Genomic DNA, 72,089 nt, shown 5'->3' with positions numbered 1-72,089 from the left:
ACGAGCTAAAGCACTCGTTCGACATGCTTTTGGACCGTGGAAAAAGGTGTATTAAAGCAGAAGGAGACTATTGAATAAAATAAATTGATTTTGCAGAAAAAAACAATTTGTTCTGTTTTTTTTTAAGTCCTGTTTACTTTGGAACGCACCTTGTAGAAGATATTTCAACTAAATTAAGCGGATTGTATCAATTAGCATTATCTCATTCGGTATTAAAAATTATGGATATGGGTGTCTTATTTTTTCCCAGAAAGTGTATAAAATACTTGGTTACACTCGGACGTCGTTCTTCCTTCCTGGCTCTGGTTAATTTGCTTTCGCACTTCATATTTTATCTCCGTTTATTTTCGGGTACTTGTCTTACCCTTTTCCAGTAAGTCACAAGAGTTGAGGGTCGATTCTGTGGCAACGTTGTCATCAGTTGCGCAGTTCATTGGGTAATCAATTAAGCGCAAAATCCGGAAGAGTTACAGGTGAGAGCCAGCCACAAAGGTGAGTTGAGTTTCAGTCTCACACAAAAACAAAAACAATTTTAAAAAGTTTGGGGTTTTCAAGTTTGCTTGGAGCTTTGTCTTCAATGTATGGTTTATTTAGAAATGACGCTAGGGTTGTTTCATCCTCTTAATTTTGATATTTAAACTTAGTAGAGTTGTTTTTATCCTTTTGCAAACTCCATTTGCATGACTCATAAACTCAATAAATTCAAACAGTTACTGCCAATTTCATAACAATTATGAATTGTAAATTCAAAAACATTTGAATGCCACCAATGGCGGCGTCTAATTACTACATAAAAAGTGATTAACATTCCCGTCCATAAAAAGAAGAATTCCTTTAATGTTTGCCATATTTCTTTAAGTGCCTGCCGCCACCATTATACCCATATTGCCTACACGAGTGTGTATACATACATACAGACATATAACAATTGTTATTCAAACAAGGAATTCGGTTTTGTTCGAGATTCGCTTCGCTATCTGCACGACTCTATTAACCATTTGCGAGTCTTAAAGGCCGAGTGCAAAATGCAATAAAATTAAAATTATCTCAAGCGGATCTCTTTGTCTTTCGCGGTTTTGCCAAGCTAATTTATAAGAACTTTGTTTCCGTCGCTTTTATTTCTACGCCTGTTAAGCACTAAGGATATATTGAAAGGGTTACCGTTATGCAAGGGAAGAACACAAATGTTGTAAAAATGAACAATTTCTAGAACAAATTTACACTGACAACGAGAAAGTGGCAAAACACTGAAGAATCTATGAATCTTAAAACAAAGCAAAGCAAAAAATGCTGATTTGCGAATGAATCAAAATATGAAAACATAAATAAACTTTTCTTTCCTCGACATGAAGTAAAGTTTGAGTGATTAGTTAGCAAATTTATTATAATTTGACATCGTAGTTCGTCTTAAGAGCAGTTTATCTATCATGCTGTCTTTACTACAACTAAGAAAAAATCAACGAACTCTTTAGGAAATACTCACCAAACCCGTCAATAAGGAAAAAAGGTTGTAAGCGCATTTGGTGGACTCGTCAATTAAATCGTTTTGGGGTACTCACCCTTAAATGCTTTTCTATTGGCGTTGTTTGATGACTGGCCTATTTCCATCTTGTTTGTGGTAATTAAAAGCCAACATTTTTGACATTAACCACCAACTCAAATTATCGAGGCGGAAGTTGTCAGCTTAATGAGTAAATAACAGTACAAACAAACCTCAGCCAAAAAACCCAATGGAAACTGATGTGTTTAAGTATTTATGTAAATATTGAACTTCGATATCAGAAGGCCGGCACTGACGATGAAGGGCAACCTGCTGGCAACGAAACAAAAACAATAACAAATCAAAGCACAAGCCATGAACTACTAATAAGTGGAAACCGTTGTGGGTCCTTAATGTGTCCTCAAATAGCGAAATCGTAAGCATTCAAACAAATGAGCGAGTTCACATTATAAACTTTTGAAAATATGTGCGTCTATTTGCAAAGTCCACACATCCACAGCGGCGTGACGCATTTGTTTATTTAATCGTTTAACACGACTGAGCAGTGCCACTGTCGCTTCCGTTCGCATGAGGGACCTGGGGGAGGAAGGGGCCTGCCCGGGTATGCATTTGAAGTGTCGCTGAGTTTGTATTTGGGTTTTTTCATAAGTTCGTAATTAAAAATGTAAAACTTTATGCAGCCCTCTGGGGTGGGCGTATCACGGCCGCCCATGGGCTTTGAGCTTTTAGTAAAAACAAACTATGTATGCGTTTGTGTCCGATAACAGAGCTTTTAAAGTTTAAATATTAAGTATTGAAAAAAGTTATGCACAATGGCTCGCAAAAGTCCCATTTTAACCACAAGTAATTTAAATTAAAAGACGATTTTAGTTTTTTATTTATTATTTTCATGTGCACATTTTTTTCATTACTCAATTCACACAGAGTTGAAGTCATACTTATTACTAAATAATATAAAATTTATTCCAGGATTTCTGTGAAAAGGATAGCATTGTCGCTTTCAACTCTTTTTTCGAGAATATTTGTGTGTAATTCAGTAAAACTGTAAATATTTGCAATGTGGGCCGATCAATTTTGACATTTTTGCCGGTTTCAGTCACGGTTGATTGATTTGTAAGCTTCATTAACATGTTTGCTTATCGTTGTAAAGTGGTGCTGACCCGTCAGCCACCCAGTTAGACCCACAACTGCGGGGCATCGGACGTCATTTATTGACAACAAATGCAACTGTCACATCAAGTGTAAAGCAGATACAATTTTATCTGATATAATTGCGAACAAATTCACATATTAACGCATTAAATAAAGCAGGAAGCAAAGTGCTGGGGTAATTAAAGCGCACATACTGCTCTTGGAGGAAGAACCATAACAATTTTCTAGAAGTTCAACAAACGCCAATGCAATTTCAGTAAAAGCCAATAAATCAACATTGGAATGTGAAATTGCAGCCGTTGCAGAAGGTATAGCCTTCATATTTATACGCATAGGTCTATCTGAGTTCAGCGTGCAAGCGTGAGAGTGAATGCCAAAGGATACATAAATTTTGTGTGAATCCCTATTGGCTCCTCACGCGGTTAGTGGCAATTCAACAATGCTATAGCAAAGTTTAATGAATATGTGTGGACTAGGTATGTGTCTCTGTAGGTATATATACTTCATGAATGGTCATCCCACATTGAGTGTCGACATTAATCAGCCAATTGTCAAGTTTGCATATACCTCAACAGATGTAACCCCGGGGTTATTGTGAATGACGTTGAAAAGCATTCAGAGACCACCAGGAAGAAGGATTCTGTTCTATTCACATGAACGCATACGTGTATAATGCCGCCGACTACACACATATGTATATTATATGTAAACGAATTATTTTACGTTATATTATTAAAGAGAAGACTTCGGCGTTAGATGTCCGTGGTGAAAACAAATATAATACGAGAGCAGGATACGTAATGAATTTAATGCATATATGAAATGATTAAGAGAATATTTTGAATAAAATGACAATATTTCAATTTGGGTTATCATTAAGGTATTTAATTTCTCTTTCGTTGTGCTTTGTGGTTTGAGTACTTTAATTTTCCTACAAAGTTTTTCACGATTACTTATTGTCAAATCCGCCACATTTTCCTATTTTACATTTTATGTTTTTCCGCTCTTAAATATAATTCTTCATTCGAAACTCACGCTTTTTTGTGATAATTTGTTATGTTTTCCTCCTTAGTTTTCATCGTATAAACAATTTGAAAACTGTAGAAAAGTTGATGAATGATGCATAGCGTCGACGAGTCGTTTGTGGCTTGCGTTGGGGTAAAGAGCTTATGAACTGGCTGGCTTTTTGGCCCTTTTTAACTTGCGCAAACCACAACAAATTTGCGGCTTACGTCACCACAATCCCCATCGGCTAATGTTCCGAGCACACTTGGTACCTTTTCTAATTAATTTTGATGGACTATGATGACGATGGCGACGTCGCCAGTCTTGAAATTAGCGAAATTAACGAAGAGAGTGATGGCGAGGGCTCATGGTTGCCGCCATAAGCTGTTGCTGCAGCTCATCCGAGTCGCATCTGTTTTGTGCGTGAAGTTCATTAGCCAAGGTAAAAAGTTAAAATTGAAAGTGGCTTTGCCACCTTTTTTGTTCCACTTTACTTAAAGTTATTCTGAATTGTTTGTACTTTGAGGTAAATGTGTTTAGGTATGTCTCGTAAGCTGTGTTGCTCTCATAGTAAAATGTATATTTTATAAAGGTTTTATGATTCCTTTCATATTTATATTTATGATTTTCTTCAATTTCAATCAGAATTATTTCTATTATATATAATATACATATATTCTTGTGTATACTTTTTTTCGAATACGCTCGAGCAAAAGTGAGTCTTACCGTTAAAACTAAACATTAGTAAAGTTCTTCTTTATAAAGACTTTAAGTTGATTCTAGCGCTATGGGTGCATGACTCTAATAAGAAAATGCCAAAAATAGCGCATTCCTTTAGGCCTAGAATCAACTTAAAGCCTTTATATAAAGTAAGTATTTTAAACAATTAAAAGTATATACTTTTATAAAGAATAACATTTTGGGAGATAATATCTGTATTAACAGATATTTTTTAAGCTTAAATTCTCAAATTCCGTTTATATAGGAAATAGAAATGCTGGTTTCAATTAGAGATGATCACATCAGAGTCGGTACGAATATGAATACTTCTTCAATCACCATCGAATTTTTACCTTTTGGGTGTCTTTAAGTTAAATTGAAATAATAAAAAAAATAGCTCAAAAATTTAAAAACAACGATTCTTTAACACTAAGTATGCTATAAAAATAATATGGCTGGAAATTTTCATTTTGAAGACACTTCGCCATTACAACTTATTAAAGGAGAAGGTTTGAGTTGGTTCAATGTACTCATTTACTTCTTTTGCATATGCAAATTTTGGAATATTTTGAGTATTGGGAGTTTTATTATAACATAAGTCCTCCAAACAGATAAGAACAAAAGGGGACAGAATGGAAGAACATAAACTAGAGGTATATTCTACACGAATGAATCTCTTGACCAACTTGAACATTAAGTAAAATGTTAGTTGCTATTGTTGAAACATTAAACGGTACTAATTCTCGGCAAACAATGACACAATTCACACCGGATTTCACATTTGTCTCAAGTCAATGTTTTGTATTTACCAGAACGAATTGTTTGTATGTAAACATTATTAGTCGACAAAAGAACAACTGTAAACACAACATAGGCAGCAGAGAAGATCAGGAATTTGGGATCGTGGTTAGTAAGTGGCAGGGCCTGGTACTTTATTGACATTCGATTTCGGGGCGCAACAATAAATACAAAGCAATCCAATACAATAATGAACATAACCGAAAGAAATCAAGAATGAAACAAGAAGAAATACTAAGTCGCCGTTTTGTATTAACTAAATGAAATAAAAGGTACCCGGACAAATGTCAGTTGCTGTTGTTAGCTCCTGCTCCTGCTGCTTATTTCTTCGCCAGCGCAAAAGGTGTTCGTTGCCCATGCAGCTATTGAGGGCGTCTCGCATTCCGGCCAAGTGATCCACTCGAATCGTTTTTTCGGTCAATGTTGTAATAAATTATCACTTCCAAGTAAATGAAAATAAAAGGAGAACACAAAGACTGAATAAAGCCAGCGAATAACAGCGCAGCAAAACAAAGACTACACAATGGAAGAAAGAAAGCAGTACTCGAATTGAAAATAAACATATTGAATTGACTGCAGGAATGTAGTTATGTACCAATACACGGCGAAAGCGAATGTGACATAAGCGACCATAATGGAATGACCAATGAAACATCAAACGGCGAATGCTTGCAACAGCAGAAGGTATGCTGTGGAATGAGCGAAATTATGTTTGAAAACACGACGACCACCAGGTGAAGAGTGGATCTTGGAAAAGCGTCAGCGGCAGCGACAGCGGGGGCGAGGCGGAGTGCGTGTTCGTGCGAGTGTGCGTCGACGACGACATGCTGCGGCATTTGAGTATCCAGCGACAACAACTCGCCAAGGCAATGAACATGGCTGTAGTGACAGTTTCAGTAGTGTCGAGAGCCACCGCAGTTGCCACACATTGCCATAAGCGAGTTACAGCCGTGGCACGTCTTGCTATTCGCTGCTTGTCAACGTTGTTGCTCCTTGTTGTCATTGCTGAGGCTGCTACATGTACCCATCCTTTGCACGGATCCTTTGGCGTTTTTCTCTTGACCCAGCACTTTATGAGGCGATGTCCACTGCCGCATGTGGCTATATGCATACGTGTGTGCGGATGTTGCTTGGGTGCAACAAAAGGATCCCGGAGTGTTTACAAATCAAAACAAGCAAACGACGACAGACAACATAAACACGGGACTCGTACGATAATAACAAGCTAGTAAAACTGAAATGCCATACACACATACATATCTCTACAGAAGTGATGAGAAAGCAGCAATGATGTTGCCACAATAATTTTACTTGCGCTTCTTGGAGCGTGTATAGCCAATAAAAGCCTGTTAATATAACTAACTCAACAATTAATAGGTTAAACATAAAAATACAGTGTTTTATAAAATAAAATTGAAATCAATAGAAACAATTAGTTTGTTTGAGACCGTTTAAGGGATATGACTGGAAGTTGTCAGACCCCGCAGAAGGGCGCGCATGTATGTATGTATGTCATTCAACGGTTTTGATTACGGTTTTGATTTAGTCTATATCTTGAAGCTGTGGAGTCCTCTATATTGACCCAAATTATTTGTATCGCACACTTCTTTAAAGTAATACTTCGTTGGATTTTCTACAAATTAAGTTGATTTTAAAATTAATCGCTTGTGGGGTAAGTATGGGAAGTGCTAGTCAAACTCTTGTTTGGGACCGGTAATGGGCTGAAATTTCTGTATAATCATCGACAGACAGATTCGCTAACACTCTTAAGATTCTTTTTTGATCTTTCATATTAACTTGCATGTTCCCAATTATTCAATGTAATCCTTTGTAATTCATCTCCAAAGAGATGAAAAACAAACGAGCCAAAAAATCATACCGATTTGAACGAATTTGGAAAACAGCATGGTGGCATCAGTTTGGCTTAGCGATATGACCCCTGAGTCAAAATTAATGAAAAAGATATCCATCATTTAGGCGCAAATGTTGATTGTTGAAGCAACAATTAAACAAGAAGGGGAAAGCGTCACAATCACTTATTACAATAACAATTGAGGAATGTGTTGAGAAATCTATCAAAATAAATAAGCGGGTCAAATTAGAATAAATTGTTACATAAACATGGGCGACTGCATTGGACCCCTTTAACCAGAGCGTTCCAGACGATGTGAGCACGAAATAAAATGTAAATGAATGTAAATGGCAATTTCGTAATAAGAAAGAATTAAAAATAAATAAACCGAATTGAATAATTTAGGTCATGTTTGTTGGTTATGAATTAATGAATGAATGCGTCCAAGTTTGGCCGACAGCGAGCAGAGGGATGTATAGCGATATTGTAGAGGCCGACGACACGACTTACAATTTTCACTTATATGAATGTTTGTAGTTGGTGTTGCTTGTAAGCTGCGGTTGTTGATTGCGCTTAATTAATTGACTTTTATGCCTTTAGATTCACTCTCTATTTCGTAACTTCGAGTATTGAACGTGGGCACTGTAATTTCCAATAAAATTTTCAATTCTTCGAAACTAACATTTATGTCTCCTCTGAAGCGCTATTGACGCTTTAATTTGCAGATTTATGGCCCTTACAGATTCATGATGAGTTGTTCCCATTTATTTTGAAAAACCTTGTTTTAGAAAATCGTTTTTTGCCTCCACCATATTAAAGACTTGCATTTTTCAGATTTTTGCAACAAATTATATGTTTTTTATTTAGTAATATCAGATTATTTGCGTTTCTCAGATCATTTATTTTCATAACGTTCTGTATGACTTTACACATATGCACTAAGATGATACTCTCAAATGTATGTAGACCTTTTTCTATCGTGATTACTTAATTGAGTTTCCTTGAACGTTTGTTGGAGCAATACTACTATGATCTATGCAACATGTTGGCTAAATTTAAGAAGGTCCCGCTAGCGATTCCACACATCTTCAATTATTTGATAACTAGTTGTGAAGTCAAATAATGTTCGCGTATTATTTACATAATTTGTAGTCTTGTTCTGCAACTGGCGACTCTGTAATGCTATCCATTTGTAACTGGGCTTAGTCGTTCTAATAGAGGTCAAATGCTGGCACCCAAGAATGTGAACATACTACAAGCATATTGCTTTCGACAGTAGTTAAATAGCACTATAAAAAATACGTCACCAATTCTGGTAGCTGCTGGTTCTGGGTCGCTGACAACCAACTCGCTTGTAGCAATTAATCATCATGGGCGGTACTGAGTAATGATACAGAACGTGAAAGCAAATTGCCGCATCACCCCATTAACAAGAACAAATACAACAAGGCTGCGACAGATACATTTACTCCATTTTATCTACGAATTCTGCAATCCCCAAAGCTTCGATGCCGCGAATCATATATATCCGCATTTATGGTAAACTTCAAAGGCGCCTGCCTCCATGCTTTGTAAATCTCTTTGGCTAATTTGTGAGCTTAGTAGTTTGTAGTATAGGATAGGCGAGGTGAGGCGAGCATCGCATCTACGACAATGTACTCGTAATATGTCAATTGTGATTCTACACAATGCCAAAAGTGACTATGCAATGCGATGTCGACCGCAGAGTTGCATGCAGCATGATGAGTAGCCCACTGTGGCGCTGTGTCGCTTGTCATGCAGCTACTACATTCAAAGTAACCGAACATGTGGCAAATAATAACTTGACATGCAACAGCGTTTCACATTTAATTGTGCAAACGATGCGAAAAGCGCGGACCATAAAATTAGTTAACAAAAATTGAATGCAATTTGTAAATTAAGTTGCCGTGCTGAATAGTGCATTTTTGGGAGCCTCGAATTTGATGATTTGGAGCGCAAAAACCGAGGAAATACTAGTACTACAGGAAAGATTATTTGCAAACCTGGGAATAGGAGAGATTCGAAAAAATGATTAGAAAAAAATTTTATTTTTATTTTTCTCATTGACTTTCAGGCCGATTTCTCTTCTAAGTGTTAATGCGGAAGAAAGATTTCTGAGGAGATGCCAAAAATCAAATCGCCGTTTTTACGATATAGCTCAAAGTCACACATTATGTATAAATTATTTATTTAATAAAGTTTATGTTTACACTCTCATATTTGTAAGATTTGCAATCCACTTCATTGGACTAGGATAACTCCGTGATATGGCATACATAATTCTGCACTCTCGTAGTTCGTTGTGCGGAATGTCTTTTAACGGCGTCTTGCTGCAATACGAAGGCATCTGGGCATGAAGAGCGTATGAATGTACTTTCATACATGTACATCCCTCAATTCGATCACAAGCCCAATAAGAGCGGTAGTACTTGCAATGATTTCAGTCATAACCGACTTAGTCGGGAGTAATTTAAATGTTTAATGATTCTTGTGACTCCGCGCGAATATCAACCGACCAATCGGTATCTACTTGCAAAGTAAGTTTATTTAGCATACACCGACATACATATGCACATATGTATATGTGAATGGCTATTGGCGCATATCAGCGTTTGAAACTTTCTTCGTGCGACGGTGCTCACTCACGCCTCAGCGCACTCACCCATCGAAACGTACGTACACAATGGTGCACCCACAAGATAAATTTGCAAATCTATCGTCGGATCGAAATTACTTCTAATGCAAAAGAAGACATCGCCTAACCATGGCCTGTTGATTTGTACCATTTCAGAAATTTCTGTAAGTTGGGCGAGCTAAAGTTAAGGCTGCCAAGGGTAGACTGCGGAAGTTGGCATTGTTCAAATCTGTCGGCCTTTCCAATTTGGAATTCTTCCATCTTGAACTTTTTAAACGTCGTTTTTTGGTTGTTTAAGTGGATATTTCATGGTTCGTTGGTGTGTATTTGCGTTTGTGTGCGATACTGTGCCAAAATGGTATTTGCATATATTTTGCATAACGCAATCGATTGTATCGACATGGAAAATATGTTTCGCCGAGCCAGTCATTCTATGTTTGCGCCATCCAGATGCTACTTTTTCGGGCATACCTTGCGGCCGAAGATGCGCCAGTGGCCAACGTAAAATGAATGCTTAATGTTGTTTCCTTTAGAGTAACTTAGACTGGATTGGTTGTTGTTGTGGTGGATGGAGTGTGCTTGAAAATATTTTGTGCGACATGAATTTATGTTGTGCCAGATTGTGATACTGTCGTCTGCGCGTTTGTGTAAATTTCACGTTATTGGATGTAGTGGGTATACGGTAAATGACTTTGCAGGTGACTTGAGTGAGTACCCTACATGAAATACATCGACCACGTACAACATTGAGGCTAAGCTATTAACAGATATTTCTAAATAATATAACAAGATTCTTATACTTTTGAAAAAAGTGTAAATAGCCCATATAAAAAGGGAACGTTAGCACTGTGTAATTGCCTTAACCCTCGTGGTCTCTCTCATGCTAAAATATAATAAATAACTTTTTGCAAAGAAATTATAGATATACGTGTCTTTTATGAAAATGTATTTAGTACTTTAAGAACTCCACCAAGCCACCGACTTAAGAATTCTTAAACCAGCTTGTTTCTGTCTCTTGGCTTTCACAATTGTGAATTGTTCTCTTCTCTTATGCATACACATGTCTTCATATTTTCAGATGAAAATTATATATGTATATATGTATGTATAAAATAATGTATGGGTCTATTAATTCACATTGACGCTCTGATCATTTGCTGTGACTCACTATTTCTGCTATTGCAGCGTTCAACATAAAAAAGATAATTAAGTTTATCGAACTTGCAACTTGTCTGCTTGCTTATTTACTTAATCGTGTAGTTGTTGGAGTAGCTGTGCTTTTATAGAAGGTCTATCTAAGAAATAAAATCTTAACAACATATTTTTCTTGCTAGAAAATTTTTGGTACAAATAAAACGTGAGCTTGGCTGGCAACTCTTCTACCCCTTCAGTCTCCAGGAAGGCACACAAAATTTGCAAATAAGATACATTCTTCAACGAAATATTGCTTGGCGATGGAGTATCGAACATGTACCCATGCAAGGGGATATTTGGAAAATGCAGTAGCAAACTTTTGGCACGTTGCTGCGTTCAATCTCCAAGCATATCTTTATTTTGCTATTTTTTTGTTTTGTGTCGCGTCTAACTGATGATTTTTATCAAAAAATATTTTTAGTTTCGATATTGTCACTGGCTCCTGGCAATCATACTGTTGTTGGTGTTGTTTGTTGTTGTAAATTTGTACAATAGTTTTCGTTATCTGCAAACAGTAGCAGCGCTTGACTTTTGCTTGAACCCGCAGCCGAAATTAATTGAATTGAAATCGTGGCCAAATAGAAATAAACATGCAAAATTGAAATGAAAATAATATCTTTGTATAAAACTTTGAAATATTTACTGGGTCTGAATTGTTGTATGCACGTGCATGCAGCTCATTGTTTATTTGGTTGAAATTAAAACAAGAATCTGCGATTAATGGTGTGAGTGGTGCGCTCTGGTGACTGAGTAATGAATTATGCCGAAGAAAGCGCAAACCCCAAAATCTTAGATCACATTTTAGAAATTTAAGTTCCGATCAATGAGTTTGTTCCTTTTTCTGCAATTGATAAATCCATTACAACTTCGCTTCCTTTATGATATGATTTTTACCCAGTTTTACGGCCTAAAGTGTATATTTCATAAGTGAATGCGTGTACTTATTCAGTTTACTGTTAGAGTGTATTTTCTTTGAGAGCGCGATTCAACCATTCCGATTGCGCCATTCACACTCTCAACATAAAACAAGCGACGGACACAAAGCGATGCCTAAAGATGTCCAACACCCACAGGAACAACAAAAACACAATACCAACAGCAATGCCCCTCCAACACCGCACACCTCGCTGGGTATAGGAATCTGGGCTTCTATCTTCATTGTTGAACCCACCTCCAATGCAACGTCAACACCATCACGGCTTCAATTGCCACCATTCACCACGTATCGTTGTACGCGCTGTCGTTACACTCGTCGATTACATGCCATATCCAATTTTTCCATCGACACGAGCGTGCATAAAGCGAATTAAAGGAAAAATCGGTCATCAAAATCGAAGCGCGCCGAATACCGTACGACACATCGCACACACCGAATACATCGGATAGAAATGCAATAAGAAGTGAGGGACAAAAGGAATTTAAACGCTCATATTAACAATGTTAACACCACCAGCGGCCAACCGAAGAGAAGCAACCAACATTGGTCCAACAGAGTCTGCCGATGTCGCTACAGGAATTTCGGCAGGAAAATTCACAACATAAACAAAAAGAATAATCACTGCTGAAGAAACAATTTCAGAAATAGTTATATACTATAACCACATACATACATCCCAGCAGTGGGCCAACGAATTCTTGTGAGACTCCCTGCTTCCCTCGGACTCACTTCAATGCACATATAAACAGTGTTAGTGTTATAAGTAGCCGCTGAGGACTATGATACGAAGCTTCCATGGCCAAATGTAACGTCGGTGTCTCCGTCTTTCAGTTCTCTGTTGGCATTGATCTTTCTACAGTGAAATCAACGCTTAATGGTGTTTATATGATTTACCTGCGAACAGCGTATTAATGTGTCTTCAATAGTCCATCTATTCCAAAGTTCGAGAAGGAAAGGCAACAAAGCAGGAATTTTTAACGGCAATTGGATTTTTTGGCGATGCCTTCCTTTTATTGCATTTGCGGTTTTTGATATCTTTCGGAAGACCATTAGGTGCTTTTGATAGTGAAGAGCTAGAGCTAGTCTTCTGTTTGCAAGCCATTCGGTGTACTCGAACGGCGTCGTCAGAATCACCAGCGGATTCTCCGGCGGTCGTCACAGCGGTGCATTTCGTTGCATTTGCCACCACTCAGCGGCACATTCATCGATCTTGACGTTGATGGCTGACTGAGAATAGGTCTGAAGGTGTGTGTGCATATGCTGCTACGGTCGTGTCATGCTGTTGCTAGCAGCTAGCCAACTGGTTGCTTTTCACATCTCCCACTTTATATTTTGCAGCTTTGCTTACTTTTTGGGTACCACTACTAATACCGTTAATGCTCATTGGTGAAAATATTTCGTAGTTTCGCCTGGTTCAGTTAATACTTTTAGTGGAGTCCGCTTGTGGTCAGAGGTGAGGGTACCCTAGAGTTTACAGTTAAGCATTTTGTTTTAACTTTGCAAAGGCAAATCGCTTGCGTTTTCAGTTCTTCACTCAGCATGAGGAAGCGACTGAAGTTCATTAGTGCGAATTGCCCATTGTGGATTGACGATGGTGCAATATTTGGGCACCTATTAAACGAAGTGTTATAATGGTACTTTTTCAATCTAAAAAAGAAAAAATAAGGACAAACAAAGTTTCGGTACACTTCAAAATGTTTAGATATATAAATAACATAAGTCACAGAGAGTTATTTTTTTTTAAATCATTTTTTGAAATTACTTAGAAAAAAAGAGTATATTCGAAATCGCAAGATTGCAGCAAAACAAAATATTTCAAAACATTTAAAAGCTTAAACTTGAGAAGACTCACTCACATCGTCTGCGTTAATTTCTTCAAATTCCGGGGAAAATGCTGGCTAACTCGCTTTTATGGTATTCGGCATTTTCTCCTTAATTTCTAAAGAAATAAGGGCCGATAATGCCGCCGTACCACAATTTTTACGACACTGTCGAATGAGGTCGGGGATGCAATTGCGTGTCCTGAACCATACCAGGATTCGACTCACCCCAATAGCGATACTTTTGTTTTTTTGACGAAGCCATAAGGCCAGAACGAGGCCTTTCTGAGAATACTAGGTTTGCTCGAAGAGCTCTTACAGTAGCCGAAAAATTTGCGTAATAATATTGCACCAAAGTGAAACGTGACATGACAAAATGACAAACCTTACTGGACACACTGATGAAATCTGACACAAATTCGTAAAGAAATTTGGCCACAAAATGACGTCATCCTTATTGATGATATACAGGGGCTATATCGGATATATACTAGAGAGATTTCTGTCGAATTTGGGGAAATTTGCGAATGCGCTTAGCGCCGGTTTGGCCTATATAATTATATTTATGATTCATGTTCCAACAGGCATCCATCCAAAAATATTTACATTTTCTCAGGTCATATATGTATGTACCATAGTATACCGCCATATCATTCTTCTCACCAAGTTTATATTTTCAACAATTTGATATTTTTATTGTTCTGAAAAACACTCTTGCCACAGGACCATAATGGCTTTAAAGCATATAGTACTACTGATTTTAAGACAAAAAAGATATGAACTGAGTTTTGACTTTCAATTTGAAAACTTTTCATTTATACAAGTATACTCGTACTTGTATGTATGTAGATGTAGTTCTTATGAAGCAAGCAACAAATCAGAATGCAATTGAACTATTATTCTTATACTTCAAATGTGAGAGTCCTAATTTGCATTTGAAAACACATACATGCATATGCGAATGGGATACTATATATGTATAGAGTTCATACATTACTTCAGGTGACATAAAACCGGCTGCTGTTTAACTAATGTGCAACATGATCGCAGAACAACTCATAAGACTCGAAGTACTTCAAACCCAATGTGAATAATCGTCGATTCACCAATTCGCGTACATAATCAGATGGCGATAAACAAATTAAATAAGGGGCAGATTACAACCGGTTTTCAGGCTCCGTTGTTTCCATATGGCGTATGTGCAGCAAGCATGGATATTTGTAACTCCATTTGGGGCAAATGACAGAATTATGCGGTTGCATGTTACATAATTGTGCATATCGCAATAAGTTCTGCGCATCGTCCACCGCTACAGTGGCAAGGATATCAGCTACAACTGATCTCTCGGTCCCAGTACCATAAGTAGAGGATTATCAAATCGCGGCTTGCGAGCTTAAGAGATGTGCTACACTTGGCACAGCCAATTGTGCGGCAATTTGTTATTAAGTTGCAACAAACTTAGCAGCTGATTTGTTGATCGGCAGCCGGTCCATTTGCCGCAACGGATGTCAGTGTTCTACTGCATTCGCAATGCCTTGGGCTGGGGCGTGCTGTCTCGTATTGGTAATCACACTCTACCTGCGGCGGCTTGATCGTGACACGTTGCTTTTGCTGCTGCACCGGCGAAGCACACATGATTGACAGGTGTTGATTGCTTAGGCAGCCTGTTGTTGTTAACTTGTTGTTCTCGCGGATATCGGCACTGATCGGGAGCGACGGCCGTATTCACGTCAACTCTAATGATGAGATGTTGGCGGAATTGGTAATTGGCGCATTGGAAGCGTGAAATAAATTATTACAGCATGTACGTGATTTCAATCAATTTTTGTATTGCGTTCACTGGATGATTTATTGTAAGATTATATTACGCAAATGACACCTACTTCTACTCATGCACATACTTGTGTGCATTCATCCACTTATAACGGGTGTTTATTCTTTCAGATTGAGTCAAAATCGTATTAGCAATGGTTTCTGCCTTTACGATTCCGTACAGTAACTCGAAATAATTGTGATGATTCGAAGTATCTTTAAGATGCTCCCCAGTTGCCCCAGTAAATAGCCAAAGTTACTGAATGGAGTGCTTTGTACGTTATAGCCCTTATTGGTCATACATTTTTAATATTAGACGGATAAGCATTACCATCCATGTGGAATATATGTTCAGGTCTCTACTATTCAGTTATCCACGATCATATCAATATCCTAAAGACTAGCCATATAACGCGTGACACCATCACATCCCAAATGTTATTAAATCCGAGAATAGTAAAGTGTCCAATAACTTGAATGTACTAGTTATAAAAAATCTAAAAAAACACCCTATATAGGTGAAATGGTATTTGCGATTTTAGTACACATATCCGCGTGTAATAAAAAACGCGTCCGCGGCCAATTCGTGTAATTGCCTTGTTTTAGCCGCAATTTGCGTAAATCGGGTTCTAATTTACGCCTTCGATGAACTTCGCATTCCTTCGAGTCTGCGAAAGTAGCATACCTGTGTTCACTGCCGTATTCTGTAAAGCTACTAAATTTTAATCGAAAACCCAACGGGCGACTGCTTTTGGAATCATCGAAGATTTCTTGAGTAATTAGTCGAGAAAGCATAACCAGAGGCTTATGCAACATTTCCATTGACGCTCAAAAACAAATTCTTCTTTCAGAAAACCCCTTGATTGCCTCCAACTATTTTGGCATAGTAGATGCCAAAAACTATAACTGCGACGCGTAATAATATAGCTATGAATGAATGTGTAAAATTCACATGGAATTGGTGCAATGGCTAACAGTACTTTGCCACTCAAAAAGCAATAACACTGTTACAGCAGTCACGTCATTGTGTGCTAAATAGATTTCTAAAAGGCGATACAAATTTGCACAAACAATGGGCAGCCTGTGCCCGCCTAATCGACTAAACAACGCAGCGATCGGCAGCGCTCTGATCATCGGCTCTCCTTGTCTACAACAGTGTGTGTGTATTCTACGCATGCGCAGCATTGACTGTTTCACAGATGGTTTGTTGTGGACGTTCTTGCATTTTCTCTTGGTTTTAATTTTGGTCGATTTTGAAAAAGCAGCGACAGTGAACCAGCCGCAGAAGCCGCTGCAGTTACGAAGCAAAACGGTCGAAAATGGTGCTGCTGGCAGCTAGTGACTAGTGACACTCGCAGAATTGCGTGGTAACAATGACCACAAAGATCGGCTCGACAACAACAGCGATTGAGTGCAACGATCTCATCGGCAAGAGGAGTCGTTGCATAATACGTTTATAGCTACTTACCACACTGTGCCACGCAACATTTGTCTTCCTGAATTACTGCGAATGGACACATACACATACATATGTATATTTGTAATTGTATGTATATTTGTAATGCTTCCTCCGTTGATGGGCCCAAACAATGCGGCTAAATGCATTGACACTATTGTTTTTGTTTTGTTGTTGCAACGTCTGCCGCTGCAATTCTCTTCCTTCTTACCACAAGAGCATAATATGATGAGTTGCTTGCCCATTGCCTTGCTTGCGTGCTATTATAATCTCTGTAGGTGATCTGCATTTTTTATTCTTCTCCTTCACTAGTCCTTTCTAAAGGACATTGAAGTAGACATTCTGCAGTAAAGAAAAAGTAAAAATCAATTTATGGAATATTGAAAGTGCCCAGGAAGAATTACGTTGCATTTTCGCTTTGTTTATGTTTTTGTTTTTCGTTCACAAATAAGGAAGAACAAGCTAAAGAATAGGCGTGTGACGGCTGCTTTCTTTGCGCGTTGCATGGTCTTCTAGTAAAAGGTTGGCACGGGGCACGTAATTTGTATATTTCTGCAATGTGATTTCCTAATTTCCTGAGATTTATTCCAACGTCCAGAGGACAGATCTTGTGCGCTGCTTCTTGTAATAATCTCCAACACATCTCTCTTACTGCGTTAAGGATGTCTTTTAAGCTGGACATTCGCTACTTTGGACTGCTTACGGTGCAGGTAATCGGATTTCCCAAACGATCAATAAGTACGTAATTTGTGGGATTTGAAAATTAGGTGAGTGATGTTCAAAAATAGCAATGCGTGACGGCCACGGTTTAAAAGGCGGGATGACCGGCGCACAGCTGCTTCGCTTTTATGAATTATCCATGACGTAAGGAATAATATACGTGAGTTCGTGTGTTGATTGGTGCGTCGAATGCGAATTTTGCGTGAATTCTTCGGAAATGTGAATTGAATTTTGTTGATAATTAAAATATTCCGCCACATTGCTCGGTATCCTCAGGAACTTTCACCAAACCGAGAAAACGCTGTGATAATATAATGAATGGCTCACTCTTTGCAACTATAGGTAATTAAGTTGAAAATTTATTAAGTCTGCTATCATCAAAATTCATTAGCGACAAAACCACACGAAAGCTTGAATAATGCGAATGTAAAACAAAAGTCGGCCTGAAGAAGAAATTAAAACTCCTCAGCTATATGAATTTCAATCAGACACATTCAAGGGATGTCCTGTAGCTTGGCTCCAGCGGAAATGGTGCAAACATCCACTTAATATTATTTTTTTGGCTTGTGACATACATATTTACATATTTCTGTACACCTATGTGATAGCCGTAATAAAAGCGTTGCGAGTGGGGGGAGAGGCGGGAAAACAGAGTCATGACGCACACAAAATGATTAATAATGTTGTCATGTACACTTACACATGCACACACACACATGCAATGCAACGAATTTGAGAATAAGTAAATGCCTCTGTATCCTGTTCGCAGGCAAAGACAAATGAAAATTGTGCGTGGTCTGCTTTTCGCTGAAATTAGCGGGTAGAGCTGCATACTTGGCCGATTTGTTTCAGTACTTTCTAATTTTTCAGTCCGCAGACTTAATTTTGGGTATCTTTTGTAAATGCTGATTTAGTCAACTGTTTGCTGGTGATAAAATTATTAGCAGCAACATTTCATTTTCAACGCGGAACCGTGCCGGATGTGGTGGATTTGCTGCTTTTTAAATCGCAGTACCGATGCCACTGTAGTGGTGGCAATCGCTTTTATATTTAAATGCAAATTTTTAATTCTGGTTGTTTCTGAGTTTTTAATCAGGGCCAGTAAGCACCAAGACAATCTTCTGCATAATTTCATTTCTCGTTTAAGGTCGTTTGTTTTTCTTTTTTGTTTTTGTTTTTGCTTTTTTATTTTGATATTGGATGTATTTCCTGTTGCGATGTGTCCTCTAATTTCGTTGTCGCACTTCGCTGGTGATGAATTGGCTTATGCAGAGTTTATGAATATGGAGTTCTTTGAGGGGGTAGAAGGTGAAGATGGGAGATGCGTGAAGCTTATTGATTTACTGTTTAAGTCCATTTCTGAGGAAATAGAACTCAGCACTACGCTATTGTTCCCACAATTGTTAATCTTAGGCAAGGGAGTGATCAGTTTCCCCCGCTTGCACTCAATGTCGTAAATAAATATTTTAAGAAGTTTTAAATCAATTGTCTCGAAGCTATAATAGCCTTCACAAATACAAAAGTTTCTTACAAGAACTGTAGTGACTCGATTTGAACAATTTCTTCGGAGATTGCTCCACTGCCTTGGACAATAATCCATCCATCTCTCCATACAAGAACTTTTGGGTATTTCGGCCATTTAGTTAATATGACAGTTGTATGCCATAGTGATAAGATATCAGTGGTACCGACGAACGAGCAGCTTCTTGGTGAGAAAAGAACGGGTGCAACATTTTTGATCGATATCCCAAAAACTAAGGGACTACTTCGTATATACACTGACTGACTCGTCACCGTCATCACCAATATATATATAATTTATATATGCATTTTGATATTTTGGTCTTACAAAGGTCGTGGAGAACTTAACATACCCGGTCGTAGTATAAATATATATTGACATTAAAACGATGTTATTCTAATATTTTGAATTCTTTAATGAAACAAAGCATTTCACTATATGTAATAAAAGTTATGGAGGCCATGATCCCCCATTAGTATTTTATTCACATAAAGTAAAATGATGCATAGTACTTCTTAAATAAGGCATATTATGAATTAAGGAAATCAAAAATCAATATTCCTACCTACAATGTTATGCATAGTTTCATCTGTACACGGATATAATACGTTTATTATAATGGTTATACCCATGTACCTCGTTCGCTGCTGTGTTAACCCGTGTACGGTGGTTTCCTTTGAAAGATATCAAATTTCAAGCGCTTGCGCTATAGTACTCGACATTTCATGCAAATGAAACAAAGTTTGTCACATTTAAATGACAGATTTGCTGAAAATTTATTTCAGCGAGAACAGGAGAACTGAAGGATGGTTGAACGGTGGTATGGTAGTTGGAACATGCTCAATTAACTGACGACAGCCGGAGGCATACAAACATGCAAGAGGCGCACACTGTGATTTTGTGCATATCATTGAATCCGCTTATGCTCATAGAGGAAATTCGACCCCGACGCCTCGAAAAGACCAAACATGAATTAATTCAGAAATGCGTTTGAATCATGATTTCTGCTGGACACCAGCTCTTGCTTTATTTCTTGGTTACTTTTTATGAATATGTTAAAACGTCCGGAATTATGCAAATTATATCATGCGATATGCCATAAAAGGTTGATATGCCTGCATGTGTGCGGTATTTAACCCTAATTGGCAGAGCGACCAAATTCGTTCATTTACACACTAACATACATCGTGGAGCAAAGGATGCACGCATCCTTGCCGCAATTTAAACAAATGGTGACATTGATATGACCACACCAATGCGTACATTTTAATTAGAGCCAGTGATTGTCGCAACGTGCTTCTTGTCAGTGTATATGGTGTAGGAGTGAGGGAAAAGCTGAAGGGTGCTGTCGGTGGCGGATATCTGCCGTGTGACTGCTGGTTACATGAGCAATTGGCTCGATTATCTCCGCTGCTGAATCGCAGTTTTGACAGTTACATGGAAACACACACACGCACTGGACTGAATTGCCGGAGCACAATTAGTGAAGGGGTTAGTTGTTGAATACAACTCTACATTGTCCTGTCATTTAGGCATCCTTGACCGTCATAAAACGGCAATCACCTTCGACACATGCCAATGGCTAATTCCGAATACCACTAAGCTGTCATTGTGGCTTAGTTAACTTTCAGTTTGATGTGACAAAACTTGTGCGCTATTTGTTTCACATACCTTTCGATGTCATCTACGTAGAATCGCTTCTCATTGAAATAATAATTAGTGGAACGGGAAAAGGAAATACGAAAGCAAAAAAAATACTTGTTGTCTTTATAATGTTATTTTCAAATATAGTGATAACCGGTTGCTTCGCCCAAATAAAGTTATTTACTAACCAAATCGCACAACGAACCAGAAGAAAGATGTTTAACTTACAACACCAAAAAATCAATTTGACAATTACTAAATGAATTAGTTCTAATAAATATTTATAGCTGTAAATTGGAAAATTTTCTCGTGATCCTAGCAGATAACTAAAAACCCTTTTATTCCTTATCTCAATAGTTTGATAATTTAAGACCACTTTCCTGACGATTGCTTAAGTGGCTAATATGTTTGTGATAATATTTTCTCTCTTTTGTTTCAAAAGGTACAAAAATTTTCGAAAACATATCTAAATCATTGACATTGCAAAGGCTTATTCTAGGTCATACACTTAGGTATCTGGAATTTGGATCTTATGAAATTCCATCTGGATATAATTACTTGGAAATATATGGCTTATTTAATTTATGGTAGAGATCAAACTGTCGAAGCCTCATAAATACGCTCAGCCGGAATTTCTTTCCAATTATATTTCGGGATGGTTAAAGTTAAGCAAAGTAATCGGCATAAAAGTGGCAGAAATATAGACCAATATAATGAATTTTCTATTAGTAATTTATAGCGACCTGTTGAATGGCTTTAACAAATTGTCAAATCTCAAAATGAATTTTTCCTGCAACAAATTCCACAACACAGCAATTGATATACCACATGGTGTGCAAGCGCGGCTTGGCGACCTCACTAGCTCGAAGCGTGCCGATTAGGCAGGACACTGAGCAAGCCAAGGCGAAGCAGACCACCCATGGCGAATTGGCGTATGGCAGATGGCCACACCGAGAATCTAACAGCGTAATATAACTACAACATTTTGTACGAAAGTCCAAGACTTATGCATGTAACCGCGATGAGTGGGTGATCTTAGAGGAGGCAGAGATGAAAGGAAGTGTACACCGTTGCTGGTATTGTAACAAGCTTTTAATATTTCTTGCTACTCTCTGGCGAGTTCATTTGTTGAAGTCGCTGCTTTTTCAATTTCGGTCAATTCCATTGCTGTTGCCATTGTACACCAATCCCATCATAATTTTTCACCAAACAACACCTCACTGGAGGGTCCACCCGCCACAGCTCGCCTGTCTGGTGTGACTGGTGTGATCGTAAAGCCACGACCGAATTGGCGCGTATTCGCAAGTGTTCGTATGTGCCGCCATCAAAGCCAGGGTAGGAGCTGAATCTTTATTGTTGGTGTTTGTTGTATGAATTCAGTCGCGTATTTTTACGCATTAACGCAGCATATAACAATTTGCGCCTTTCGTTATTCTTATTGGGAAGTTGCTCAAAAGATTGAAAAATGTCCTCGCGATTACCACTGTTCCAACCACACAACAGCTACAACTCTTGTGTGTTCATACCGTCCTATGCATATACACAGTCATAGTTTTGAGCGGTGGTGAGGAAATTAATTGGGATCATAAGTAGCTTGCTGAGCGGCATTCAAACGGCGATCAGGGTCCGCGTACGAGCAACTCAGTCACAACTCGACGAGTTTCAGAGTCGTTGTTCTGGAAAGCAGCATACACCTATGTACACACAGTGAAACAAAAAAGGCCACACTTAAAATATTTTGTATTTTGCACCCAATTATTTATTTGGGGCACCAAGCTGGATACCACCCTTTCCATTATAATATTTTTATATTTCACAGCATTCTCTGAGCCCTCTTATATTAAAATTGATTCCGATTTTTACTTGGAAATGCATCTCCATACCATTTCACAGTGGGAAAAATGGCATTTTCTGCGAATCGTTCACAAGTCTGCGACGAAATGCTTAATAGCCATCAGAACCAATAAGGTTAAACTTCGACTTGTCAGAAAATACTTCAGATTTCCACTAAGTTTGGGTCCGGTAAGTTTATTTTTAACCCAATTGAATTTAATTTTTCTGGTCACAAGTGGCTTTTTTACATGTTTTCGTCCTAGCTTTTCCATCTCGTTAAGCCGATTTTGAACTGTTCGAGCTAAAAAATCATTGCTAAATGATTTCTGCATTTCTGCCTTAGTCTCGGCTGCATTTCTAAATCAGTTCTATAAACTTGTTCTTAAGTTAGTACGGTCTTCTCCTAATGCTACTTTTTTTCCTGAAGTTATCTTCCTCTCTAGTTCGTCAGTTGTACGATATTTTTCCAAAACACGTCGCACTGGTTGAGACAAAGAAGGCAGCGTTTGCTAAGAAAAATTTTGTTTTATTTCAAATTTATGGGAATTCGGGCGAAACCCAGACGGTTTCTAATGAATTTAATTTTAATCAATTTATGAGGCTTTTTTTGTTTCGCTGGGTGTATATCCATTTGTAAGTCTAATTATAGTACCTACTTCAGATATTGCACAGAAAGCTATTCTAACGAGTTATATAACACATTATATAACACTAATGTAAGTATAAAAATTAAAATCAGTCAGCAGCTTTGATGTCATTGAATTTGAGTAAGTAAAATATTAAAAAGCGATCATGACCCAGAGTCGCATTTCGCTTTGATAGATTAGTTTCCAAAAACCTTCTTTAAGATTTAAATAAATGAAAATAGCCAAGGACATAAAGTTGATACCAATTCATTTGGTTTTCGTACAAATAAATCTGCTAATTTACTCGTTTGCTTTATTAGATACCGAACTTACTGAATACCCCTATCGATTGCTTCAAGAAATCTGCATATTTGAAGATGCGTGTATGTATTGGCACAATAGTTTTCTGCGATGCGCCGCAGTTTAAAGCTTTAATACGTTATTTATGTGTCCCAAAAAGAATAAAAGGCTTTGGATGCCACACGGAATTGTGGATTATTTATCATTTCACACGAGCTGTGCTGAACCAAAACGCTTGCATCGTACCAAAGTCCGAAACAGCATATTTTTGGTATTACCACTACAGTTGTTGTTGCATTGCCAGCGGCCGAGATCGAAAATCGCCAATAAGTTCAGCGTATTGCTTGCGAGCTCGGTCCGAATGCACAGGCCGTGTAGAAGTGAGAGCACATTCAAGCCCCTCAGCCATCGCCGTCATGCGCGCCGCATTATTTAAACTGCATTTATGCACAAAAGCCAAGCGTTTGTCAATTCGATTGGTAACCAAATTTATGACCACACGCACATAAATTAGGACTGGTCTGATCGCGCAGCGAAGGTGTAAATGCGTGAATATGCCAATTCAAATTGGGAGTGCAAAAAGTGTGGTCACTGGTGCCAGTACTGCAAAGAAGTTAATAAAGTAGACCCGTCTTCTAAAATTTTTCTCGCTATTGATTATCCGAAAATTATCCAGGAAGTGTGCACATGCAAACACAAGCTCGCTCAGTTCTCCTGGAAAAAAGGCGGACTGCCCGGTTCATGCGGTGGCAAGTGTTAATTGGAATCAATTTGATATTCAGTACATAAAGAATGGAATGGAGTGGCATTATATTGAGCTCGTGCATTTTTAAGTATTTAGCACACCCTGTGAACAGAAGTTACGCAGTTTCGAGCAGAGTCTTCCTCTACCGTGATTTCTTTAAATATTGTTCCAAGTTGAGTTTTGAACTGGTGTTTAATATTATAAGGTCATGGCCTTGGAAGCTTAAGCGTTATATACACGCTCTCGAATCCATTTGGGGTCGTCATCCCTTTTCTATAGGCTCTTTTCCGATATATTATACTGATGATATGAGAGAAAGAGACAAACTACGCTCTGGGGGGCATTCTCGTGTTCGCATATGTGTAGTTTTTGTACAAGTGTACGCACATACAGGTTATGTATTCTTGCCTGTGCTCCTTGCCTTTGTTGTGATTTGAGTGTAAGCGGATGAAAGCGTAATTCAAATCGAATTAAATTAAATGCCGATTTATTGCTCAAAAGCTGCATCGCTAACCAAATTCACCAAAATCTCGAAATGTGGAATGCTATAAATAATAATGGAATTGCAAAATTTATCAAAAAGCACTGTAAATATTGGCGCAAATGATAAATACACATTGCCTAATACTTAAGACCCATGAAAAAACTGTAAAAACGTAATTACGGTAATGTACTTTGGTGCGTTATAACGACTTTTGGCCGATGTGCACTGCCCTGACATATCTAGATCCAATTCTAACAAATTCAAACAGAAAAGTCTTGCCAATGTTTTTCATATTAAGTAATATTCCTTAAACCACAGTTTGATAGTTAATTTTTTTATTGAAAGTTAATGGAATTCAAATATCTTCGGGTTCCACAATTCTCACGCTCACTACACAACTGACAATTGCATGGTTTCAATGTACGTTTCGTTTCGAGTAATCGGCATCTTATCCCGCCAATGCCAATGTGTGTATGTCCCTTCTCTAAACTTACAAGCAGAGAGCTGTGTGTATATTGGGAAATAATCAACTTCCCTGCTTCCCAAGATGATGGACTCGCTGAAAACCAATTGGTGATTGGAGTGGTAATTTTTGACACCTTCACTACCACAAAATTATGCCAAAATGCTAACGATCATAAAACGGACCGCGGGCGCAACACAAACAAATCAATGAAATATGGTAAGGAACACACTCGTATTAAGCATAAGCTCTGTTGAAGACTATGTAGTTGTATTCTGATTATTGTTGTCGGTGGCGATTATTAAAGTAAAATCATTCTTCACATTTATATTACAGAGAACAGTTGCCTAAACTAACCCATAAGATTAACACCTCACACATAAACGAAGTGCCGCGGGAACTGCAACAAAAGTCATGCAAATATAAAGCATTAACCGCCAATCGATTTCATATCACGATCTGCTTACCTTTTTGAACTAAACGTAGTCGGACAGCATACATATGTATGTAGAAGTAATCATATGAACACCTCACGCCAATAATCCAACACCACCGCCAATCGTTCGTCCATCAGCGATCGTAGCTTAGCGATCAGCCCATAGAGCCGCTGGACAAACCGCAATTGTTGGCGACTGCAGCTTCCCTTAATTTGTCCGTCTTACTTGCATGCGATTTCTTTCATACAATAATATGTATAAAACTACAATATATATGTATATTTCCAGGCAGCATAAGTGTAAAACAGTTCGATGAAGCTGGAGAGTTCTCGAGTTTTGATTGAATGATTGAGTGGTACGGAAATGCTAAGCCATAATACCATAAGCTAGCGTTGTCATTTATCGAGTTATTTCAATTTCACTCACTTCATTGTAATAGTTTGGCAAATTAGCTGGACTTTTGGGCAGCCCGTGCTCATAGAGGTTAGGCCTTTACTACAAGCGTGCAAAGAAATTAGTGAAACCTTATTACCGCTGCTAATCGCACATTCTGATTCGATATCGTTTTTAATGTATTCTCCACTTTGCTCCATTATTTGTAATTTGTGCATGATGTGAAGTTTTGGCGCAATCTTCCACCTGCAGTGGACAGTCAAATTGAAATGCAAATAGTTTTCTCAATGCGGATTGGTGTGGACCAATAGCAACGATTCTACAAAGTATATATATATATACATAAATAATACTTATAATCTCTTTAAAAATTGTATGAACTATTCATTACCCAAAAACGGCAGCTTTTCGACGAGCTGCAACCTAGATTTTTTAAGCGGAACCAAAACCCCTAATGTGTGCTCTTTCCAAATAAAACTAAGGTAATCATTTTAAAAATTTATTTTTAATTATTTTATTTCCGTTGTGAATTTAACTTGTTCCTATTTGCGTTTTTACACGTTTTAAATAATTTAATATAAAATATGAATTGGAAAACAAAGTTGTGCTTATTATTAATTAATATGTATGATATATATTTAACATACAATTCACCGATAAATAACTGTGAGTTCTTTTTACTAAATATGTCAAATAATACATATAGGAAAGATTTGGCATGCAATCCTCTTTCCTAAAGTACATTTGTTTTTGTTTTTCAAAATTGTATAAAACTAGTATTTACGTTGTTAAGTAATTTAATTTAGGCCTATGTTAATCAAATTACTAATATTTTTTACAATATGAATACACAAATACACACCCATGCATAAAGTCGAAGCAAATATTTCGTTTCCTCTCCGCTTTCACAGTGACAATCGCATGTCGCTTCAACTCAGTTATATTGCATATATGTATGTACAGCAATACTTTGGGTCTACATAAAGAATTTATTGCTAGTAGAACTAAAGCTACGCCTTAACACACTTCGATTCGGCTATTATTTACAGATTATTTTAGCAACGAATTGCATTTTCTTGTTGTACTAGTATTCTTAATGGAAAAATTCGGCAAAGAGCAAAAATAAATTTACAAACCTTTTGTTGAAGAAAATCAAAATGCCGTTTCAGTAAAAATATCAAACTTTATTTCAAAATAAAATATATTCATGTTGTATAATAAATAAAAAGTGTTTCAGCTTAAATCTAACTTGCACTGGTTTTGATCTTTGTAAAATAAAATAAAAAATTTGCTAATTAAATTCTGCTTTTAATAAAAATAAGGTTTTCTGGACATTTATTTGTAAATTGTAAAATTTTTAATTTTACTTGTTTAAAAATATTTAATAAAGCACAAAATTGCAACAGTTCCGATTAGAAGACACTAGGAATTTTTTAAAATTAATTTGGTATTTGAAGCATGTGTAGAACAAACAAGTTGCACGCGATAAACAAAAGTATTTTATAAATTAAAAAGTACTTTTTAAATGTAAACTGAAATTAAGTAAGATTCAGTGCCATTCCATTTCACAAATATTGATATATCATTTTCGCTTTCGCCTAAGCATATGAAAATTGTTGCATTTTACCTTTTAAGACAACATTCAAGTCTCGTTTAACGAGATTCTGAAGCTTCTATCATTTTTTTCAAAGAGTATGTCACTTGAAGCCACCATAACTTTCCCGCAAATTAGGTTGAGAGCAAAATACTAGTTTTTGTTTCGGTAGTGATTATTATCAGCCTCATTTTAGGTGATTCCTTAGCTAAGGCGTTGCCATCGTTCGAGAAGAGCAGTCTACAAAAATTTTAATTCATCCTCAAACGGTTGGACTATTGCTATTTTGTAATTGCTGCAGCTTCAAAGCAAGTCAATACTTTTACTTTTAATTTTTGGCTTCAAGTTTCATAGTTTTGGAAAACCATTTGTATAACTTCAATAAATAAATTACTATAAATATTAATTATTAAAATATTTACAAATGCATGACAATGATTAAATTTCTAAAAAATTGCGCTTTAACAACTCTAAAGAGTAAAAATTTATGCTAATTTTACATGTCTTCACATCAGCTTCTATTTTTTTTTGTATTTTTTTTAGTTTTTGTTTAGGTCAATTCTTAACGTAAACTTTTGAAATCTATTTAAGCTGCTTTCCTTTGAACCGCAATTACAACTATACTATATTTACTTGACGTCGACAACGAGAGGAACTTCGCTGATATCGATTAGGTTTGGTGACGATGCCAGCTGCGTTTGCAGTTGTTGCTGCCCCTGGAGGTCGTGAATGTGCATATGCGGCTGGGCGGGTGGATGCGCGTTTGAGGGGCAGCGTTGGGTCTGCTGCTGGTATTGTTGACTGATGCTAGTGGCGGATGAATTGACAGTAGACATTGGGGCAGAAGCGCTCGTGGATGCCGTCGAAGTTGTCGGTGATGTCACTGCCGATATGGATGTGGCTGGCATGATCGCGTCTCCGTTCACGGTTGTACCGCTTGCTCCGTCAATATCGTCACTGCAGTCGTGGCTATTGTGACCGTTCGCGAGGTTGTGACTGCTGCCAGCGCTATTGGCGAGCAACATTCGGTGGTGTTGTTGAAGGCATTGATTGGCATTCACCGCCGCCGCTGCCATCATCATAGCTGCGTCACAGTAATTGGACAGCATTGTTGTTGGATTAACAACACCAGCCGTTGGTGCTCCCTGTGCAGCATTGGGGGCGTAAAAACAGCTGGTACTACTGCTGCTGTAGTCACTAGCCGCCGATGTTGAACCTCCTACCACGCCGGTGGCTGCAGCGCCGAAAAACCCACTTCCATAGCTACCCACTCCGCTCATCATGCCCACACCTGCCTCGCCATTGAAATGCTGCACGTTACTCCCATTTCCAATGTCATTACTACTATTGTTATGACTGTTGTAATTCAGTAAGCTGCTGCTGCTGCTGCTGCTGCTCGTACTACTGCCTGTATGGCTGTGACTAACGTCCACATTACTGTCTCTATGCGTATCATAATCATTGTTGTTGCCGCTACTCCTATTGAATGCAGCAGTGCTATGGATGTTGTGGTGGTCGTGGTGATTGTGGGGATTGTTGCTGACAGCAGCTGCTGCAGCAGCGGCGGCGGCGGCTGCGGCAGCGGATGATCAAGTCGTTGTCAATTGGCGCCACATTGTGTGTCACATCGATGGTAAGTAAGGCCAGGAGAAACTGTTGCCGGACAGCAGCATGTCCCGTATGAGCGTTTCAATTGGGGTTTTACCGACTAGACGTACAAAAAACAATTGCTCGATGACCTAATGAGAGGGACGAAATAAACAGAGAGATGGAATCAAGCGAATATTTCATCTGACTTCGCAATTTTAATTATTACAGAGTCCAGAGAACATTAAAAAACTTTAAAATGAAATATATTTTTCTTTTATCCCTCTGAATAGTTCTCTGACTCGAAGATATTTTGAAACAAGGAAGAGTTAGTTCGGATGTAACCGATCATTTTATACTCTTGCAACTTGCAAGGATCAAAACCGGCTAAGAAAGAGTTCAGCGTTCATTATTCGACGAAATTTTGAATAGATCACAACCAAATTTGGTATCATATAAACTTATTTTGAAGGTAATAGACTTAGTTGGGTTACTATATTTAACGTATCGTCAGCGAAAATTATATTTAAATCAACCCCAAATGAATTATACATGTATATGTATGTATATACCGAAGGGGCTAAATTTATTGTACTGAGTTTATGTCGAACCAAAGACTCAGAATCCGTTTTATTAGGGATATGAGGCTTAGATCAATACCAGTTTCGTTTATGTTGGGCTCCAAACCACCAATATAATTTTGTAACTTTTAAGAAAACATGTGAACTTAATTTCACTAAAATGTCGCAGATTTTGGGGGCGGAGAAATGGAATATGTTGTATTTGGGAGTTGGGGCAATTTGTAGACTGAATTCACATGTTACCTCACAAATTACCAAATAACATATTGGGTCGTATAAAGTCAAGCGAAAAATTTGAGAACCTATATACACATATGGTCAAAATAATAAGTACATTCCTTTAGGCTGCAGTCATGATTGAATTTTGAATGTTTGGTGAAGTACACGAATGCAACCATGGGTGAATTTTATTAAATTCGATATGGTAGTACTTTTTATAGTAAAAAGAAAATGTTGAATCAACTCTTTGTAGTGGGCGTGGCAATTGATTGTTAATGTTCGTTTTCTAAGTGGTCAAAATAATAAGTACATTGTTAATTATTTTCAGATTTTCATCAAATCGAGTGATTTATTTTAATGGTTTGCTCTTTAGGTTGTATAGTTCCATGTTTAAGACTTATTAAAAACTAAAAAAATGTATATATGGGTAGAAAAAAGCATTGCAGGGCGGAGGAAAAGGACATCGTCTTAATCCTCATAAAAGAGGGCCAAAGTCTTAGGAATATCGCTAAAACATTAGGCCGTTCATTGTATTTCGTGCAGAATGCTCTAAGGATGAAAAAGAATGTTGAAACTCGCGGTTGACCAAAAAAGACATAGGACAACCGTCTCGTCACTCTAGTAAAAAGGACCCATTGGTATCTTCAAGGATAATATTAGCCGATATTGGTAACATAATATCTTCCTGAATGGCCCGACGAATACTATATCGAGCTAATTTACCTGACCGGATAGCCAGAGGAATACCATAATTGCAAAAAAAAAATTTGAGATAAGATTACATTTCGCGAAAAATCATGCAAATTGGTCCGGCCCAAGTGGTCAGAAAAAGAGGACGAAATATCTTGTGGAATGACGAAACAAAAATTAATTTGTTCGGAAATGATACCTGACGAAATGTTCGTCGTCCGAAAGGCAAATAATTGCATTCACAGTCTACAAAAAAGACCGTTAAACACGGTGGCGGCAACATAATGGTCTGGGGCTGCCTTTCGTGGTATGGTGTAGGACCAATACATCTTATATCAGGCACCATGAATAGGTTTCAATATAAAGATGGCTTTGAAAACACGATGCTGCCATATACTGAGGAAAGTATGCCACTAATATGGAAATTTCAGCAGGATAATGATCCTAATCATACTTCGACGTTGGTAAAAGGTTGGTCCCAGGACAATGGTGTGAGTTCTCTTATATGACTATGTCAATCTCCCGACTTGAATCTAATTGAAAACCTTTGGGGGGGAACAAAGCAACAGATTACAAATCAAATAGGAGACAGAAAACTCAAACTAATACATTTTTTCTTTCACTGATTCCCGATGTACTTATTATTTTGTCCAGCCATTTTTTTAGTTTTTTTATTATTTGATAGAAATTTAAGTTTCTATTTGAACTATTATCACAAGTATCTTTATTTTTATTATTTTAGACATATATGAAATGAAATATGATATTATTTCACTTTAAACATGAATAAAAGAAAATTTATTAGTCATTGAATGTTACACGGACGTATGTACTTATTATTTTGACCATGTGTGTACATATGTTTTCAGGTATGCGGGGACTAGAGAAGTATTGGTAGTTATGAAAAGAGGCCTCATGTATAGACTTGATTTCGCACATTTTCACAGTGCATAATACATTATAATTTTTTGTATAACCTCACCTAATTTGGTTGAAGTAGTTCCAAAGAAATACGATTTCGCCAAAGCCGTCGTCCAATTTTTATAAAGCACTTCTCTACTATCTGGATTGTGGCCATTTTTTCAGCGAGTTATAACGTTTATAGTAGGTTTCGATATGACCGTTATATAGGGACTGGGTGTGATTATTACCTAATTTTACGCATTTTCACAGTTGGATGCCAGGGAATATATGTAACAAGATCATCAAGATATCTCAATGCTTTCTCAAGCTATCGCTTGCACGGATAGACGGACGGTCGCTCGTATTTTAACTCGTTTCGGCATTATACATATATATGTACATAACCCTACATCTATCTTGATTAGTTTAAGGTGACACAAACAACCGCTAGGTTAACAAGACTATTATATTCTGTAGCAACATATTGCAAGAGTACAAACATTTTTAACAGGGATATGTTATTTTGAATGCCATTAAGAATGTGAACGAAGGCGAAATATAGGGTTTTTTTTATCAAAAGTATTAAAATTTGAACTGACCTGGGATGAAACGGTGCGCAGGGAAGGCAATCTTAAAAGTAACTTTCCAAACCGTGTTGGCTGACTGGGGTACTGTGTACGACAGTATTCCTCTAGGGCGCACTGCGACTTCTCCTGCAGTGATTCGATATGTGTGACGTCAGATAGACCACATGCATCTAAAATAGGTAAAAAGCAAAGAATAAATAATAAATAACCACCATAAATAAAATAAGCACTAATTTAAAAAAATTTTATAATCACAGTCTGTCGGAGAAATACGCATGTATATTCTCGAAAAAACTCAGCACCGATATATGTATACAACAATTTAAATTTTATCTATTTATACTTTGAAGCAATTCACTCTAATCTCTGACAGACTCTGAAAATCTACATATGTATCAGTCTAATATCATAGAAGTTTAAATAGTTCGTACTTAGTCACTTTAACACTCAGATGCGCCAAATTATCCGTTGCGAAAATTGCTTAACCACTTGAAGATTCATTGCTACATACATACAAATGTAAACTGAGCATGAACATCGTTTTCAAGAAACAACAGTATTAACCTAAAACTCTCGAAATAAAAGCTAAATTTATTGTAATAAAGTTATGGAGAAACAGCAACAATAACTATTCGATCGCTCGCCAAACATTCCTAAAGATAATAGCTCAACCTTCAATTACTGCAGCAAAACTCGAATGGCAGCGAAAAACACACAAGCGCAATCAAAAGTACTGCTAATATACATACATATGGACTGTATGTATAAACATGTATGCTTGCTTTTGAACATTGACTGCGTCAGTCGCGCCGTCGGTAATTGACATAGTCAGTAATCAACAACAATCAACATACAGCACTCAACATTTAACAAGTATTTAATTAATGCTTTTTGTTTTAAATTTTTTTCGTTCTCTGTCTTTATATTTCTAATGGAATTTCGCTTCATCTCGCAACATGGTTCGCCTATGAATTGACTGCGAGCCTCAGCTCTCGTTAGTGTCTATGTATATATGTATTGCCCCTGAGTGGACAACTTGTATCAAGTTGTAGCCATTAACAAAGCCAAGTGCAGACACATGAAGGCATTACATACTTACATATATTTTGTCACAGAAAAGCAATATCTTCAAAATTATCTAATGAGCGGAACTAAGACTATCTCCACTTGTGAGACTGCCAAGCGGCGTAAAGTCTGATGCGTATACGCCTCGTTGAACACCTTTCCCGATAAGGTTCCCTAGTCCAAGCAAATGTATGAACGTTTATTCCTTGGTGCTGACCATTCTTGAAAGTGTGTTGCACGCGGCTCCAAAGTTGTTTGTTACGCAAATTTAAATTAAATTAAAGTTTTAGAGGTTTTATATAAATTAAGTCTGATATTTAGTTCTTCATTTCTAGCACAGAATTTCTTGGAAGTCTTAAGAATGTGAACTTTACATAGACGAATGTGCCACTCACCAAGAAGAAAGTGATGCTAATTTTGTATTACTTTGTCTTTGATTTCAGTTTTTTGAAAACCCGCGCGACAAAATGTGTTAGATGAACTGAGACCCCAGTTAACCTTTATTCTTGCTTAAGCTAATTTTAGTCGTTTTTATTGATTCTATTTTACTAAATGAGCAAATTTCTCTTGGAATAATTATGAATAAATTTTCCTACTCTTTGGAATATATATATTTCGCAGCAAACTAGTACTTTTGTTAAATTCGTCCATAGTCTTCACATTCCAAATGTTGTGAAATCTTACTTTCATAACAAGTACATATAGTATGTATGAACATACATATGTAAATATGTTTGTTTTTTGAAAATTACGACAACGACTTGTCGCCAGCGGCGTCAAACATTTAACGTTTAATTGCAAATTAACCACGAACACAGCCTTCGGAGCATCAATAATCAAATCACTTCACATAAAATAATTGTCAATTGACTTTCTATTAACTATGGCAGCAACATGCTCCTAAGGCTCCTAATGCTAGCTCTTTGTAACGACAATTTCTTATGGCGCTCGAAGACGCCTAGTGGACGGTCTGGTCGTTGGACGGCGCGGTCAAGCGACCAATAAGCCCAAGTCAGCTGTAAATTCATAAAAATTACATTCAGTTCTTCCACGGAGGCTTGGAGAAAATAAACTAGCTTTAAGCAGCTAACAAAAAGCGGACACTAAAAAACCGATAGTAACAAAAACAACAAAAAAACACTTGTACGAACTTGTAAAAAAGAATGCATTCAAAGTCACGACAAAAATTTGACAATAACCAGCAATAAGGTACCGCACTAACATGCACTTACAACATAGGCATGTATGTATGTATGTATGTATGTATGTACCATATTTATATATAATATATACGTAGATAGTCACCCTAGAAGTGCAATTGCTGAGTTGAGGGATAATGGTATTACTTTATTGGTATGTGTATTATTTATGGAAAATTTATATATTTTAATTAATTAAATCAGGATCAATCATTAACACACATACCCAGATATAGACTCAATTAATTCAGAAGGAACCTTCATACTACGCAAAAAAAAAGTTTTTAAGAGCGACTTCATCGCATAATCTCATTTTTGAAATTTTCTGTTGACCGCATACTTTTAAAACTGTCCCACACATTTGAAAATCGTCCAGTGCCCATTCAGAAACCTTGCTTAGATATCCTCTCAACGATACTTGAAATCACCAATCAGCCGAAGTAAATGTGATTACCCACTTTGCCGATTTTCGGTAATCTTAGTATAATATTGGTGTTGTTTGTGTTATTTCTGGAAAAGTCTTGTGAACAGTTTTCAAAGCCAAGCAACTAAAAGCTTCAATATGTACCTTTGTATTTTAGCAGTGCATAAAATGGTAAGTAGTGAGTGCACGAGGGCAATGGCGAGGCTAAGTAAATCCAATAGTGGTGGGGAAGGTAAAAGCAGTCTCTAACTCAAAAGATCGTGACCGCATGTCTTAAATGCATAATGACCGTAAAGTAGTTTCTGCAGCAGCCGCAGCATCAGCAGCAGCAGCACCAGCTATCAACGACGGCCACAGGAAAAACAGCAGCAATGAAGAGTCGCTAGAATCGTTAGTGTTTAGTGAACGCTCCAAACTAGCCAAAAATAAATTCCTCGGCGTGAAAGAAAGAAAAGTCAGCCAAAGCATTTCAACCTTAAATGATTTGGCCCGAAAAAGCCAGACTTGGTGTTGCACGCGGACGAGATTTGACAGACACAGACAGACTGGCAATCGAGGGCAGTGTGTGTTCGAGCTAGCTGAGCTGGGTCAGTGATTTGGATTAAAGTATGGGAGCCTCCGTAAACATTGCATATGGACTCAAGTACTTATACGTATGTATGTATATGTGTATTTACAGCTGGCGGAGACAAGGTTCAAGACAAACGAGCAACCGCAAGTCATTTACTTATTGAAAATTTACTGATTTCAACATTCTGGCATAATTTTGGCATTGTTGGCATATTGTCTTTATCTAAACTATTTATCTAGTTAACTTTTCTTTATTGCTTTGTTGAAAATCTCAATAACTTGATTATATACTAATTTATGCATCGTTCATGGTCTGGTCTGTTAGTTTTGGGAGATAAATGAAAATATAATAATAGTTTTAATGCTGACACTTTCAGGGGATGCGCTCTTGTTTTAAGGCCTGTAGCATCGAATGGTGAGTTTTGCGAGTACATGGTAAATACGAGGCAATTTTTTGTGAAAAAATATGGCTTTATTAGTTTAATAGGCAAGATATCATAAAGTTCCGAAACTGTTTATCCGACATTCAGTAACATTTGTAGTATGTGGATAGTATTATAAGCTCCACGACTTACGAAAAGAATCAAAGAACGTCGCCGATGGATTGGCATGCGCCGTGTTTACTTGCACAATAAATCGGTACTCCACTGGCTATTGACTGAACATCAAAGAATACAATGTACGAAATCAGTTAACAAAATATCTACCAGCCGGTCAATGCCATGTTTCAATAGGCAGCCAAGCAGTCAGACTAGATCGATGCAGCATAAGTGTGACCAAAACATACAAGATATACATACATATAATATATAAACGAGTGAATACTAAACAATCGCAATCGAAAATAAAGCTAAGTGGAATCAAAATGTAATGAAACGCTGGTGCTTCAGCTACTAAAGAAACGTAACAAGGAATGGGAATGTAGTTTGGTGGAGAAACGTTGAGCCGCTCACTTAGTAGGAGAATACACCGTTGCCACAACGGCAAGAGAAGTGTATTACGATTGTAAACGCGACAGCGTGCATTCCCGGCGATCGATCCAAGCAAATAGACAATGACGGCGCCGATCGTGTCTCCCACAACCCAGAAATGTTTGGTGAGCGGCAGAGAAAGCACCACGAGAGATTTAGCAGTGGCAGATGTGCAGCATGTCGGCGCTGTCGAAGAAAATACAAAAATATACTCAACGAAGTCGAACGATATGCGACACAAAATGTGTGCACATGAATGACTGATCGGCTGAAGTTTATGGACAGCAATTCAACTACAATTGTAATTTTTGTCTCAGTCATCTCAGCTGAAGATGGAACGTGTCTAGTCAGCCTTCTGCCACTTTTCGGTACCTGTATCGGTTCGCTTTTGCACCATCAACATTCTGCAGCCGCGGCAGACCATATCACATAACTGGTACAGTTCCGAAATTACTTTCATTGCCTCTAACAGCGATTCTCCGTTTACATTTCTTCGCAAATTTAGCTGCTCCTTAACCAGACTGTGTGGAAGTTATGTTTTTGACAGTATGCTTTATCGCGCTGTCGCCGGTGCGATACTCTTGGTACTACAACCGATTAGTGAGGGGACCCATTCGGCTTGTAAATAAGCGACGTTAAAGAGTGTTGCATTACATAATGTTCATAAAGTGGTATCTTGACGTCAATAAACATCGCTCGGCCAACAGGCAACCAGCCGCAGGGCTTCCTCTGCGAATGAGTCTGCTGCGCAAATTACTAAGGAGTGCAAAAAGAAAGAGCTACAAATTCCTTGCGTTCGCTATGCGTGTTGGATTAAAGTAGCTGTAAAGTTGCCTTGTGGGCTCCTCTTCTATGAAACTGAAGCTTATTAATTCTTACCTTCCAAAATAAATGGAAACACTAACTGAAGACCTTCTCTATTTCAATTCAGAGTGAGATTATGTAAGAATAATGTTTACTAAGCATAGTCATACATACTTTTAAATAAGCAAATTAATAACTAATACTTATGCATACCTTAGACATTAAAAATAAGAATTCTAATCATTCCATGAAAACGTATGTATATGTATATGGTATGTAGGATTTATTAAAAAGTAATAAATAGATATATAAAATTAAATGAATAAATATGGAAATGGTTATAAAATTTAGTTAATGTAATATGCCTGAATGCTCCGACTGGTGTTTCCTCCTTCATGTGGCCTTTAACTGATGCAGGTAATTTTGAAACTTAGTGATGTGCGACACCAATGCATTTTATCCAGATACGTGCATTAGTTCAGTGTGAGAGGTGTAGATATTTATATGAGTGTGAGTGCATGAGTGTTTGGAATGTAATAAACAAATTCTGAGGCATGAAACGAAGAAAATATATTAGTTAAGAAATGAAAATATAATCAATGTTGAAAGCAACTACAACAATACGTTACTATGTGGACGGGTATTTAACGGAATAAAAAAGCTAAAATAATCACTTTGGAAATGCATCACCTCAACGGAGGATTTTCACAATTGTCTCCACGACAAATTAACGGCAAATAAAAAGGTATATACATACATACATACATATATACCTTACTTAAAGCAATTCTACTTGTATATACTTGCTACTTTTGTTAATACTACTTTTCTGATAACTCAATCTACTTTTTAATACAAAGTGTCTATGAAGAACTCTTGTATTTACAACAGCCACAAAATACAACAGAAAGTACGAAAATTCTACAAATAATAAATGGCAGCTAAAGAAAGGATAAGATCCTTTTAGGTAGACATACACATTACCACTAAAAATATATTCGAAAGTAGTATTTGAAAATCATACTTTTTTCAAAGATGCTTTTGTTGCGGAATCATTTTCGAAATAATGTTAAAAACTTTTAGATTCTAATAATAATAATAGATTTAGTGTATCTGACTCAAACTCAATTTTACTTAGCCTGTTGACAAACATTGTTGTTGTTTTTAAAACAAATTTTCCTTTGTTTCTTTGAATTGAATGGTTTTAATCGTTAAAAATTAAGAAAACTTCAAGTTCAATAACCATTCCGGTTTGTAATTTTTAATCACCGATTTCCGGGAACTGAAGGTATCAAAGCTCAACCCGGAAATTGCGTGATTAGTTTTGTTCAGAAAGCGTGAACCAAAATATTAAATAAAAAGAACGACGTTTTTGAAATTAAATTTTATGCAACAAAATTGTATATTTTTACTATTCCTTTTCATCATCCACTTCTTAGTGTCCAAATTTTTAACCCAAATTACTACTAGAATAAATTAGACTTACATACCTACGTATTATACTAAGTAAATAAATTAGTTAGCACTTATTACTAAACTCGCTTAATCTTCGATTAAACAATTCGGGCACACTGGAGGCATATCACTTGGACATACATACATACTCGTACATAATACTTATAAATATATTTATATATCTACTAATACATAGATTTGTATATTAATTATATTACGTAAAATTAAATAAGGTGATTGCAACGTCTAACAAAATATACAACTAATCTCTTTAAATTACAGCGTTCTATGTCTAATTAAGAATCTAATAACAGCTCGTTACGAACGATCTGCTTCTATACACTGACCGACCGAGTTCAACACTCGGCTGCGCTTCGCCGCGTTCACTTATGGTACATATGGTATGATTATGGCTAACACGTAATATGCTATGTGGACTAGACTAAACGCTATGTGATCCAAATTCTACGGCACCTCTAACAACTTTGATTTGTCTCAAGTTTTGCAACTATTTTCTTAGTTCAAACTACAATTGCCACCTACTGCCAAAACTGTACGGCGAGTATCTATAACTGGGACTACCGAACGAAGCGCCACTACTAACACCGAACGGTGTGCTATGGTGGAACATATCAAATGCCGAACCGAAGGCAGAACGTGGCGGTGTCTGATAGAACATAGCCGCTGTGGCAGCGGCCGCTGCGGCTTGTTGTTGGTCTTGTGCCGTCTGCGAATGGGTATGTGCATTGTATTGGTGTTGAGAAGAAGTTGGATGCGGCGATTGATATGCCCCACCATGATTACTAACTGCGGTACCAGGGGAGGCAGCGACAGTGGTTTGTGTGGCGCTATTACTCAAAGGCGAAGCGGTTAGGTTATTTAGAAGGGACGAACCGATTTGCGATTGAGTATTTATAGAAGCGCCCAGACCACTGCTATTGTTGTGACTCGCATTCGAGGTAGATGTGGTTGGGTTGGTAGTGTTAGAATTGGTGGTGGCTGGGGCCGCAGAGTTAGCACTGGCATATAAGGCAGCAAGTAAATCGTCGGTGCTGGTCAATTGAGCCGAGGTTTTGTGACTTGGTGCACAAGAGCTGAAAGCACTTGTGGCTGAGTGTCCAAGACCGTTTGCCGAACTTGTGGCGAGCTGCTGTGATGTAGGCTTCCGATCATCGTTTCCTTGATAATTCTCAGTATTTCCTGCATTTCCGGAATTCTGATCTATTGTTGATCTAGACGTCGCCGTAGATGGTGTGATAGCTGAATTTTCAGTAATCAGGCATACATTTTGCGTGACCGCTTCAACACCAGCTACACTCTTCATAAATGCGGCCAGGTGAAAAGCGGCCGCCGAAGTGTGCTGTTGAGATTCTGTTTCTAGCCGATTGAGTTCTTCGAGATGATCGCGCACCACCAACAACACTTGTTCGTGCAACAGATCTGCATTGGAGCCCTTCGTCACCGACCCAGTAGACTTGGTTGTCACTGAAGTATCTGAATGCTCGCTGTTGGTCGTGCTGGCGGCAGATGCCAAGGCACACACTTTAGCTGAAACTTTAGTAAGCAGCGCCGGAATATCCCGGTAAAGGATGTCCAACAACTTACCAGTGGTGAAGAGCACAATCGCTTTGAGACAGGAATATTCAGCCGAGTCGACGTGCAACGCCTTCAATTTTTCCACCTGTTCCTGGAAGATGCGTATATGGTCCATGAATGCTACCACGCGATCCGCCGCCATCGGCGATGCGTGCAGCCCTGCAGCAGCCAACAGTGGTGCCACGTGTAATGGCATTGAACATTGGCTCGCATTTAAGACGAATAATTCGGACCAGACCAGACGTAACAGCGCCACTTGATCCGTCACTTGTAACTCAGGAAAAAACGGGATGTTCTTGGCCCACTCGACGGCAGAAAATAGTAAACGCGCGGCCAGTTCGCAGATATTATCGATACCCATAATATTGTTTGGTTGCATGCATTGACCATATCGGGATGTTGGGTAGGGTTCTGCGCGCAGTAACAATGAAATATAGGAACTAAGATAGGAGTGACCATTGAATCCGGCAACAGACATAGGATCGCCATTAGCTAGCTGGTATTGGCCATGCATACCGGCTAAGCCGGGCTGAGTGGGAGGCACACGACCGCGTTGAACAGCTGCAAAGAAAAAAAAAGAAAGTGGAAACATAAACATTAGTATGAGCACACAAGTACGAGGGGCTAAGAGTAAGACAGTGCTATAGGTTGTCCATGCCTGTGGCACAGCTGGTAACTTAATACCTTATTTAAATATCTAATTTTCAAATTTTCAAATACGAACAATTACAACAAGACTATTATTTTGACCACGACATCACACGCCGAACAATGCGGCTGCCAGATAACGCCGTAGATACGCATTCAGAGTGTGGCATGTTTTCAGGCGCGGTCACATGTACAAAGGACGCGACGACGACGACAAAACTCAGACCTTCACAATGCAAAAAACCCCTAAACTATCAGCCAAAACAAAAGGATATCAGCAACCTCAATCTGGGCGCATTGTAATGGGAAGCTTCTACAAGAAGACATAGCGGTACAAGAGATGAAGCAAGGTAAATAATACGCTTTCAAAGATTAAGCAAGAAACAGAGCATAGCACAAACAGCCGAAGAGCAAACATTGCAACCCCTTGGCAAGGATAGTGGCGAGTCACTGAAGATACTAAGATACTTTTTAGCATAGACGAGCGTTGCGTCATTAAGCAAGATACTTTTTGAGCATTGAAAATGCAAAAGACGTTACACCCGTTGCTTGAATAGAGCACACATAGAGACGTGGAGAAGAGATCAAGAAACAACCCCCTGCCGCTTTTGCTTAAGCAATACGCCGTCAGCTAAGTTTTCGTCTAAGTGTTAATATGTATTTACTCGTATATTGTAAAATATATTTTCAACAAATCTACAACACAAATTTGCATTGCTATTTTGAGTGCTGAGTGAATTTACTTTTAATTAAAATGCACAATTTACAAACCATAATATGCACTCACACACACAAACGCTGTCGTCGATACATGTATCTGCATATACATATTTATGCTTACACACGAGGAATATTCTTACTATTAGGTATGTTAATTATTGTGAGTACCGATGTGGCGAGGAAACGCAAGAAATCATTGCAACACGTGAAGCTTTCGTGAAATAATTTTACAAAAACAATATTAACATGTAGTATGTGCATATATGTATAACTAAGCGTATGAATGCCTGAGAATGCTTGGTGGAGAAGCGTACCATCTGTACCCCTTGTTTAGTAGTATTATCATAAACTTTCGACAGACAGCAGAGGAGCTCTTGCGACTAAGCAAGTACTCCCTCACGCTCGTCGTTTTAATTGCAATAATTACATTTACTAAGTTGATCCAACCAGGGAAGTATTCAAAAAGTAATATTTGGTAATACACCGACCTTTTTGTTTGTCGAGTGTTCCTTATTTTTGACCCTGCATCGGTCTATGCAACGTGATATGATCTTCATAGAGCGTAAATTCATATCATAGAAAACCCTATTGTTATAGGGAGAAGCCTGTTTCGGTATTTTCCGACAAATTATATTTCATAAGGAACTTTTAAATGTGGACTCACTAACATTTTTTAAATAGAGATCGCTGAAATGTTTACACCATATTGCAACGGCTAATTTAAAACTATAAGCAAATAGCGTTTGTCCAGTTAGCTGGGAAGCGCTTCACCATACATACATATGTGTATGCATAGTGCAACGTACGCACCCACAATGAAGCTGAAATGATATGCAAGCCTTATCATTTGTGGAAATCTGCTAAAAATGGATATGAATGCGGGGCAAATAAATAAAGCGGAGAACAATGGAGCCCGAGGTGTTGGAGTGTGTATTAGGATATTGAAAGCAAATGGTAAACACTCCCGCAGTGTGCCAAATGGAATTCTTATAATTTTCAAACTTTAGTACTTACATTTATTCTGTTACTTATGTACTATATATTCCATCGCGAACGAAATTTATGAAAGGAAGCGGGAATTGAGGGACGGGTTTACAATCGTTACTCTGTGGCCGGCAGTGTATTCTATGAACTTTTCATAATCTGAGCATTTTTCATTCTCTCCATTAAGCGAACTTTTAAATATTGTAATGATTGTAGAATTTACCTTCGCGATGGTCAGCGCGCTGGTCATTCTTGGGCTCTTGGTGTCTTTCTCTTTTTATTTATGGCAATTAAAAACTGTATATGCAAATTTGTGCGCAACTAAGGGTGGATGAAGCGGGTTTGACAAGTTTTTGAGGATAGAATTTGCTTTGAAGGCAAACAGTTCCTTAGGAAGGTAACTAAGTGAAATAAATTTTCTTTATAAATATTTTGTTTTGGTCAGCGTATTCTCCCTTTTAACTATTTCTTTCCCCTTTTCCTATTGCTTTAGATCACTCTCTCTTTGGTGAAAACGGGAAGTGTACAGGCCGACAATTAAATCGACAAAGCATTTGTGTAATTGTGTTTTGATTTAAGTTCCTCTTTGCATTACTTCATTGTCGCTTGCATGGCTTTGCTCCTTGGACTGGGTGAGTGAACCAGCCGTTCAGCTGTTGTGTCGTCCACTAGTACCCAGTGACAAACTCATGTAGATTTGCGCGAACTGGACATCTAAACTGGTTTTTGAGCGAACACAAAAACCCAGAGACGTTCCAATGCATTTTGACCGGTTGACCACCGCCTCTATCAATTGTCTGTCCAACCGGACACTAAGTTATAAATGAGCCTGGGAAAGTATAGTTCGGTTGCCTTTTTGGCACCTTTCTGGCCTTTGTACGTCTTTGTCGCCGCTCTTTGTGACCATAACCACAATCATTTGATCCTCACGCTGCGAGTCATTCTGAAGCGGTGCAAGTACATATTTAAGCTGATGCTGTGTGGTTTATGCACTTATGCAAATGTGACAACACATTTGGCTTTCATATTTTGTCATATATTATTTCTGTGAAAATCTAAACGGTGGAAAGACAACAAACATCTCACGCCAAAGTATACAATTTACCCAACTCTCTCTTTCTTCTTGTGTGAATGTCGATTTTTAATTTTATTAGCTCCGTTCTGAATCAATTCGCTGTGATAAAAGGTTCATTCCGACTAAAACCGAGATTGTCGGCATAGAATGGGGCTCAAGAAAATAATATCAGAAAACCAGAACATACCATATTCAAACTTTAAGTATTTTCTATACACTATTCTGAATCATAGATGATATTTCTGGTGAAGAAGCCTAGCGCATTGATAAAATTTACGTGGAATCAAATTTAATAATCCTGAAATAGTGATGTTTAAAACCGAGTTGTCTGTTTTATGAAATTCTTTTTAAGTTTTTGGTTGTGCAACGCAAACTAGTTTTGCATGCAATGATTCATATATATGATCATAAGTATGTATCTACATGTGTACCCCGCATCTGTGCATTTTCTGTACTGGTGCTGCGTTCAGGTACAAGTGTGTGTCTTCCGTTAGCAACAATTGCCGCAACAGTTTAATTGTATTAACCTACCACCGTGGCAACTTTGACGTTGAACCTTAAACTTGTTGACCATTTCTTACACTGGGTTGTCAAGACTTGCCCTTTGCCCAGTCTTTTATCGCTTGTTATTTGTGCTGATTACGTATTTTCATATGTCTTTATTTCGGGAGAAAACTAAACTTCTCGTTTTGAGCTTTTTATGTGCTCTCCTTCGGTTTGATAAAAGGGTGTTTTATGCTGAAAAATGTTGTCATTTAAAATTGCTGGAAAAGTTCTCACGATATTTCTGCGGCGATACGAATAACAGAGGACTACTGGATTCGTGTTGAACCAGTTTTGCAATCATACATACTATCTACCGTAAGTACATCCGAAAATGCGTGCATGTGTTGAAAGAAAAAACCGACACGAATTTTACAAATTTGAAATGAAAATGGTCAATCTCGTTGATGAGAAGCAGTTGAGTTGTAGTTCGCTAAGGGGTGTGCGGGGCAGTAGGAAGGTGTTGAACTCTTTTCCTAAACACTGTTGACATTCGACCGTTTCGGATGTCAGTGTTAAATGTGGTCTTCGCTGCAAAGTTTACATGACACCCTAACAACAACAACGTCAGCAAACGAAAATTGCGAATGACAATAACGAGTCGAGCAGTTGGCAGTAAAATGTCATTAATGCGGTTTATATGACCACTTAAGTGGTAATATTTCGCTGCCAGTACTCTAAACTGTACACACACACACATCCGTAAACACACATATGCGTAGTTAACAAACGATCACCAATGCTAGCTGTAAGGCGACTAATTGCACTTGTCCTAACAGCATAGACCGACTAAATACCTGGGCATGTGTTATGTTTATATGAATTATTTTTAATAACATTTACTGCTGCTCAATTACAACCTCAACAGACTGCTTTGCGGTTCACTTTGCGTTTACATTTTTGTCGTTTGCCGCTGCTCTTGCGTTCCCCACAAATTACAATCGATCTTAACCCAAATCGATTCATGTAATCAACAAATACACACATCTATTAATTATTGCCTATGAAGCGGGTATTTTAAGTGTTCCACCAAACAGCTTTGGCCGCAGCTGAAATGACTCGAGTATTCATTTTCGAAGGATTTCTAGAAATCTAAAATTTACTCAAATTATTGTCATTTCAACATACACTGAACGAATCAAGTTTTGTATAATCTACGCAGCAAATGATGGAGTTTTCCACCAAATAAATGAAAGGCAATATTTCAGAAAAAGAATCTTTAAGAATTTGAAAGTGCAGATTATTAGAAATTGTTGAATTTTCTCTTGCTCTTTTGTTCTTAAAATTTTAGTTTGACATCAATATAAATTCCTATCTAATTTTCTCGCAGTGTATTGCATCGACAGATATATTGATATGTACTGACAGCCGGATAATTACTATGGGTCGCAGCCGCAGCCACAGCAAAGCTTATTGCAATTGGTACTCGCTATAAACACAAAATCACTATGGCTATGTAATCTTGTCAAAGTCAGCAACTTTACTAAATAGCAAATACAATAGCCAGAGCAGTTTTAGCTTGAGTCGGTGCATATTTTGAGGAAGCCAACAAAAATTCATAACTCTTACGCATATTTTGAAATGTTAATATTAACGACAAATAAGAAATTAAGAAAAACTGAAATGAAAATGAACAAATTGAGAATCAAAATGTCATAAAAAGACCCCAAGTTGATTTTTAATTGCAAATAATTAAGCAGCAACAGCATGCCAGGGGAATTAAAAGTGCACATACGCATTTTTATATTAAAGTACACATTTACAAGCATATTTTCCGTTGCCTTTAAGCTTATACATATTGATGAATGTTTACTGTCGGACGCGAAACAAGTTGTTCGACTGTCAAAAATGACAATCCAATTATGGAACTATGCCATTAGATTGATACCTGACAATTGGATTCCACACAAGAAAATTAAGAGATTCGCGTCTTTCACACAACTAAATGCCAATAATCGCTTAAAACAAACCTTTTAACATACGTACATATATTAACTTTTATTTGGGAATCGGCTTTGAATTACATTTATCAATATTTTTGACTTCTTTTATATAATATATGTAGAATATTTGGCAATGGACGTGTTGATTAAGTATTTCAATTTGCTTTAAATATCTCTAAGATATTGTATGTAAATGGCATAATACTTAATCTTAAAACTGCAAACTGCCTTAAGAATCATTGCGTCTACGAAAAAGCGCAAGAGTGATCTTTGTGTTCAAAGCAGTTTTTTTTTGGTAATCTTGGCTCGCAACCGGTTGCTTCTATATACATACATATATGTATATAATTTATATTTAGCTTAGGTTATTTGAAGATCAGACCTATTGCTCGGGTGCAAGCAACTATACCAATAGACCCAACGAGAGCCAAATTTTCTCTGGTTATGCGGAGTGAGTGGCTAATGCTAGTGATAAGTTGCAAGAATTTTCTTTGCAAAGTCATTAGCACATATACATTTGTCTGTACTTCCGTTTTGAATCTGTTCTCTACTTATTGCTCTCAACACTTTCTACTCGACGCTCCAATAGAATGATATTCTTCGATTGCTTTCAATTTATTTATTCTCAAATAAACCAACATTAGCACAAAACACACACACATGCATTATATACGAGCGTATGTCCGCTTACTCAGCCTGTATATTTGACTTTTAATTGACCCTGTTCATTAGAATGTTGTTGATATACTCTTTGTTTTTGGTGTTTTCGCAATTTTCTTCGCTTGATGAGCGGTTGTTTTGTTGCAATTTTTACATTCCACACATACACACTGAATTTGTTAGCATTTATTTATTGCTTTCAATTTCAAATTTTAGCTTTAGGACTTAAGTGAAACAAGTGCAAGCACATGGTACTTGAGATTTTCGCTTACCTTCGCGTCGCATTCCCATTTTCAGGCACTTTCTTAAACGGCAATATTGACATTGGTTTCGGTGATGTTGGTCGATCGGGCAATTTCTGCTCCCCCGACACGAGTACGTTAAGTTGCGGCGCACCGAGCGCTTGAAGAACGATTTGCAACCTAAAATAAGAAAGAATTCTTGTTAAAAACTGTGGAAATCAATATTTGGAAAGCTTAAAATTAGGAAAAATTAGGAAAAAGTCAGTAAAAACGTAAAACAAATATTCCCGAATTGTCTGGGCTCCAGATTAGTTTGAAATATCTGATTGCAAGATGAAGTAAAAGGCGAGTGAGCCCAGTTATGTCAGACAGTAGAAGAAGATTAAAAGTAATACTCCGAAGCAGTGACTACCTGTTAACATGTGAAAATGGGGAAAATGTCCTGAGCTGGCCTGTTTTTTAAGCTTTAAATGCGCACGTGAATTACATTTAGATGAAGCCTTACAATTTTCGTTCCCAGTTGCATTAGACAGTGCACAACAAGCGAACAAAACTGCAGAAAAACGTCGTGAAAAATGAGAAACTAAAGCCTTGAAATCCTTTCGAAGCCATTTTGCAACGAATTGCTCAACGATTCAAATATATATCCACTGTGAGCAAAATAAGCTGTAAAAACCAAAGGCGATTAAGCAAATGTAAAGGAAAAAGCTTCGGAAATCACAAGCGAGTGTGCGCAGACTTTTGTGGTTTCTTAGCAGCCATTTTCCAATTGGCAACGCGGTGTACAAGCAGACTGCGCAAAACCCCATCAATGCACAGTAGCGTATAATAAAACCGTTTCTTGGCACTTTACCTATGGCGAGGGCGTCAATTCAATCAAAACCAAGTTTGGAATGCTGCTTAAAGATTCAATTGAATTGTCATTTGGAGTTGAAGTGAACCGTTTTCATTTTAGAAATTCCTAACTACTTTTAGCTGTCTAATGTGAATGAAATCTAATTTGTTAATGTTTATGTGCGGTTGTTCTGGCAGATAACAAATAGTATCGACTGCAAACAGGCGCCTGCCTTGGCCAAGGCTACGATACGTTTCCATTAAGTCAGACCGTCAAAAATATTTATGTATCAGCAGAATCCTTCTGAATAACAGCAAAAACAACAACTACAGAGAAGTATCGTTTTTCTCGTTACATTTGTGTAAAGCAGAATAGAATATGTTTGAATTGGTAATGGAGGCCTCCCAGGAGGTGCAGAGCGACAATCGACCACCAGCAACCAGTTTCAATATTATATGCGGCAGTAAGCGGCAGACAGAGGTAAAGATTCAGCGAGTTGCCGAAAATCTGGGAAAATATGTTGCAAAACAATGACCAAGTGAACGAGCGATTGCGCGTGCGCACACCACAAAAGCAGCATAGCGTGGGCAGATATGATACAATGAATGAAAACAAAGAAAAACGAAATCCTAAAAAATTGCACAAGAAGATACCGCTGCTACGACGCACGATGCGGGCGTGGCAGCAGCAGTAATTGGGCATCTCCGGTAAGCGCCGAATTGTTAGCGACGAAATTAAAAGTCATAATCGCGCTGACCAGTCGAAACTTGACCAAACTAAAACAACAACCGCGTACACAAAGAGTACCAATCAAAACGAAATTACGACAACAAGCATTCAATTCAAATAGTCCAGTCCTAAAACACCAAACCATGTTTTAGCACACTTGATGTTATTTCCAATTTGCGGGCCCACCCTTCTGTGGTCATTGAAAGTTCTCGCGGCGGGGTTAGCGATAGATCGACTGCGCGCAAGTTAGACGAGCTTATTTTCCCATATCATCAATTATCATATATAAAACTCTGAAAGTGTTGGATAAAACACATTTATGTTTACAACAAAATCATCTTGATGTGTTGACTACCATATTAATTCTTTTAATCGTTCAAAGAATTATTCATCGAATATGGACCGAGTTCATCACTATTTTACTATTCCACTCTTTAACTATTTTCGATTGCCGATTTGCTTTTCAAGAAACGCTTTACTAATTATATATGTATTTATGTATAGTGCGAAAATGAGTGGCCGAAAGTCAAGTCTACGTAAATGTACACCACCACTCTGGACATCTGTTTCTCAACTCCATCTTACTAGCATACGAGCATGCTTCCCTCTCTGCCATCCGAAGCATTCATAGGTCTTTATCATTATTTCAGATTATTATACTGCGCGCACTGATCTCTGGCTGAAGTATCTCCATCTGCAGCTAGGTATCTTCATCAATAGGTATAAGCGATACTCCAGCACACTCTCACACGGCCGCACAAGGCATCGCTTTGAGACTAAGAAGAAGAGCTCCAGATGCTGCTGAGATATATTGGGCGCATATGGGCAGTGCTGCACGTAATGTGCAAGAAGTTCAGAAATAATCAAATGGATAAATAAAATAAATAGGATTTCAACACAACCAAACAGTAAAAGAGGAAAGCATTCACAGCAAAGCTGTCCCGCTGCTCGCGTAGCTAAGAGAGTGTGCTTATTGCAAGGAAATAAAAAAGGCGCAATGAAGCTATGGCTTGGAAAAAATCGTGACTCAAGAAATATCGTTGTTTTGCGATCGTATGGATCGTTTATTGTTTGTACGTGTGCATCAAACGCTAGGAGCCGCGTGCGCGCTCAAGCACCCCCACCTTCGCGGTGCTATATGAGCAATAGGAGCTGTGTACTTACATAGGAAGTAGTACGTACATAGTTAACCAAACAGCTGATGCCAACACAAACATCCTGACACGTATAAACACATGCATATATGTACGTATCTAAGATTGCTTGTTTACAAGGCGAAGAGGCATGCATATGTTGTTTGTAGGTCTTGCTTGCTTCAACCAGAAAATGGCGAACCCATATTGGAAATGTTAGCGGACGGTGGGCTATGAGCGGTTAGTACGATAGGGCGAAACACGAGAATTTTGATGATGACTTTACAGCTTAAAAGGAATTTTATGAGCAGCCACCATTGTTTGAGATATTGTGAGAAATTTTTTAAATTTATAGACGAGTGAGAGCAGCTACATCTGCATATACATATATACTATATATAGCGGATAATTCGATTGCCATCTACATATAGCGAATTACACCCGAATTTCGGCCTGTCATCATATTCCGCCTATCGGCAAATTTGCCCCATTCACAGGCAAGTTTTTCTTTACCTACAATTTTTTCTAACGAAAGAAAACTTAGCTTCGACGAACTAGTTTAAAAAGCAAACATCATTTATTTCCATTCTGCGTCAATTGAAGCTTGCAGATTAACATGTTGAGATACTTCTGTGGCGACACAAAATTAGGAGCACCTAAACATTGACTCTGCCAAGAAGGCGGAGAAGCGAAGAGCGAACTATTCGTAGCTATTCCGTGTGTGGCCAGAGACCAGCGGGCATCAGCGGTTCCAACTGCTTGAGTGGCACAACAAACTAAATGCGCTGTTGTTACATTTAACAGTAAATTCTTGTAGTAATGTTGCTACATTGATGCGCAGCCACCGTAGAAAAAAGCCAAATCGCCCAACAACAATAGTCTTGGCAATGAGTGGCGTTTCAACGTCCAGCGGCGCGGCGTTAGGTGAACGTATCTCTGATATGCATTTGGTTAATTGAATCCCATTAAAGGTAATTTTATGGGAGGCGTTAAGCCAAGAAACGTGTGCAACTAGTTCGCCATTAACGTGACTCGAAGGAAATGTGCAATGTTGAGGACTAAAATTGTTTTGATATTTAGGGTTTTAACGGAATAAAGATATCTGAAATGAAATGATGCAACAAGCATCAGAAGAAGGGCCTAAAAACGCGCCATATCTACGACATCTATCGTAAAGCTTTAGCACTGTGAGAGTTATAGCCTTCTTTGTTGCCTTCAGTATCAAGCACATACCTACAGCTGAACGGTAGCTCTTCCCTGAATCAGGTTATACTTATGCAGGTAATTTGACCACAATTAATGATAACCGCTTGGATAGTTACCAAGAAAGTGTTCTACTAAACAAGTATGTATAGAGGTGGCTAGCAGTTGCCACTTATTTGCTGCATCAGCATCAACCGAAAGCCGAAACATGGCGCAAAGCAATAAAACTGTCACAATCACTCAAAGCAACAAATAAACTTGTCCAATTGTGAAGGGAATTGCAAGATCAACAAAAAGATATATCACACAAGCTGCAGAAGGCCGAAAAAAGGATGTTAACAGAGTTCAGTTGAGATTTCCATATAATTTCGTTGTTTATGTAGTCGCGCCGCCAGCAATAACTACTACTGCAACAACAACAGAAACACTGTAGAAAGAGGACGGAAACGACTCTGAGATGTCAACAGCTGATAGGAAGGTCGTAGAGCGGTCATGCATCGAGATATCTGCAATGCGTTTCAAAGAAGCAAAATATCGGTGCTTAATGTGTTACTTTTGTTGTTGTCATTACGCTTTCGTTTCAATTTACGTTGTAATCCTGCCGATTGACTTTGTGTTACTTTTCTTTTTAACGTATAGAAAACTAATATCTAATAATCAGTTTTTCAAAAAAAGTAAGCAATATTACTAATTGCGTAACTACGAAGTCACAATTGCCAACAACGCAACCGTAACTCTTCAGCACCACATTGCGACAATTAACGCATAAAGCTTTTCACTATCAAGTAATTGATCTGGGGCTGAAGAGCATGAGTTTGTGTATTATTCGTGGAATCTTCGAAACTAGGCTAGTAATTATGCATTGCTGAAGATTACTGCAGAACTGTTCTCGGGTGTTGTGGACTTACAGTGCATGACCATGGTACCGTGATTCGGTAATGAAAGTGTATGCATTTTAGCACGCGCATGCGCACATGCAATAACGCTGCAATGCTCCGTGCCGCAAATTAAAGCATGAAATTGCTTGCGCAATAACAACAATTCCAAGCCTCTCAGCAAGCTTGTCAAAAATAGAATAAAAATTTGATAAGCCTAAATAAAAACACTAACTACATTTGCAGAATACACTCGGAAAGATGTTGGCACAGCATTGGTAAATGACTTATGTGGCACCTCAACAAGTGACTCTTAGTGGGACAATTCATACTTCAAATACGCGAAAAAAGAGGGTTGTTGTTCTAGTCCGCTATCGATTAAGAAACACAATCCGATAAAAGCAACACAAATCGAAAAGTATTAGTCCCTCTGTGCAGCCGCCCTGTGATTCACCTTAGCGCCACTCTGTGTTTCCAAAACAATTTGAAGCGGTAACACTTTTCGAAGCTAGCATTGCAAATACAACTATTGCAAGGCAACAACAAATAATAGCAAATTATTCAATACGAATAGGAAAACGATGCTGGCGCTATGTAGTTATATGTATGTGTATGTGTTCATTAATGCTCGAAGCCAACACCCAAAGCGTCGGCGGCGCTTATTGCCTGGAACTGATAATGATGTTGCCCCAATCAAAAGCCAAACAGACAAATGCTTCTGCGCTCAGACGCTGGTAATTAGCACACAGCAGCAAATTCAATTTAACTTATGGAGAGGGGCAAAAGCTGTCTGGGAACACTCTGATAAACACCGAGCATTATAGCGGTGCTTAAATAAGAACAACAACGAAGGAAAAACGACAGAAACAACGGAGTGGCGCGCACGCGTTGTAAGCACACTGCGCATGCGCCATTACATGCCACTAGAATTCATTGCACCGCACTGCAGAAATAAAGTATTATAAATAATAACGAGAGCAACTGCACCGGCACCGGCACCGGCACCGGCACTTGGCTTCACCTACTCCCCCACATAAGGCAGCACACCACCACATGCTTTGATATGAGTAATTGCCACATAAGTCTACTAAACTGCAGCCAAAGTAATTAGCAGTCGAGATTAATGCAGAAGGTAACTAAGCGACTAACACGGAAGCCGAATTTCTGCGCGATCGTCATAGCAATCATTGTGCGGTGAAGGAGGCAGATTCATAGGCAAGCGAATAAACTGTATTATGTACATACATACACATCAGTTATAGTAACAGTGAGAAACAATTTTCTTTCTGTTAATTTTGTAGTGCATATCATGTACTAGAACAGAAAAGTTAGGCTAGATGTTACCAGTACACAACCAAAACGTAAAGAATAGTAGTGCCTTCCATCATAAATAGTTGAAGCTGTAGCATATTGTTAAGGTTTGTTTCATATAAGCTCCCAGATATATCGATAGTTGTAAGATTGTGACAAACATATGGCCATATATCGCACTGTATGTCAGAGTTTATATAAACGTCACACATAATAAGCGACTTTTAACAACTTTGGGTCGTATAATAAATATTTTGTAGTGGGGCACGTTGGCATAAGTAAATGTACATTGTCTCATTTACGAGTTAATACTTGCTTCCGCTTCTTCTCCATCGCACATCGATAAATGCATGTGTGGAAATTGTTGTGATAGCATATGAACGAGCATGAACTTAGCTAATTTAACGTCAAGTTAGTGAGGGAACAACTTTGCCGCAGGTACTTAGGCATGAGAGATGTGCGATAATGTCTAAGGCAACAACAACTGCTGCAAAAGTAACGCGACCATTCTACATGGAAGGTGTTGTAACTGTTGTAAGCGTTGTTCGCCGCGAATTATTGCCTGATAATAACTGGAACAGATGATATGGCTAAGCTAAAGCCTAGAACATTTCAACTTGAACTACAACTTGCGCGTCAATCAGGCAGAAATGATTTTAGGAATCTTAACGGAAATATGCCCTTTCGCTCAAGCTCATAAAACGGCATCAGCTAATTAATATTTGAGTAATCTTACTTAAATGGGGGGCAGGAGCTTCGATACGAACCCATTTCGACTTCGTTTTAAGCAGATGCAGATTTTTTGAAAAAAGAGCTTCGAGTACATGAAATGAAAACTCATAACAACAATAATCATTTTTTTGCAAAGTACAATTTTCATTCGCTTAACATTCATAGCGAAACCGTGAATCATAGCGGCGCTCGCTCCAGTCATTCCAACCTTGGCGGCATAAAATCGACTTTTTTAAGCGGGAGTATGGCCAATTTGAAAATGCGCTTAAGAACTTTCCACTTAAGTAAGTCGAAAGCTTAAAGGTACAACTCCACCACTAGAAAATGACTAAGAGAACTTGCTCATACACATGTCTATTTACGCTTATAATTTGACCGATCACCCTTCTCTCCTTCATGTTCATTGCTGACCGTGCAGCGTCTCACTAAAACGTTAGTTACGCTCATGCAATAAAATTCAACGAACTAAAGCGTTAAATCAGCAAAAGATGCAAACAAACGAACAAACGAACAAACTGACGGACTGATGAAGTTGGGCATAGGTGGGCTCGTAGAGGGACGAGGAGACTGAGGGGCAGATAGATGGCTAGGTGGCAACGTAGCGCGCAGATATGAGTCTGACTGCGGTCTATTCACACGGCGTCCATACCGCACGGACTAGCTGAGCCGGCTCCAACTTACAGCGCGGCGCACCGGAACGGCAAGTACGAGTGTGTGCCCGAAGATGAGGTATGTGGCAGCCGCGTTGCCAGCACGGAACAAGACATGCATTTGCTGGGGCGCGCGTGTGCAACCAAAAGCAATCGCAGAATAATAGAAAACACTGGCAGAATGAAGGAAGGCAGAAGCATGCAGCCAAGCCAGACCATCGGCAAAAACTATGTACAAACAAAACTACAATGCTATCATTATCCAGGTGCCAAGTGAATGGACTACAGTAATAACAACAACAAATGATAGAAACACACAAACAATAATGGCTATTGGAAGAACAATAAATAGAATGAGATTTTCCACAACACCAACAGCATTGCCGTCCAGATAACCGATATACGGTATGTATGTACATACGTATGTACATGCTTGCGAGCTTAAACTAGACAAAGCAACAACTCCCATTGTAAGTACTGTTGCACATTGCTTTAGCTTCGTTCGCGACCAAAGCAATAACAGCAAAATCATTGAGGAAAAAATCGAAAAGCATAAGTTACAATATTTTTGATTCATGTGTTGTAACGCAGGGTGTGTATGCGTATTGCACGTGTGCAAATGTGAATGTGCAATGGCCTTTAGTACTCACTATTCGCAGCGGATTTGTTTGCTAGTATATCCTCAACCATAGAGGGCCACCACCAAGCTTGGATTACAAATGTACGGGAAACTCCCTCCAACTGTTGCAGCGTTGGTCATGTGGAGAGCCGTGGTGCGATATTAGATAGATGCAATCAAATGTGGCAAATCGAAATTCAACAGTTTAAAAAATAAACAGAAAATGCTTTAATCGAAGGGTGCATGAGACGAAATAAAAACCGAATTTATTTGGTAGATTTAAGTTACTTTCGATAGAATAAATGGCAATAAAAGAGTAAAAAGTAAGCGCTGATTTAGACATGTAAGTATATTCGAAAATCTGTGATCCAAAAATCGTACATTTAATTTCATTGCAGAAATATTTTGGGCCGTATTAGTTTACAAATCCTTCTTTACGAACGAACATCCTGACATTTTGACGAAATTACCTTAATTGGCCAGCGATTGTGGCTAATGCAAGCAAAGCAAAGCAAACACTGGAGTGTTGCAACATTGAATATGGTACATACATACAAACTTGTTGGCTGAGCAAAGTCTGCATCGATCACCAACCAAAAACTGTTGCATTAAATAACCGGGCTGACGCCGACCGTACGTACAACGTTAAGTACCACAGTTAAGTAGTCGGTGGTGTGGTTATCGATATCGCTTTTGCTGTTGCTGTTGTAGCTCGTGCAACGCGACGGCCCAACGTGCAATAATTAATTAAACCGTTATATTACACAAAAGTTTGTGGCGATTCGAGAGTAGCTAAGCAAGAAAACGATCACGACTTGCTGCCCTAGACAATTCTCTCAAAGCACCCAATGAGGTGACAGTGTCGGCTACGAATCGTGCCCAAGAGGGTTTGTCTGCTCTCGATATAAAAAGTAAAAACATTTTAAGATCTGTTTTTCAGAAGTTCTAGGCTTCGGTTCAGGTAGGCTGCTGTAATTGTTGTAGCTATGTTATTTGTTCTACAAGCGCGCTTAAATGACTACAACGTACGAGGAAGTATCAGTGCTGTGGAGGTTCGGTGCTTTAGCGGGGCAGTAATTTTTGGCTGGCGTCACTGTTATCGCATCTGTTTCTCATTTAGTCTCGCTTGTGAGTTTGTAGTTATTGTTATTGCTTTACCGTTGTTGCAACCTGTGGTTGTTTTGTTGTTATATTGTTTGTTGTCGATATTTCCCGTTTCAGTCTCGATTGGTAATTATTTGTGTCTGTTTGATGCTTGGGGATCGGGTTGGGGGTTGGACTTGTCGTAAAGTAATTTTGGATTTTGCTTTTGGTTGGCATAGTTGTGGTGTCTCCTAATCAACAGTTATCCCTAATGTTCTTAATGATGGCCAACATTTAATTAGCAGTTGTGTTTCAACGGAAAACTAACTTCAAATTTTCCCACGCTTAATAAGAGATAGACATTCGAAATGACACTGGCTAAAGAGGTCGAAAGCGAAAGCGGAGGGTGCAACGATACTCACCGCAAACTACCTCAACGGAATGGAATGCTTGTGTCAAGAGAATCTTAGGGTATTCAAATTCATTGCTTCGAAAGACAATATTAAACTGTTTCCGCAGAGCTCATTATCGTTCGAAATCCGCACTTACGCAATTAAAAAATACCATACGCAATAATCTAGCTACATAAATTGTTTGCGCTTGGACATGCAAACGTCATGGATAAACACATGCTTACGCATGAATGTACATATGTATGTATGACGGTGGAAGTTAAGTTAACCTTTGCAAATATGCTTGAACCTCAGAACTGGACTCTGGTCCGCAAGCTAAGCATATGACTTTGCACGGTCATACATGTACATATAGTAGTTACATTTACATAATATAATATAAACATATACACTGCAGGTACTGTTACAGACAAGCAAGCAGTGACGCTAATTAATAAAAGTGTAAATAATCATTAAAATGCAACGGAATGGCCCCAAAAGCAGCATAAAAGCAACAACAAGTATTATGCACAATTTAATGGAATACTCTAGAACTACATTGTCGCAGGCAGTGATCAGGAGTGACTACCAACTAGCGGCACTGCATATTTCCATACCTGCTGGTCTATTGTGTACGTTTGAATCGCTGATAGCGGTCTAATAGAAAAGTTGAAACTGCACAGAAGACAAGCGAAATGCATACGAGTGATGCCCGCGCGCGTCTTACGGAATTAATGCGAGCAATAAATCAGCTACTTAGTGAGCTGACGCTTTGCCGCTGCGCCATTTAGTCGACAGCGTCGTTGGCCAGCGGCGCATGCGTGCCATTGAACGAGGGAAAAATTGTCAACTAGCACAGACGAAAACCATTACTTGTGTGTGGCTTCATTCATGACGCGATGAGAATGTTTAACATTCATAATTTTATGCATTTGAAATTAGTAGCAAATAGAAAAGGCAAACGCCGTAGATAGTAAATTGTCATACAACTTCTTTATATTCAAAAGAAATCATTCAACTCAATGAGCACGGGGAGTCAGTGGGGAGATGCTGAGCAGCCCCGAAAGATGAGTGCGAGGCCATCCTCAACGAAATAAAAAAAAATGTTGCAAATAAAATTATTATAAATAACAGTAAAAAAGCAGAAAGGGGCAAGGGAAGCAGTCAATGGTAACCAGTTCCCACGTTCAATAATTAAAGCGTTCCCTGTGGCACGATGGTGTTGCAGAAGCGCGACTCTGTTAATTTAATCACATGCAGCCTACAAGCAATGCCTGGGCCACTAGCGACGAGTATACCGTACGCCCTGCAACTTCTTGCAAGATATGCTGATGCTTACGTACTTTTAGTTAGGTTGATTGTCGAATTATCAAACAATTCGTGTGGACACAGTAAGCGCAACTTTTTCGACCGAATGAGATCCCTCCTCCGACTCTGACCGATGGACATAGCGGATGTAGGTAGTGAATATGTGATTGTGTACTAGATAACTGTTATTGTGTAGTTTAATGTTGGCGGTTTGAATTATGTTTAATTTGAAAAGTGGCAAACAACTTGTGTGGCCTTTTAATTAAATCCATTATGCGATGTAGCTGCTCCTTTTAACGGCCCTGTCACTAGTTGTGCATTATATAAGAGCAAATTTTTGTATTATATCCGTTAAAGAACCCCAGTGAATATTCAAAATAACCGGTAATTACGTTCATAAAAGAGAAAAGCAAGGATAGCTGAGGCTGCAACTCTTATACAACTAACTAGTATAACCCTTCAGGTATATAAGTTTCTTCAAATATTTTCGAATGTATGACAAAGTAGAAAAAAACCTATACATTTATTTTATTTCAATCACAATCTTGCTAATTATACCCTGAACAGAGTATACATACAAGTTTGCCACGATGAAAACACATTCAGAAGAATACGTCGGAGACCTTATAATATAAATATATGTACTTATATCCAAAGAATTAGCATGGCGGGACGAATTATCTCTTAGTTTTTCAGATATCCAATTGAAATTTTTTACACTCGGTTTTCTCCCCAGGAAATTGTGCATTTGTCGGAACTGTCGATATCGGACCACTATACCATACAGCCGTCATACAACATGAATGATTGGAATCAAGTGCTTCCTTGGAAAGTTTCCTCATTTAACGGTATATGTATATTGAAGACATTTTGCATGAATTATTGCATGAAGCGATGATCTCCGAAGAAATTTAGGATCAGATCATTATAGTATATAGCAGCCATACAAACTGGCCAATCAAAATCAAGTTCTGGCAAGAAAACTTTTGCATTTCTGAAGGGTTTTTAGCTTCGGTGCAACCGAAGTTAAAGATTTTTATTGTATTCCTTATAATTTTTCTTAGACTAACAAAATTACTCTTGAATTTAAATGTTAAAGAAAATAAGAATAAGTTTATGACAAATTAAGACCGCAAGAGGTAGTGACATGTTTTGGTTTCAACAGAACGTTCAACCATAGCTCTCTCGTCTCCCCGCCATACATATTCTAGCCAGTAATCTCTTCGCCTTTACCTCATCGCCCTAGTACCCGTGCATCTACCAGCAAGTTAAAACAGTTGCGGCCAAACTTACCAAAGTCGACTTTTGCTTTCATTCGCCCTTTTATGAGATGTTCGCATATTTTGTTTTTTATTGTTGTCTTTATTCTGCAGGCAAAAACTGTGTGCTTCTTCTTCGGTGACTTATTATTTGGTCGTTAACATGCTCATGACAATGCCGTCCCGCCCCCTTCACGTATGCACATATTTTCACTGCGCTCCTGTCCGTCCGTATGCCTTCGTCAGTCTGTCTGGGTATATAATGCAGCATTTCATTTGGATTTATTTCAGTATAAAAAATTCAACAAAGACATCGTAAAGCAGGAACTTCAACGCTCACTACCTTCATTGCGCAGATCTCGCAACATTTAACGCAGGAAAACCAATGCGGCTTAAAGTCGTTTGAGCTTCGCTATTTTGGCACAATAATTTATCAAAATTTGCTATGCTTATGCAAAACATAAGTTCAGACTGCGTACATATGTATGTACTTAGAAAAGAGAGAGAGAGGTTTCAATTTTCTGTTGCAGCTTCTTTTGGTGACTGGGGTGGGGGAATCACTTCGAAATAACAAAATCCTGTTTTTATGGTAGTGGTAGTGACATGTTTTGATGTTATTTGCATGCGTGCTTATGAGAAGTTCAAAATTCAATTTTCAAATTTCCCTGCTCTGACTAATAAGAAATCAACCAAATGTCCAATGGAAAGGGAAGAGAATCAGGGGGATATCGCCAATTAATAAATTTTCCCAGAGTCTTCCGATTCTGTTCATTAACATTCTTTTTGTGCAAAGGCAGGCTTGAGCTGAAAATCTGCAGTAATAAGTGGGCGTGGTTGTACTCCTCATTGCAACATTTATTGCAGGCTCTTAGTTTCCTCTTATTTTTTCGTTTTTATTTATTATACTTATGCTTAAATGCTTTGCCCTTTACATTTGTGTGCATGTTTGTTTGTGCCAATGAGTGTTTTCGCACATGATCAGATACTACGCCTCAGTTAGACTCTTCACACACGAAAATTATTTGCGCGTCGGTGTGTACATACATACATATATATGTATGAACATGATTTATGTGATATTTCGGTGAAGCTTAACAAAAGTTATCAAAATGAATTCAAAGAACAAAGGCGCCAACATTCAAGGAAAAATATTGGGCATTTCCAACATTTTGGATTTTTATTAATTTTGGCTGTTATTAATTTTACACGATTTTTAAAAAATTTACTTAAAATAAAATATAAAAATTCAAGCACGCAATTAATGTTGTGTTAAGGTGTTCGTGCTCAGGGATTTGGTAAATTTACCATATGAATGAGTCACAACATGGTTACAATTTCAGTTTGCGACCAATTTTAGGAAGGTTTTCTGAAAACAATAGACGGTATTCAGTATATTCCCGTCAGGAGAAGCTGCTCATATTTTCCATCAGCCGTTATAGGTTCTTCCATGTGTAGGATGAACTACAATTAGGACCAATTGGGAGAAGAAATTTGGTCAAGTCAAAGTGTGAGCACTTCCCCGTTCATAGGTGTCATTTTAGCAGATTGTCTAACATGTCAAGAGTAAATTTTTAGGAGTTTCGCGTTGTGAATTTACAATTTATATTAGTTAAATATCGAATAATGTTCGTACACCTATAGAATTAGTTGCTTAAGTAAATTGAAATATTAAACCTTGAGTAAACTAGAATATTTTATTAAACTTAGCAGAATGGCACAGCAAACTCTCCGCGCTCTCCACAAAAGCGCTTGTTGCTGGCACATTTTCTTAATGGTCGATGTACGAGTATGAAGTACCCCATTGGCTTTCTTCTTTCCGCTTCAATAAAAATAAAAAAACGGAAATATGAAATAAGAAAAATCGGCTTATCTACATAGGGGCACAACAGCACGTCTATCCATCTATTCCTACATGTCCTTTCGCAATAGACACCGTGTCCAGCACGACTACTCAACTGATCTTAGCGCTTTTCGGTACAGTGTATCCATCACCACTGCAATTTTCATTTACGTGCGCTTATGTGCTTATATTTGCCAGATATCTGTGGGTACTTTTAAAAGAAATCGCGTTTGCCACAATTAATCTTCTTGTATGAGCATGTCGGTAGATTGGTATGAGCGTACATATTACATATGTACATACATACATATGTGTGTACACATGCACGTATAAGAAAAGCCAGTTGGGATAGGTGGCAGAGAACGAGGCAACGCCGCAGTAAGGTTTCATCGTCTTGCGCTGAGATGGGGATGGCTTGGCATGACATGAAAGCATTTGAGGTGTGCAAGCAGCAGACATATAACAACATAGATACAACAAAAACCAAAGCAAGAACAACAAACGTAGTAACGGGCACTGACTGGCCATATGAACGTTTGAGCATGCACACATCCATATGGATACAAACACAACAGAGGCATGACTAGGCCAAACGTAAGCACTGAACACCAAACAAAGAATTCACAAAAACAACAATACCATACAGCAGATACGACGGGATCTTTGCGTTGTTCAGATAGATGAGGGAATACCTGTGAGGTGGACGAGAAAACGAAATGAACACGCATAGTTCACCTCTCGCAATTGTGGCTCATGCTGTTATCGGTGGTAAATATTCAGGCGAATGCCGGCTCCTATTTAAAAGTTTTTGAGATTTTCCTAAGCTTCATAACAAATTTGGCACGCTGTTCTACAAACAAAGTGATTAGCAATTTAGGCACGATGATCACATGCTTTCATTTAACATTTGCAGAAGAATATCTTTGAAGAAATGTTATGCCTTGATATCTACTTATGCTTATGGTATTTGCAAGTTCATAGTCGTTGCCCAACAGTGTTGTGCGTTCGGTTTGTAAGCGCACATAACTTTTGCAACAAATAGTTGCACGCTCAATCCCAACTTCTAGCCAACTGAAGCCACAACAGCTTAAAGTGTGCTATCAACGGCCGATCTTATTGTATGCACCTCGCGTAAGTGTTAAGAATTGCCGCGGCAACCGCACGCTCTACTCCGCTCTGCACTGTGACTTGGACTTGGGTAGAGTTCCGTATAGCTGTGTCTGTGTGGGTAATAGGGTTGCCCATACGAAATATGAGCAAGAAAAAATAAAGATTCGTAAAAGATGATTGCTATCAGATCTGCTATATCTTGAAGAACCTCTTAAGAACAACAACAATAGTAATAAGCGGATATATGCGTAACTATGTAAAAAGAGAACATCCCAAAAGCTTAGTACGCTTTCATGTGACCATCTCCCGCTGGACATAGATAGACTTAGCAGAAGTTTGCCGGCACTGTGGACTTTGTGTTACTGTATTATATCATAAAAAGTGTCGTTTCTATGAAGTTAATATTTGTCTTTCCTTCATACATCTAAGTACATAAATGTACGTCTTTCTTTCTAAGTAATTGATAATAATGGAATTTTCAGCGTCCTCTCAGTATGCAGTTTTCTTTGTCCTGCCTCATCTGCCTCTGCATGAAGCCAGTATGGTGTGGCAAACAGAGTGAAGCGACTATTACTATCAGATCTGCTACATTTATATACTACAAACACTTGCTCATTCGTCCGTGTGTTCTCCCTCAGATTTTTTAGAACGAAGGCGCGCACTTAAGTGTGTAATTTGCATGTTTGCACAATAATTGCTTTTGAAAAATTGCAATTATCTAGATATGAAATGAGACATTCGTGAATTCAGGCGCGCGAACTGCCTAAGCGCTTGTGTGTTTAGTCGCGATGCTGGCGGGCCGCCCGCTCAACTGTTAGGTTGGTAGCTGATTGCCCGCCAGATGGCTCTGACTTCTTATCTTATCGGTTAATCAGTTGGGGAGCCGACGGAGATAACTGCAGTTCTTCCGATTGTGCGACAGAAATGTGCTATTGTTAGTCTAACTTTGATTACCTTTTCATTAAGACTTTTTAACATATTCACATGAAGACTCGCTTTTGTAGGCGAGTATAATGCCTCATAATTGAATTGAAGTAATTTATCAGTAATTTGGTGGCGCTTTTTCAACATCATCATCATAAAAGTTCGAAATGGGGCCACACCGGTTAAGCATCACTTAACATGCCAAAAGCGCACAAACTCATTCTGATGAGTTTTGTATTATTATTTAGTAACATTATTCAGTGTGCGCAATAACTGATCAGTTATTCAATCGCACGTATCACTTTTTTATGGACGTATTGTTATTGTAGTGTAGGCTTTCGCCAACTCATCAAACTCTCATAATTCACCTGAACTGTCAAAATTCAACGAAAGCGGCAGGCACGCTTCGCAGCATCAGCAACAATGGAACAACGCCGCAGTTTAGGCCCCCTGTGCCGCCAAATATCCCCACTTCACGCCGGCGACTAAGCATTGAGCTATCAAACTATCAAACCATACGAATTTCTAGTTTCCGCTGTCCGTGTGTTGGAGGGGTTTCTCTTCGGTCATCGTCGAGAGCGTGGCACCTTACCTACATACATATATTTGTACATTCGTACAACCCTGCAAACCGCTTGTCATCTGGTCGCGCTTACCAATCCTTCGCTGATTTGCAGCATTCCACTATTTGTTAAATATTTCAACCAAGTAGAGAAAAATAATGCTAAAGTTATGAATCGTGAATATCAGTCTATAATGACTTCGCATTTACCCTCCCAAACACACCAACACATAACGAGCACATATCTGGATTTTGACAGCCGCACTTTCAAGGGACTCTGCTCATGCATCGGCCTATGGTTTATTGGCAATATGGCAATTGAAACATCATTGCGTTATATTGCGTACACTCACGTGACATATTGAATGACATTTTTTGATTTGTGATTTGGAAATTTTGATAACGCTTTTGACTTGTAGTGAGTGTTTTCTATTTCGGGGTCAACGATTGTATAAGATTGGGCGCATATTGTGCAGTGGCGATAAAGTTTTTTGCGATTTGATTCTATTTGCAATAACAATCCAATGTAAAATCGTAAGGTTCACGATTTAAACATTTCAATTAATAATTATAATCTCCATGTACTATCTCTGGGATTATAGGAACTAAAAAAGCTTTGAGCACGCCATGTTATTTTATCACTAGAGAAATTAAATCGACTTTTGCCACGAATTTTGCCAAATATATAGGTACAGAATGTATAAGAATGTACGATCACTTACCTTCGCAGGTGAATTGGCCATAGTGTTTGCCGGAGCTCTTGTCTCCGCACACCACACACTCGATGTTTTGTTTGCAGTCCATGTTCTGTTTGGAGTCGCTGTTGCTGCTCTGTGAATGTAAACTATTCGCCTGGGAACTAGGCGTTGTGCTTCCACCGCCGCCGCCGCTATTTCCTCCACCGCCCGCTGTAGTGCTCGCACCTAAACAACTCGATCCCGCCTGTTGGCCTTTGATCATGACTCCCAATTCTTGCCCATGATTTTGTTGGGCAGCCGCGGCATGATGCACTGCCGCTGCATGGTGCGCTGCTGCACTAGCCGCTGCTGAAGCTGCCGTCAGGCTGGAGAGATCCTCTTTGATTGCATGGTGACCGCTTTGGTTGTGTGTATTGGATTGACCGCCGGCACCCGTTAGTCCAGAAATGTCCTGCTTGATACCGGCCGACTGTTGACTGGCAACGCTAGATGGCGTTGTGCCGCCGCCAGTGCTCACTGAACTGCCACCTGCACCTGCTGTGCCCGCCAACGAGCCGGGTCCAGCGGAAGCATGCAAATGACCGCCTAGGTTGGGATCGTGCCATGCGGAGGGCGGTGGAACACCCAGCGCCATGGAGCGGGGTAGACCGAGATCAAAAGCGGACAGCTCTGCACCGGACTGCGGTCGCGGATTAAAGAAACCAGGAGCAGTGGATGGGGACGCGCACATGACGCCGCCACCATACACGCTCAACGAATTGTGAGTGATCATTTTGGCGGCTTGCGGGGTGTAAGAGGGAAATGAAGTATGCACTTTGCAAATATCCCGTCAACGGTAGACGGGACGGTACCGTTTTACTGGCTAGCCCAGGTGGTGTATATATCTGTATTGTAATCAAGTGTATATTTGCGCGTTTGTTCGCACTGCGTGATTTTTTAATACTTTTTTAATTTCACAAAATGAAACATATGCAAAACTTCAGAACTGTTTATTCCATTTAATTTTGTATTTTTTATCTGTATATTCTTTCAGCCAGCATTCATTTTCTGAATGGTGAATTTCTTTTCATAACACTCATATATATGTATTTTCACTTTATTATTCTTTATGGCCGGAAAAGATTTTCTGGTAAACACTTTTTGTAGATAACGCGTTGCTGCGCTGGAAAATATATTAAAAATTAATCAAAATTTCTTTTTTTTACAACTTAGATATTCTGAATCACACTACGCGCGTATTTTATTGAATTTCTTAAATTGATGTATTCAGTTGACTTTGTAAATATCTTTAATTTTTGTTTAATTGTCACACACTTAGTAAAATATGAGATATTCTCCGTCTTGACATAACTACGCAACGAGATATAAGAATAACTTTATTCAAAGATTCGGAAGATATGCGCGTCATGCGAACTAAAATTTTTTGCTGTTTTCGTAAGGCCTTTTAGAGCCTGACTGGCAAAACATTCGTGGCAAAAGGTACACGACCCGACCCGACTCGACCGTTTCGACCTAACGACACATCACACAAATCTCTCATTCCACCACTCAATGCTACCACATTGCCACTATGAGCGCAATATAAAACACACTGGCGCAGAGCTCTGAGCGAAGATAAACAACCATACGCTCAAGACAAAAGCAGCAGTGCTGCTAGCCCCAGTCAACCACCCTGAAATCTAAATCGTGCCTTCATTTGTCTGCACCTCTCGCACGCCCAGCGTCAGATAGCAACCGCATTTGAGTGGAAGTTGCACTGCCTCGCTCACTCGCAAGTGCTGCGTCTGGGCGGTACAGATGTACCAGAGGTGGTGGTAGTGTTGGTGGTGTTGTTTGTAGTGGTATAAGCGATTTCGTGGCCTATGTCTGCGCTCTATGGCCGGGCAAGACCCCCAAAGTGTTTGGTAGAGTCGACACATCCATTAGAACTCACTCGCAGTGTGTTTGGTGTTTATGCTTCAGCGCTGGTTCAATGCAGTTGGGAGACACGACATTTCCACTCCACTCACACCAGGTAAAAGAGCTCATATCATTCGCACTTAGATTTTTTTCTCCTTTTGTTCATGTGAGTTTTCGAATTGAGAGTTGTGGTATGAGAACATTAGTTTGTTAGGTTTGTGTGAGATAGAGTTCGTCGTAGAGCGGTGCAAAGAGTGAGGCCTGCATTGAACTCATTTTTCTTATTAGTACATTTACTTCGTATCTGTGAGCTGGCTTTTGCGTTTTAAATATACCACATCAAGTCGTTGTTGTTTCTGTTGCAGCTACTTACTTGACAGTTTTAAGTGTGTTGTTGCTATTGTTACTTTTTTCTCTTTTTACATTAATCGCAAAAAGCGCAAAACAATACGAAAATGATAAGCAAAAAGTATTGTTCGCTCGATAAGAGCGTAAAAGCCACTTAAAGTGAAAAGCTTTACTCCACTTCACTAAATCCCTCCCAAATTTTTAATGACTTCGTATGATAGTTTGCGATACTTTACTGGCCATGTTGGTGTTTCTGTTTCTCCATCCGTTCGCTGGTTAAAATGTTTGTGTCTTTGACAGCATCGCTTTTGGTTGGTTAATTTATGGAAATGCTGTTAACCAGCCAAATGCACATACTCATAACTCATAGGCAAATTAAATTGAATACATTGAAATTCCGATATGTAATGTGCATATGTATGTACATAATTATATATGTACATACATATCTAACTTACCTAAATCGAAATCTGGAAAGCAAATGTAAATCATCATTAGGTATCACCTAATCAGAATGCTAATTCGAACACAAATGCCTCATTATCAACAGAAGTCCAATTAGATTTATAAACACTCACTATCGTCGGAATCGAAGGTATCTCTTATGGTTGGTTAATAAGATGTGTAGCATTAAAATTAAAGCATTGAAACACCCAAATGATCACATGATTTCAAGAATAGGGAAAATATTTTCAAAAATACGAATATCCACGCAAGCGTGTACATACTCATTTGTTTACAAATCAAGGTCTAATATTCTACTTGTATAATCGAATTACTATTGAGAATGTCTCTCAAATTTAAATCCTATTAGACTTACAACTTCTACAATCGAACTAATTCAATATTCCGCAATAGCAAGGAAAAATAGTTAGTCAACTAAGGTTTCTGAGTGACAAAGTTAATGTTACCTTTGGCATTCTGCTCACTCCAAACGGCTACTTCTATGCTGTCCCTTGGCCATAGCTCTAACTAGAATATACTAGGTCACATAATTGGATTTTTGCGTGACAGTTAGACTTTTATGTGTGAATGTGTTTGCGATATGGGAATATGTACAAAAATGAATGAGCGTCTGAACTGAAAAATATGTTCTAATGTATTTTCTCTGCCTTATGTTTTACTAACTTAATGAGAATAATACGCAAACTAAAATTTCGTCATCAAACTACTTAACAAGCACGTTCTCGCCCATAGTCCATCTTATCTAAATATGTGAAAGAAGATTTAAAGTTTACCAAAAGTTGTGGACAGTGGAACGATCCGACCCATGACTACATAACCTTTGTGAATTAAAATAATTATTGAAAATCCTTTTCTATTCTGTTTGACATTTATAAGTAAAGTAAAGTTGAATAATGAGCCGCAAGACACAAAACATCTTCTTCGACCTTACGTAAATGTTATATTTTTTGTTAGACCGCTGACCCTCATGTCCATCCTCCAACTGTTTGTATTAATATTGCAATTAAATTTTCTAATTCAAAACGACGTCACAATATTTTTACTTATATACTTACTATGTACATACATATGTGCATATGTATATACTAATATACAGATGTGGCATTATTTAATTTATTCATTCATTTGATTATTTAAAATATGCACCTTTATGCGTTTTAGATATAGGTTGGAATATACATACATATGTATGTATGTACATACATATGCACATACATATACATACATACATATGTACATGTGCTCTTTAATAGCCAAAATTAACAATATGAACTAACCGTTCGTCGCAAATACTTCAAATACCGTTGTAACTGTATATTGCTTTGAATTTCGGAGATGCCAGCGGCTTTCAAGTCCAGTTAACAGCTCAGAGGGCAAATACTGATACTAACACTTTGCTCTACATTTAAAAATGACATACTTTACATATTTACTATGGTTAGTGCAGCTGGTTAGAGGGCAATAAGTGCCTCTCATACTAGACGTCCAAGAAAAATGTCAGAACAGTTCTTCCATTTTCACTGAGTCAGCCACTGAAAACAGTTTTTTGTATTGGATGTCTTTTTACCGTTAAGCTTTAGCACAAGTACATACATACTATGTATTTACAATATGTATGTATGTATGTATGTCTGCAAGTAAATGTCAAGAGGGGCTTGGAGTACTGATATGACGGTCGGGGAGCAGGCGTACAATTGGATGATAAACGAGTAAGTATCATGGACAGGGTTGGTTGATTAAAAGCTTATTTTTTTATTTTACTGAACAGCCAGCTCTCTTTCCTGGCTTTGGTTCACTTTGCGCAGAGCTCCTCCTCGTTCGATGTGGTAGGGCGCGATAACGAATACAAAAAGAGGTGCTAATATCTGCTAACCCATACAGACAGGGATCAGTTTTGCTCCATGTCAAAAGAGCAATGGGGTTTACAATTTTCTTACTGTGCAAGCAACCTCAATACTGCAACGCAGACGCCAAGCCACACCATATTAATTCCATTCATTTTCTTATTGGAATTGTTATTATATTTTTCTTGTTTGAACGAAATTCCAATTGGTATTCAGAGGTGACAGAAAAACTCACTCAAAATATTGAATTGAGAACCTACTTGCATTAGTCGAACAGCAAAGAAGTGCAGATGAGCGCTCTTGCGTTTGCCTGCTTCTCGCTATTAGCTTTCGTTGAGTTTCTCTCTCGGAAAACTTAACCACATTTGAATTGAGTGTGTGTCGGTGCGCTTGCTCGCACTCGCTTAAGTTGAGTGTACGCCCCTATTGGCCATCAGAATTGCACATATGCTTTCTCGCTCTCACTTCTCTTCTCTTTCATTCATTTAAAAGCATTTTTTGTCCACCTCCGATGTATAGGAATTCACTATCGAATTATTCTTACCGGACCAGCCGAGATCTCTTTTGCTCTAACTGCTGGAGCTTAGCCCATGTGCCACGAAGCATCCAATTGGTATTGTTGTAATTGCTTGGACAACCGTTTGTTTGTTTGATTTGAATCGAGTTGCCCAACTTAACATTGCTCCTTTTTCTGTCTGTGTTTGATGAATATATTGTTGTTGCATTTGTGCTTTGATTGCAAATGGAACTAATCGCAGCGCTCTCAGCATCTTTGGAGCCCCGCCAACCCATCGAGAGTACATACATATGTATATGCATAACTTCGGTTGTTGCTTGTCGCTGACTCAATAGTCGTCGGCGAGGTTCTGGTCGTCGGCGAGCAGAGTTCGCGCATATGTATGCATTGCACCTCCACCCTTTCGGGTTAAATACTGACAACCCTATTTGAGCGGCTTTTTGCACTTCATGAACATTTGAAGGCAGTCACCGAACCAAGCACACCTCTCGTCTGCTCACTCACCGGAAGGTATTTGGACGCCATTATTGTGGGCGGTTATGCCACCTCCACTTCCTTTTCTTACTAATACCGATTGTACAACAATAACAACGGCTCAAATTTGTTGTTTGAGGGCAACTGATTGTTGTACTACTATCTTAATGAATTTTATTTCCTTTTTACACTTTGAATCTAATTTTCATATTAAAGACTTGCTCTGTTGAGTTGTCATTGGATGTTCTTAGAAAAATATTTCATTGCTCTTCGAAAAAAATTTAATTTAAACAAATTTCAAACTTACTGCTGACTTAGGGCACAAGCTTGCTAAGCCCACTTTTGATGAAAATTTTGACTATAATGCTATAAAATACATCTGCTCTCTATGAAGAGATACGGAAAATTCACAAGAACTCTGCAGTCCACCTCTTTTACGAAAGCTCAGAATGCCAAGTTTGGTGATTGTACCAAATTAAAAGAGGAACTTATACATATGTACATATGTACATACATACATATGTATGTATGTAAGTCTAATATGTCTTATATAGAGCATTAGAGCCCAGGTGTCAATATCGGTAAAAAATATATCTACATAATAAATCCTCTTACTTTACTAAAAAAATCGATCTGAAAAGACTTCGAATCGGTAAATTCCCTGTATCGTATCAATCAACTTTTCTGTAGTTCATTCTTCTACAATTTCTTCATTCTATTTGTTCTCCCACAAGTCTTCTACGTTAGCGCTCTGCCCACTGCATTTGTTATTATTGTTGCTCATCGCGCGCTTCTGTAGTGGGTAAAAAAAAATAGGAAACCACCTAGCCAGCAGGCCAACCACACGGATACTCCGTCGTTCATTTTTATGAATAAGTGTTGAAAAGCCAGAGTCCAGGACCACATGAACCTGACCATGCCATTCTGGTTAAACTGATGGCCAAAGCAGTTATACATATTGCTTCAGTTTGTATTTGCAATTTCATTGTTTCCTTGTGGCTTTCAGTTTTTGCGTGCAATTGTCAGAGAGCGGCTGCAAAGTTAGTTGGTTTGGTGTTCCCTTTTAGCATTCTCTCTTTCCTCTTTCTATAACTGATCGAATGAAAAATTTGTCAGACTTTGTATTTTGCTATTTTGTCTTTAACTCGGGATTTTAAATCAATTTCTCTTTATCCACAAAAATGAATGTTACCAAAAGTAAATTAGTTTTAACAGGGAAGGGATAAGCGCCGAGCCGTATAAATAAAGGTCATATTATTACTTATTTTTTAGCCAAAGAAAGCTGTTTAAAATTAAAACTGATCGGAAAAGTTTGATTAGAAAATTTTTGATAATATATTCTTTCGAACAAAATTATTACCCAAGAATATTTTTAAATGTTATTTGAAGCTAATATCCATTGGGCTCATTGCTGTCGGAAAAAGTAAGTAGTAGATAATTTTCAAGAAATTTAGTAGTTATGCCTGAATAACCTAAAAGGGATACGGGTCAACATCATTTAAAAAAATGTTTCTAATTCCCTATATTTTTTTGTTTATACATATATTCAGAACAATATTTTTAAATGCTTGGTGACTGTTGTCTGATTTTGTCCATTTATAGAAAAAATTCTTTTTTAGATTAACAGGGCTGGACCTAGCTGGAATATCTTACCACTTTCGTTCTGCTTTTAGATCTAAATGTAAATTGTTGCGCAACAACAGGACACGTTCAAAAATTTAGGGTTCAAATGTAATCATAGTTTTGTAGCTTAACTTCTCCTCTATTAGAACTCTGTGCTTGAATAGTTATTTGTTGGAAACATGAAAACAACTTTCCTGACCACAAATCGCTGCGCTTCATTAAAACTGGACTAAGCATTCAGAACAAAGAATCTAAAATCTTAGCAAAAATACCTCAAAGTCCCGACATTTTCTCACGCTGACCAAAATGCAAACATAATCCAGGGCATGCATGGTATGCAGATACGCACTTTAAATGACAAAATCATGGACAAGAAAGTGCGCTACGAAGAAGTAAAAATCATAAAATCACCCCACAAAAAGTTCTACGCACAATATTTCAATAAATAGTGTAAAATTTCAGAAATCAAGCGGAAAATCATAAGAAAACTCTCTTTGCTTTGCAATTAATTCCACTTTCTTTGGGT

At 38.3% G+C, this 72,089-nt stretch overlaps 2 protein-coding genes across 3 annotated transcripts; both read right to left on the bottom strand.

Moving 5' to 3' along the window:
• Positions 1-26,556: 26,556 nt before the first annotated feature.
• LOC126767787 (uncharacterized) lies at positions 26,557-28,952 on the bottom strand. The gene has a single exon (XM_050485421.1). The coding sequence runs from the start codon at positions 28,945-28,947 to the stop codon at positions 28,294-28,296; it is 654 nt and encodes a 217-aa protein (XP_050341378.1). The 5' UTR covers positions 28,948-28,952; the 3' UTR covers positions 26,557-28,293.
• Positions 28,953-29,279: 327 nt separating this feature from the next.
• On the bottom strand, positions 29,280-65,972 carry LOC126767779 (steroid receptor seven-up, isoforms B/C). 2 transcript variants are annotated; one of them, XM_050485406.1, is made up of 6 exons: positions 65,708-65,957; positions 64,418-65,555; positions 47,161-47,310; positions 40,325-40,876; positions 32,244-32,401; positions 29,280-29,403 (listed from the first exon to the last, which is right to left on the bottom strand). In XM_050485406.1, the coding sequence occupies exons 2-6, from the start codon at positions 65,163-65,165 to the stop codon at positions 29,287-29,289; spliced, it is 1,725 nt and encodes a 574-aa protein (XP_050341363.1). In that variant the 5' UTR covers positions 65,166-65,555; positions 65,708-65,957; the 3' UTR covers positions 29,280-29,286. The 2 variants fall into 2 exon arrangements, with proteins under 2 accessions (XP_050341363.1, XP_050341364.1); XM_050485407.1 differs by lacking the exons at positions 29,280-29,403; positions 32,244-32,401 and adding an exon at positions 38,959-40,172 and having other exon boundaries at positions 40,263-40,876; positions 64,418-65,972.
• Between the last annotated feature and the right edge of the window lie 6,117 nt (positions 65,973-72,089).

Source organism: Bactrocera neohumeralis, chromosome 2 (assembly GCF_024586455.1).
Source record: "Bactrocera neohumeralis isolate Rockhampton chromosome 2, APGP_CSIRO_Bneo_wtdbg2-racon-allhic-juicebox.fasta_v2, whole genome shotgun sequence".
NCBI classification, from domain to species: Eukaryota; Metazoa; Arthropoda; class Insecta; order Diptera; family Tephritidae; genus Bactrocera; species Bactrocera neohumeralis.
Note: the sequence above shows the minus strand (reverse complement) of the source record. Positions and strands in the feature narration are given on the sequence as shown.

Coding starts and splice junctions, on each gene's coding strand:
- LOC126767787 (XM_050485421.1), bottom strand. CDS start 28,947: ATGATGAGCGGAGTGGGTAGCTATGGAAGTGGGTTTTTCGGCGCTGCA.
- LOC126767779 (XM_050485407.1), bottom strand. CDS start 65,165: ATGATCACTCACAATTCGTTGAGCGTGTATGGTGGCGGCGTCATGTGC. Junction 40,877..47,160: donor AATGGGAATGCGACGCGAAG/GTAAGCGAAAAT, acceptor TTTTCTTTGCAG/CTGTTCAACGCGGTCGTGTG. Junction 40,173..40,262: donor TTACTAAAGTTTCAGCTAAA/GTGTGTGCCTTG, acceptor TCGGTGACGAAG/GGCTCCAATGCAGATCTGTT.